The sequence below is a fragment of the Bufo bufo genome, chromosome 2 (assembly GCF_905171765.1).
Source record: "Bufo bufo chromosome 2, aBufBuf1.1, whole genome shotgun sequence".
Taxonomy (NCBI): Eukaryota; Metazoa; Chordata; class Amphibia; order Anura; family Bufonidae; genus Bufo; species Bufo bufo.
Window position 1 is genome coordinate 750,872,099 of NC_053390.1, and position 72,089 is coordinate 750,944,187.

Genomic DNA, 72,089 nt, shown 5'->3' on the forward strand with positions numbered 1-72,089 from the left:
TTTTCCCTCCTTGTAAATCTCACATTTGATGATGGACCACAGGTTCTCAATGGGGTTCAGATCAGGTGAACAAGGAGGCCATGTCATTAGATTTTCTTCTTTTATACCCTTTCTTGCCAGCCACGCTGTGGAGTACTTGGACGCGTGTGATGGAGCATTGTCCTGCATGAAAATCATGTTTTTCTTGAAGGATGCAGACTTCTTCCTGTACCACTGCTTGAAGAAGGTGTCTTCCAGAACTGGCAGTAGGACTGGGAGTTGAGCTTGACTCCATCCTCAACCCAAAAAGGCCCCACAAGCTCATCTTTGATGATACCAGACCAAACCAGTACTCCACCTCCACCTTGCTGGCGTCTGAGTCGGACTGAAGCTCTCTGCCCTTTACCAATCCAGCCACGGGCCCATCCATCTGGCCCATCAAGACTCACTCTCATTTCATCAGTCCATAAAACCTTAGAAAAATCAGTCTTGAGATATTTCTTGGTCCAGTCTTGACGTTTCAGCTTGTGTGTCTTGTTCAGTGGTGGTCGTCTTTCAGCCTTTCTTACCTTGGCCATGTCTCTGAGTATTGCACACCTTGTGCTTTTGGGCACTCCAGTGATGTTGCAGCTCTGAAATATGGCCAAACTGGTGGCAAGTGGCATCTTGGCAGCTGCACGCTTGACTTTTCTCAGTTCATGGGCAGTTATTTTGCGCCTTGGTCTTTCCACACGCTTCTTGCGAACCTGTTGACTATTTTGAATGAAGCGCTTGATTGTTCGATGATCACGCTTCAGAAGCTTTGCAATTTTAAGAGTGCTGCATCCCTCTGCAAGATATCTCACTATTTTTGACTTTTCTGAGCCTGTCAAGTCCTTCTTTTGACCCATTTTGCCAAAGGAAAGGAAGTTGCCTAATAATTATGCACACCTAATATAGGGTGTTGATGTCATTAGACCACACCCCTTCTCATTACAGAGATGCACATCACCTAATATGCTTAATTGGTAGTAGGCTTTCGAGCCTATACAGCTTGGAGTAAGACAACATGCATAAAGAGGATGATGTGGTCAAAATACTCATTTGCCTAATAATTCTGCACTCCCTGTATGGCCAAAAAATAACCACACTATTGATGGTTAAATGCACTTCGTGACAGGCTCAACTTGCCCCTGATGTAGTATATGGTCAAAAAATAACCACACTATTGATGGTTAAATGCACTTGATGAAAGCTTGACCCTGATGTAGGATATAGCAAAAAATAACCACACTATTGATGGTTAAATGCACTTGGGTGACAGGCTCAGCTTGCCCCTGATGTAGTATATGGTCAAAAAATAACCACACTATTGATGGTTAAATGCACTTGATGAAAGCTTGACCCTGATGTAGGATATAGCAAAAAATAACCACACTATTGATGGTTAAATGTACTTGGTGGCAGCTTGTGCTGGCACACAAGCAAGCCACAAAATGGACGCCGATCACCCCAGAAAAAAGTGACTGAAAAACGCTCTGGGCAGCCTAAAAACACTGAGCAATTGAATAGCAGCAGTTCAATGATCCACAGCTGTACATCGATCACTGAATGAAGTCTTTTGGAGGAGTAAATCCCTGCCTAATCTCGCCCTAACGTCGCAGCTGCAACCTCTCCCTACACTTCTATCAGCAGAGTGAAGTGCAGCGCTACGTGACCCAAGCTTATATAGAGCCTGGGTCACATGCTGCACTGGCCAATCACAGCCATGCCAATAGTAGGCATGGCTGTGATGGCCTCTTGGGGCAAGTAGTATGATGCTTGTTGATTGGCTGCTTTGCAGCCTTTCAAAAAGCGTCAAGAAAGTGCTGAACACCGAACTCGAACCCAGACTTTTATGAAAATGTGTTACGTGTTACGGACACCCCAAAATTCGGTACGAACCCGAACTATACAGTTCGGGTTTGCTCATCCCTACTTGTCATGCGTTTTGCACGCGCGTGAGGAAAATCGCGCATGTTTGGTACCCAAACCCAAACTTCTTCACAGAAGTTCAGGCTTGGGTTAGGTGTTCTGTAGATTGTATTATTTTCCCTTATAACATGGTTATAAGGGAAAATAATAGCATTCTGAATACAGAATGCATAGTAAAATAGTGCTGGAGGGGTTAAAAAAAAATAAAAAATTATTTAACTCACCTTAGTCCACTTGCTTGCGCAGCCCGGCATCTCTTCTGTCTCCTTCTTTGCTGTGTGGAGGAACAGGACCTGTGGTGACGTCACTCTGGTCATCACATGGTCCATCACATGATCCATCACCATGGTAAAAGATCATGTGATGGATCATGTGATGACCGGAGTGACGTGACCACAGGTCCTTTTCCTCCACACAGCAAAGAAGGAGACAGAAGAGATGCCGGGCTGCGCAAGCAAGAGTACTAAGGTGAGTTAAATATTTTTTTTATTTTTTTTTAACCCCTCCAGGACTATTTTACTATGCATTCTGTATTCAGAATGCTATTATTTTCCCTTATAACCATGTTATAAGGGAAAATTATAATGATCGGGTCTCCATCCCGATCGTCTCCTAGCAACCGTGCGTGAAAATTGCACCGCATCCGCACTTGCTTGCGGATGCTTGCGATTTTCACGCAACCCCATTCATTTCTATGGGGCCTGCGTTACGTGAAAAACGTACAAAATAGAGCATGCTGCGATTTTCACGCACCGCACAAGTGATGCATGAAAATCACCGCTCATGTGAACAGCCCCATAGAAATGAATGGGTCGGGATTCAGTGCGTGTGCAATGCGTTAAACTCACGCATCGCATCAGCGCGGAATACTCGCCCGTCTAAAAGAGGCCTAAAAGTGTCCTGTCTGGAGGGGGCGGAGCCTGCACTGGAGCTAGATGGCTAGCTAGTGTGAAGTGCAGCTCTACTGTGTTAGATTCCCTCACAGCCTTTCATAACTAACACTTTGGACCCAGCATGGTCAAGATCGGTGGCCCCAGACACACTGACATACAGGGGCACGCTAAAGAATAAATCCCACCTGAAAACATGGAGAAATTCATCAAGAAAGCCGCTCAGGCACATGTGGCTAAAGAATCCAAGATGGCGCCCGGAACGCCGCGTGCTGCAGGGAGCACACAGAAAGCTGCTGCTACCTCTGAGAAGGTAAGGGAGGTCTCTCCCGAGGACGATACCCTCCCCATCTCAAGAACCTTCCTGAAGGATGCTTTAGCAGAAGCTCTGGAGCCCCTTAGGTCAGACCTTACCTCTATAAAAGAGGACATGCACCACATTGGGAGGAGAGTAGAAGCCTTAGAGGATGTCCAGACTGCAATACTAACTCACCAGAGCGCTGTCTCCTCTACCCTGACCCTGCGCCAGAAACATCTGAACTCTCTATATACGCTCCTTAAAGATCAGGAGAACAAGGGCAGATGCAACAATTTGCGCTTTAGGGGCATCCCTGAAACTGTAGGCCCTGAGGATATATCTGAGGCAGTCATGAACATTTGCATACAGTTGCTAGGCCCAGATTCCTCCCATGAAATCATCATAGAGAGGGCACATAGGGCACTACGCCCCAAGCCTCAATCTACAGAGCCTCCGAGAGACGTGATCTTTAAATTTCTACATTACCCATTTAAGGATGCGATACTCAGCAAAGCGCGGAATACTCCACAACTGGTTTGGAAAGATAGCCCCATCACAATCTTTCAAGACCTGGCTCAGGCCACTTTAAAGAAGAGGAGGGCATTGAAGCTGCTTACTGATTCGCTACGCAATAACAAAATTCTGTACAAGTGGCTATTCCCCTTCGGAATATCCTTTCTCCGTAATGGACAATGTCTATCCATTTCTTCATTCTGTGATCTACCTAAAGTGTATGACCTCCTGCAAACTAAACCATTACCTGTTGACAATTGGGACATCATTCAAGACAGCACGACACCACCAAACCTTCCAACAATTGTTCCCTGGGAGACGCCGCGTCCTGCCAAGCCTCAAAGATCCAGGAGAGGACGCCTACCACTCACCGAAGATTGAAAGACCTTTTGTCTAATCCCCGGGACCCTCTCTTTTCTACGCCCGAAAGAATCAACGTTTTTTTTTACATCTAAGTATAATAATAATAAGTAAAAGTACTTTTCCGGTTTAATGTTTAGATTATTGCTCCCCCTGCACTATGTCTCCTTTTAATGCCGGTCCATGATCCTAGCTGAGTTCCAAACTCTAGATTTAACTGAGGGTGCTATACTATGTCACACTATGTTGTGTACCGTTTTCCCCCCTCTACTATTGGAGCAGAACTACTGTAGTTTACAAGGTTTTTACAATCGTTCTTTGTTTTGTTCTCTATTTTATGTTACATTTTTTTGTTCTTATAAGGCCTCATGCACACGAACGTTTTTTTTCACGGTCCGCAAAAACAGGGTCCGTAGGTCCGTGATCCGTGACCGTTTTTTCGTCCGTGGGTCTTCCTTGATTTTTGGCGGATCCACGGACATGAAAAAAAAGTCATTTTGGTGTCCGCCTGGCCGTGCGGAGCCAAACGGATCCGTCCTGAATTACAATGCAAGTCAATGGGGACGGATCCGTTTGACGTTGACACAATATGGTGCCATTTCAAACGGATCCGTCCCCATTGACTTTCAATGTAAAGTCCGGAGTCCCTTTTATACCATCAGATCGGAGTTTTCTCCAATCCGATGGTATATTTTAACTTGAAGCGTCCCCATCACCATGGGAACGCCTCTATGTTAGAATATACTGTCGGATATGAGTTAGATCGTGAAACCTCATTTCCGACAGTATATTCTAACACAGAGGCGTTCCCATGGTGATGGGGACGCTTCTAGTTAGAATATACTACAAACTGTGTACATGACTGCCCCCTGCTGCCTAGCAGCATCCGATCTCTTACAGGGGGCCGTGATCAGCACAATTAACCCCTCAGGTGCCGCACCTGAAGGGGTTAATTGTACTATCATATCCCCCTGTAAGAGATCAGGGCTGCCAGGCAGCAGGGGCAGACCCCCCCCCCCCTCCCCAGTTTGAATATCATTGGTGGCCAGTGCGGCCCCCCCCCCCCTCCTCCATTGTAATAAATCGTTGGTGGCACAGTGTGCGCCCCCCCCTTCCTCCCTCTATTGTAATAATTCGTTGGTGGCACAGTGTGCCCCCCCCGCCCCCCCCCCCCTTCCTCCCTCTATTGTAATAATTCGTTGGTGGCACAGTGTGCGCCCCCCCCCCCCCTTCCTCCCTCTATTGTAATAAATCGTTGGTGGCAATCATTGGCCCCCCTCCCTCTATAGCATTAACAACATTGGTGGCCAGTGTGCGGCCTCCCATCTTGCGCCCCCCCCCCCCGATCATTGGTGGCAGCGGGTTACTAGCAATAGTACAAGATTCATACTTACCTGGGAGCTGTGATGTTCGTGTCCGGCCGGGAGCTCCTCCTACTGGTAAGTGACGGTTCATTTAGCAATGCGCCGCACAGACCTGTCACTGTCACTTACCAGTAGGTGGAGCTCCCGGCCGGACACGAACATCGCAGCAGCAGGTAAGTATTAATCTTCTACTATTGTACTATTGCTAAGTAACCATGGCAACGAGGACTGTAGTAGCGTCCTGGTTGCCATGGTTACCGATCGGAGCCCCAGCGATTAAACTGGGACTCCGATCGGAACTCCGCTGCCACCAATGATGATGGGGGGGAGGGGGGGGAGATGGGAGGCTGCACACTGGCCACCAACGTTGTTAATGCTATAGAGGGGGGGGGGGCAATGGGGGGCGCACACTGTGCCACCAATGATTTATTACAATAGAGGGAGGAAGGGGGGGGGGCGCACACTGTGCCACCAACGAATTATTACAATAGAGGGAGGGAGGGGGCGCACACTGTGCCACCAACGAATTATTACAATAGAGGGAGGGGGGGGGGCCGCACTGGCCACCAATGATATTCAAACTGGGGAGGGGGGGGAGGGTCTGCCCCCTGCTGCCTGGCAGCCCTGATCTCTTACAGGGGGATATGATAGTACAATTAACCCTTTCAGGTGCCGCACCTGAAGGGGTTAATTGTGCTGATCACGGCCCCCTGTAAGAGATCGGGTGCTGCCAGGCAGCAGGGGGCAGTCTTGTACACAGTTTGTAGTGTATTCTAACTAGAAGCGTCCCCATCACCATGGGAACGCTTCTGTGTTAGAATATACTGTCGGTTCTGAGTTTTCACGAAGTGAAAACTCAGCTTTGAAAAAGCCTTATGCAGACGGATCTTCGGATCCGTCTGTATAAAAACTAACCTACGGCCACGGATCACGGACACGGATGCCAATCTTGTGTGCATCCGTGTTCTTTCACGGACCCATTGACTTGAATGGGTCCGTGAACCGTTGGCCGTGAAAAAAATAGGACAGGTCATATTTTTTTCACGGCCAGGAAACACGGATCACGGATGCGGCTGCAAAACGGTGCATTTTCCGATTTTTCCACGGACCCATTGAAAGTCAATGGGTCCGCGAAAAAAAACGGAAAACGGCACAACGGCCACGGGTGCACACAACGGTCGTGTGCATGAGGCCTAACAGGTACTACCAGCTATTTTTGCTACACACCCGAAGGAAGGGGGGACGTCTCTGGAACCTCGCTGTTCCGCCTTGGGAGGCTAAGTACTCATATTGCCCATTCACACACGACATTCTAAAACTTAATAGCTGTACACAGTTAGACATCCCTTTGTCAGATGGCTGACCTGTGCATAGCCTCGTTTAACATCAAGGGTTTTCACTCCCCATCCAAACGCAGTCAAATCTTCACATATGCGAAAAAAGAAAAATGCTCAGTCCTGATGCTTCAGGAGACGCATTTTAAATTTAATAAGTATCCTAACCTTACCCGTTCAATGTTTTCACACTGGTACCACTGTGGTTCAAACTGTTCTGCATCTAGAGGCGTGAGCATCGGGTTCCGGAGAGGCCTTCCCTTCATATATGTCTCACACATCCAAGATGTAGAAGGTAGATACATCTTGGTTAAAGGAACTATTGCCAATCAGCTATACACCTTTGCAAATGTATATGCTCCCAATGTTAACCAAGTGTCATGGTTAGATGAGGTGCTTTCCCTTTTTGGAAACATATAAAGAAGGTGTGGTGGTGCTTGGGGGAGATTTAAATGTATCATTGGATCCTATCCTGGATTTAACATCCAGGAAGTCTGCAATATCTACCAAAGCACTTAGAAATCTTAAGATAAAATTACATCAAGGAGCTATCTCTGATGTTTGGCGTCTCCTCAACCCCTCCATGCAGGACTACACCTTCTTCTCCTCACCTCATGGTTCTTACCATAGACTGGATTATATATTCCTGTCTAAAGAACACCTAAGCTTATGCACTCAAGCTTACATAGGCAATATGCTCCTCTCTGATCATGCACCTGTATTCATCATTATACTAGCTCCCTCACTAGAACTCCGTGCATTTAGATGGAGACTAAATGAACAAATTATTTCCACAGAAGAAAACTTGAAGAGCGCTCAAATCTTACTAGAGGAATTTTTTTCTCCCAACTCCCTCCCAGAGACCTCACCACATATACTGTGGGACGCCCCTAAGGCCTACATGAGGGGCCAATTTATTAGCATGGGGGCCAGACTTAAAAAAAGAGAGAAAAGCACAAGTAGACAAACTTTTATCCCAGATCCAGTGTTTAGAAAGTATACATAAAAAATCCTTATTGGAACTTACTGAATTAAGAACAACTTTAAAAAACCTCCTTAAAACAACATCAGCAAAATATTATCTCCATGAGCAGTTTAAATATTACGCACATGGAGATAAAGCTTCCAAATTTATGATGCAACGTATTAAACAGAGGAAATCACACAACTATATACACAGGATTAAAGTCCCTAATAAGGGAGATGTATTTACCACCCCAGAGATGGCTAAACCAAAAAGGGGAAAGCAGTCGGCACTCCTCTGGCAGAGTCGTGGTGCACGCGTCCAGGGTATGAAAAGCCCACTTACAATATGGAACAGAAGACCGGCACTTCACAGGTGGAATCTTCAAACTTTTATTTCAGCATAGGAGGAAATAGCGCAGAAGCGACACGTGTTTCGGCTCAAGTGTGAGCCTTTGTCAAGCATTGCTTGACAAAGGCTCACACTTGAGCCGAAACACGTGTCGCTTCTGCGCTATTTCCTCCTATGCTGAAATAAAAGTTTGAAGATTCCACCTGTGAAGTGCCGGTCTTCTGTTCCATATTGTAAGAGATGGCTAAACAATTTAAAAGCTTTTATTATTCCCTATATAATATAAAATAGTCTGAAAAAGAAACTTATACCCCCCCCTCCTCCTTCCCCAAGAGAATCAGTAACATCCTTTCTTAACTCCCTTTCTTTACCAGCTTTATCTGACACTCAGGCTCAGGTCCTCCAAGCCCCTTTCACCATAGAAGAGCTCATGACAGCAATTACACAACTTCCCAGCGGGAAAAGCCCAGGTCCAGATGGCTACCCAGCTTTATACTACCACACTTTTTGCAGCACATTAGGGCCACACTTGCTTTCAATATGCAATAACTCTGTGTCTGGTGTCCCTCTATCCACAGATATGACTAGAGCACATATTACGTTGATCCCCAAAGAAGGGAAAGATGGATCTCAATGTGCTAATTACTGCCCAATCTCCCTATTAAATCTGGACTTAAAACTATAAGCTAAAATGCTAACAACCCGCCTCTCCAACTTTCTCCCATGCCTGATCAAAGGGTCCAGGTAGGCTTTGTCCGTAGTAGGGAGGGCAGAGATAATACTGCCAAAGTCTTGAATGCTATCTACTTTGCAAAAAAGACTAAATGCCCTCTGGTCCTCCTTAGCACAGACGCCGAAAAAGCCTTTGATAGGGTCAGCTGGGAATATATGAGAGAAGTACTTTTGGCTTTTAATTTTCCTGACCAATACATCAAAGCTATCTTCTCCCTGTAAACACATGCCTCAGCTTCTATTATCATAAATGACACTTTATCACCATCCTTCATTATCCGAAATGGCACGAGACAGGGATGCCCACTATCTCCACTATTATTCGTTCTAGTCAAGGAAACCCTGCTTCAAGTGCTCAGGAGAGAGAGAGAGATATTGAAGGCATTAAACTGGGTCAATATGAACATAAAGTGGCTGCATTCGCAGATGACCTGCTTATATTGAATACTAACCCAGTTAAAGCTCTCCCACTTATATACAAGATACAAGAACAGTTTAGCCTACATTTCAACTTCAAAATTAACATGAACAAGTCCCATATCCTTGAACTATACTCCTCTCCTTCAATCAATAACAGACCAACTCACTATGCTAAAAAAAACAAAGCTATCATGATTTGGAAAAAAAAATATTGTCACCTCCCTCGTCCTGCCTAGACTGAGGTACCTCCAACAGGTCTTACCTATTCCAGTACCAAAGACATACTACACTAAAATAAAACGTCAAGTCAGCTCATTTATTTGGGCTGGGAAGAGAGCTTGACTGGCTCGCTCTATTCTCTGTAGACCTAGACTTTGTGGGGGGATAGGTTTACCTGACCCTGAGTTGTATGGGAGAGCTGTCCAACTGTCAAGAGTAGTCGACTGGCTGGCAGGTACATTACGGAAGCCCTGGGTCTCCATGAAGCAGAGTGATCTTGGTTCCTATCCTTCAGGCCTCTTGGTGGGGACAGGAAACTTCCCAGCCCAAGACAGACCTTCGTAAAGTCGACATTTTCGACATGGAAGCGGCTCCAAACATCGCAACACGCCATACCACTTCCGTTGCCACTGATCCAAATAAGAGATATTTTAGCCCACGCACCTTCTACCTTAAAGGACTTTCTACCACACTCCATTTGGAACTCTACACTTCCGATACTTTACTTATATGGAGAAGAGGGTGTGGTCCTAAACAATGAAAATATTTTACAAATTTTCCCAGACTGCAGACTCTTCCCCCCCCAGATATCATTTTTACATTCTTTTATTTCCAAAAACATCTCTATGGAGGTCCTACTACGCCCACTGACCTGGTTCGAAGGTTTATTAGTTGACCACTCGAAACATAGCAAACTAATCTCCCAATTTTATAAGAAATTAAGTACACCAGTGACCACGATTAAACCGGCATATGTAGGCCTCTGGGAGAGAGATTTAGAAACTACTTTTTCTCAAACAGAAATCTACAACTCTTAATGTTACCACATAAATCATCCAGATATGTCCGAACTCAGGAGAATGGGTACAAAATCTTAACTCGATGATATAGGTCCCCTGATATCACGTGTTTTTATAGTTTAAATAGTTTGGATACTTTCTGGAGGTGTAAAAGGCAAAGAGGCTACATAGAAACATAGAAACATAGGTTCATTCTTTCATATTTGGTGGCTATGTCCCCTCATTCAGAACTGGTTGGCTGAGATCTTCAACATTGCCACTAAAATTTGCAATCTAGAAATCCCGATCTCACCCCAATTGTCTTTGTTGGGATCAGCCCCTTCCAACTTTGTAAGGACCCCCTCCCGGCTCTTCCATATTATGCTAAGTGCCGCTTGTCTCCTAATTCCAAGATTTTGGTTATCTACAGATCTCCCTCCCATATCTCAATGGATAGAGAAAATGGATCAGATATATAGATTTGAAGAGATTGCTGCCTGGGAGAGTCGTAGGATACATAATTTTAGATCTGGCTGGAACGCATGGATTTCATATAGAAACTTTAAATGAATCCCTTTGCATGAGCACCTCTGACCTACCAAGGCGGAAAATGAAAATTAAGAAAATTACTATGTTTAGTGATTAATATTACTCAAAAGTCCTACCCTTCTAGCGGGAATGTATATTTAGTACTTGTCAAACTATATGTTATTATAATGTATACATCATATATATGTTTTACATTTACTTTCAATAAAAATGTAAAAAAAATAATAATAAAAAATTCCTCTCTGACCCAGGAAGAAGTACAACAGCGACTTAAAAAGATTAAAATAGACAAATTGCCAGGACCAAATGGCATACACCCCCGTATCCTAAGGGAATTAAGTAATGTCATAGCCAGACCCTTATTTCTGATATTTGCGGACTTTATACTGACAGGGAATGTCCCACAGGATTGGCGCATGGCAAATGTGGTGCCAATATTCAAAAAGGGTCCAAAAACAGAGCCTGGAAACTATAGGCCAGTAAGTTTAACATCTGTTGTGGGTAAACTGTTTGAGGGTTTTCTAAGAGATGCTATCTTAGAGCATCTCAACGGAAATAAGCAAATAACGCCATATCAGCATTGCTTCATTGTTTTTTGTGAATGAAATGTTTGGACACCGGTAGGTCTTTACGTTGCTTTCTAATCGAATAACGATGCTGGTTAAATAACATTTTAAAATCACAGGTTGTCTCCCCGACATATAACAAATTTTTATTTTATAACATAACAATGACTTTAGGCAATAACTACAGGGTGGGCCATTTATATGGATACACCTTAATAAAATGGGAATGGTTGGTGATATTAACTTCCTGTTTGTGGCACATTAGTATATGTGAGGGGGGAAACTTTTCAAGATGGGGGGTGACCATGGCGGCCATTTTGAAGTCAGCCATTTTGAATCCAACTTTAGTTTTTTCAATAGGAAGAGGGTCATTTGACACATCAAACTTATTGGGAATTTCACAAGAAAAACAATGTGTGCTTGGTTTTAACGTAACTTTATTCTTTCATGAGTTATTTACAAGTTTCTGACCACTTACAAAATGTGTTCAATGTGCTGCCCATTGTGTTGGATTGTCAATGCAACCCTTTTCTCCGACTCTTCACACACTGATAGCAACACCGCAGGAGAAATGCTAGCACAGGCTTCCAGTATCCGTAGTTTCAGGTGCTGCACATCTCGTATCATCTGAAGGCAATTGTCTATGCTGTGAAGATACGAGATGTGCAGCACCTGAAACTATGGATACTGGAAGCCTGTGCTAGCATTTCTCCTGCGGTGTTGCTATCAATGTGTGAAGAGTGGGAGAAGAGGGTGGCATTGACAATCCAACACAACGGGCAGCACATTGAACACATTTTATAAGTGGTCAGAAACTTGTAAATAACTCATGAAAGAATAAAGTTACGTTAAAACCAAGCACACCATTGTTTTTCTTGTGAAATTCCGTTTGATGTGTCACATGACCCTCTTACTATTGAAAAAACAAAAGTTGGATTCAAAATGGCCAACTTCAAAATGGCCGCCATGGTCACCACCCATCTTGAAAAGTTTCCCCCCTCACATATACTAATGTGCCACAAACAGGAAGTTAATATCACCAACCATTCTCATTTTATTAAGGTGTATCCATATAAATGGCCCACCCTGTACATAAATTTTTATTGATCTGTATGGCTACAATCTAATTTATTATTATAGGCAACAGTGATTGTTTTGATGTAGGAAAAACTTCAATAATGAATTTGCCTCACAGAAAATGTACTGTATTTTTTTGCCCTGTTAGATGCACTTGCCCATAAGACACACTTAGTTTTTAGAGGAGGAAAAAAAACAACAACAAAAAAAAAAAAACATTATTCATCAGACCTCAGATCAGACTCCCAATCAGACCCCCAATATAAATCAGACCTCAGATCAGACCCCAAATCAGACCCCTAATGTTTCTCATACTTCATATCAGACCCCCAGGGTTGATGACACCTCCAATCAGACCCCCAGTGCGCCACAGACCTCAGATCAGACCCCTAGTATTGATGAGACCCCCAATCAGACTCTCAGTGATTTACAAGAAATCAACTCACCTCTCCTCCTCCAGATGAGCCTGTTTTCTGGAGATCCTATTTCTGCCACTCTGTACTGTGACCTGATGTCACACAGCGGGAGGTCACAGAGCACGCCAATGTACTTATGCTGTGCACAGGTCACAGCACAGTGTGCGGTACCATTAGATGAAAACTAGGGAGCTGTGAGTACAGAGCCAGCACAGGGAGTGCTTATTAGTATTCGCCCAAAAAGATGCACTGCCATTTTTCCCCAACATTTGGAGGGGGGGGGGGAGTGAGTCTGATAGGGCAAAAAATACAGTATTTAATTTGAGTCAAGTTTTATATTGTCAATGGCAGTTTAAAGACTTTACATGGCTTCACTAATATATTGGTCCTTTGTATATGTCTGTGACTTGAAATTGAAACAGCCATGGATTATGTGAGTATGTGAGGTTTATGTTTATATCAGAGTGATTTATAGGGTTTACCAAAAAATGTGTCAGATGTAAACATCCAAACAGCTTGCTTAATATATCATATCAAGTGCATCTCTCATGATCAATTGACCATTGCTTGATTTGCAGCCATATTTTAAAAGTATAATATTTCCCTGAAGTCCTTGACCTGCTCTCCTGGCCCTTGAAGATGGATAGGCATTCTCAAAGCAATCAGCAACAATATATCACTAGTCTCTCTATTCTTAAAGAAAATTACATTGTCTGCATTTTGTCTGGTTGTGAAATCTTTTTACTTTATATTTTAAAAGTGGGGTTTTAATAGAAGATTATCCGGTATTTCAAAAGTCTTAACTTTGAAAGTGACATATTGATCATCCAGTAACCATCCAACCCACACAAACTGATGTTACAATAAAGTTTCTTGGTGCTATTCCTCATAAAGTACAACTACAAAATAAATTTCAAAATATGGTAAAAGTAAAAAAAAATATATAATTTACTATTGATAAATCTTTTAAACTTGGCTCAACAGAGTTGCATTTACAAACATGCAATATCAGGAATTTAAGTTGTGTTCATCACAGTGATTGTCGTGGTCCTGATTGGTATATGTATTTAATTGTCTTATACAGTTAGGTTCTATTCACATCTTGCTTTTGCCTTCCATGTGAGGTATACTGTATATCTGAGCATTTGCTAATGTATGCCCCAGTGAACAACTCCAAGAGATGCCAGAGGGTTCTTATAGAAAACTGCAGCAGGTTACACTTTGCCATCACATACTGCCCCTGAAGTTACTAAAAGTACAGTGTATTCTTTTGGATTCAGTTGCATAAATGGGGTTCTATAGATACTAGAGTTAAGCGAATCAAAACTGATGAAGTGGAATTCGATACAAATTTCAGGAAAAATTTGATTTGCACCGAATCCGAATTTCCTCACGCTTTGTGATAACGAATCACATTTTTTCCTAAAATGGCTGCTGCATATGTGAGGACATGGAGCAAGGAACTCTGGGATCCCCCATAATGCCATGCATGCAGCCAATCAGCAGCCAGCCAGCCCTGTGATGTCACAGGCCAAAAAATAGCCTCAGCCATCTTGAATTCTGCCATTTTCCAGTGTACTTAGTGCAGGGAGAGACGTCAGCAGGCGCTAGGGGCAGTGCTAGGGAAAGATTATTCAAGGTGTAGGGAAAGGATAGGGAGGAATCATGCCACAGCATTTATGTTGAACAGGGTTCAGTAGGGGAGGTTACAAATAGTGTTGAGAGCAAATATTTGAATTATGAATATTTATCGCGAATATCACAACTTCGAGAATTCGCAAATATTTCAAATATAGTGCTATATATTCGTTTTTCGAATATTCGTCATTTTTTTTTTACTCGAAAAATCAGCAAGATAATGATCGCGTAAAATGCAAATATTACGTGATCAATACAGGCGTGGGTGAAAAACTAATATATAGCACTTTAGAATATAGTGCTATATATTTGTTTTTTAGAATATTCAGCATTTTTTTCCATCTGAAGTTAAGATTCCTCAATGCTTAAGTTGCTTGTCAAGCAACTTAACCCCTTTGGGACACAGCCTTATTTCACTTTAAGGACCAGGCCATTTTTTGCAAATCTGACCAGGGTCACTTTAAGTGGTAATAACTTTAAAACGCTTTGACTTATCCAGGCCATTCTGAGATTGTTTTTTTCGTCACATATTGTCCTTCATGACACTGGTAAAATGAAGTAAAAAAAAAAGTATTTTTATTTATAAAAAAAATACCAAATTTACCAAAAATTTGTAAAAAATGGCAAATTTTCAAGTTTCAATTTCTCTACTTCTATAATACATAGTAATACCTCCAAAAATAGTTATTACTTTACATTCCCCATATGTCTACTAGAGATGTCGCAAACATAAAATTTTCCGTTCGCGAACGGCGAACGCGAATTTCTGCAAATGTTCGCTAACGGGCGAACCCGGGCGAACCGCCATAGACTTCAATAGGCAGGCGAATTTTAAAACCCACAGGGACTCTTTCTAGCCACAGTAGTGATGGAAAAGTTGTTTCAAGGGGACTAACACCTGGACTGTGGCATGCCGGAGGGGATCCATGGCAAAACTCCCATGGAAAATTACATAGTTGACGCAGAGTTGGGTTTTAATCCATAAAGGGCATAAATCACCTAACAATCCAATTTTTTTTTGAACAAGTGACCCCATTTTAGAAGCTACGGGATAGGGTGGCAGTATTGTTGGTACTAGTTTAGGGTACATATGATTTATGTTTTCTCTATATTACACATTTTGTGAGGCAAGGTAACAAGAAATATCAGTTTTGGCACCGTTTTAATTTTTTGTTATTTACAAAATTCATCTGACAGGTTAGATCATGTGGTATTTTTATAGACCAGGTTGTCACGGATGCGGCGATACATAATATGTATACTTTTTTTTTATTTATGTAAGTTTTACACAATGATTTCTTTTTTGAAACAAAAAAAATCATGTTTTAGTGTTTCCATAGTCTGAGAGCCATAATTTTTTCAGTTTTTGGGCAATTACCTTGGGTAGGGTATGATTTTTGCGGAATGAGATGACAGTTTTATTGCCACTATTTTGGGGTGCGTGTGACTTTTTGATCACTTGCTATTACACTTTTTGTGATGTAAGGTGACTAAAAATTGCTTTTTTTACACCGTTTTTTATTTTTATTTTTTACGGTGTTCATCTGAGGGGTTAGGTCATGTGATATTTTTATAGAGACGGTCGATACAGACGCGGCGATACCTAATATGTATACTTTTTTTCTTTTTATGTAAGTTTTACACAATAACAACTTTTTTAAACCAAAAAAAATGATGTTTTAGTGTCTCCATATTCTGAGCCATAGTTTTTTTTTTTTGGGGCGATTGTCTCAGGTAGGGGCTCACTTTTTGTGGGATGAGGTGACGGTTAGATTGTTACTATTTTAGTGGGCAAACACCCCCATCTCATTAAGTTATATATATCCACAGTATAGGGGATAACAAGCAGATAGGTGGGAGTCTGACTGCTGGAACCCCTGCCGATCCTGAGAATGTAGACATGCATAGGGAATGGATGGAGTGGTGGACACGCAGGTGCAGTCCGCACCATTCACTCCAGGCACAATTATGTCCCATTCTCAGGATTGGTGGGGGCCCCAGTGGTCAGACCCCCATCTACTGCTTTAGCTTATAGAGCAGTGGTCTCCAAACTGTGGAGCTCCAGATATTTCAAAACTACAACTCCCAGCATGCCTGGACAGCCAACGGGAGTTGTAGTTCACTGAGGGCAGTGATACAGCTGAATACAGGAAAGCGCCCACAGCTGCTGGCCAAGTGCATGTGCATAAGTACCCGAAGCTACTAGCAGTAGGTAATGCTGAGAGCATCAGATCATTATGATCTGATGCTCTGTGGATGACACACTGTTGTGGGGGGGATCTGTGGATGACACACTGTTGTGGGGGGGGGCTCTGTGGATGACACATATATAGCAGCATATACAGTGTCATCCACAGATCCCCCATAACAGTGTCCCTGTGAGTGAATGATCCCCAATACACTGCACATGCGCGAAAAAGACAACTTGGCGCAGGCGCAGTAGAGGTTAACAAAATGCAAACAAAAATAAAGGTTGACAAAATGCAAATATCTAGACCTCTTCAGCACCTCTGTGACGTTTAATTGACAGTATTATGTCTATATCGTGGAAAATAGTTTTAAAGAAATGAAATAAAGATTTAAAATTTTATATTAGTCAGCAGTTCAAGCTAGACGTAATGCAAAACTATCTCCCATGATATAGACATAATACTGTCAAGTAAACGGAACACCGGCATCTGGTGTTGTAATGGCAGCGGGGCCCGGTGCAGTCACTGTATTCTATTACACCTGGCCCCACTCACTGTAATACTAATATTCCGATGTGAACAACTTGAAATCCTCTGCGATCCTCTCCCTCTCCCTCTCTGTACTCACAACCTCAGTAGCAGGCCGGGCGGCAGCGCAACTCACTGACGTCACGCGCCTGCTCCTCCCACTTTATGAATGAAGCAGGCGGAGCAGGCGCGTGACGCCAGTGAATTGCGCTGCCGCCCGGCCTGCTACTGAGTTTTAGAGATGGGAAGTTCGGATCTTTTTCATGAATCGGATCTTCGGTTCACTTGCTGAGTCGGCTCTCAAGTGAACCGAAGGTCTGGAGGGACTCGCCCCTGGCAAACACAGCTCTGCTGCAGTGGAGCAGACTGATGTAATTACACTGTATAGTTATTGCAGGGATTTAGATAATGGTCTAAGAGTTTATTAGTTAAAAGAATCAAATGAGTCAGAGACTCATTTGATACTTTGAGTTAAAATAATCCTGTCACCGAGTCCCTGCCAGGCTTCCTGCTCTGCTACATTGCTGCAAGCATCCTGTACACACACAGCTCTGCTACATTGCTGCAAGCACCCTGTACACACACAGCTCTGCTACATTGCTGCAAGCACCCTGTACACACACAGCTCTGCTACATTGCTGCAAGCACCCTGTACACACACAGCTCTGCTACATTGCTGCAAGCACCCTGTACACACACAGCTCTGCTACATTGCTGCAAGCACCCTGTACACACACAGCTCTGCTACATTGCTGCAAGCACCCTGTACACACACAGCTCTGCTACATTGCTGCAAGCACCCTGTACACACACAGCTCTGCTACATTGCTGCAAGCACCCTGTACACACACAGCTCTGCTACATTGCTGCAAGCACCCTGTACACACACAGCTCTGCTACATTGCTGTAAGCACCCTGTACACACACAGCTCTGCTACATTGCTGCAAGCACCCTGTACACACACAGCTCTGCTACATGCAATACTATACCACCCCCCCCCCGGACGGACTTGTCAGGAGACAGGGAGCCGCAGAGCAGGAAGCCCGGGCAGGGACTCGGTGACACGGTCTCTGACTCATTCGATTCTTTTAACTAATAAACTCAGACGATTCTCTGAGTCCCTGTGACTCCCCCTGTGCTGTGAGTCAGTGCTGGACTGCTGGTTGCCTCTGATTGGTTGGAGGGCGGAGAGGGGCGGGGCTAGCTTCCACTGTCGGCTCCTATTACACTGCCTGCTACTGAGGTTGTGAGTACAGAGAGGGAGAGGATCGCAGGGGATTTCAAGTTGTTCACATCAGAATATTACTATTACAGTGAGCGGGGCCCGGTGTTATGTTATTCTGGGGCGGGCCCCCATCCCGGCCGGGCCCTCGGACCATGTCCGAAGTGCCCGACCGGTCAGTCCGCCCCTGTACGGAATCGAAGTTTAGAAGAATGTACAGTACACAGTACACACCTGTGACGAGCGGTTCAGTCCGGCCCTGCCTGCAGCACACCAAAATGAATGGGGGCACATTTTAGTTGGGGAGGCACATGGGGGGGCACAGTGTGATGTAGGGGGGGCCGTGGCCCCCTCTGGCCCCCCCCCCTGGCGACGCCACTGACGGTAAGGCGTAGAGGGAAAGGTGCGCCGTCTGGTTTTTGGAAAGCAGATTTTGCTGGACTGATTTATTTACACCATGTCCCATTTGAAGCACCCCTGATGCACCTCTAGAGTAGAAACTCCATAAAAGTGACCCCATCTAAGAAACTACACCACTCAAGGTATTCAAAACTGATTTTAAAAACTTTGTTAACCCTTTAGGTGTTCCACAAGAGTTATTGGCAAATGGAGATGAAATTTCAGAATTTAGATTTTTTGGGGCAAATTTTTCATTTTAAGCCATTATTTCCAGTAACAAAACAAGGGTTAACAGCCAAACAAAAATCAATATTTATTGCGCGGATTATGTAGTTTACAGAAACACCCCATATGTGGCCGTAAACTACTGTACGGACACACGGTAGGGTGTAGAGGGAAAGGTGCACCGTCTGGTTTTTGGAAGGCAGATTTTGCTGGACTGATTTATTTACACCATGCCCCATTTGAAGCCCCCCTGATGCACCCCTAGACTATAAACTCCATAAAAGTGACCCCATCTAAGAAACTACACCCCTCAAGGTATTTAAAACTGCTTTTACAAACGTTGTTAACCCTTTATGTGTTCCACCAGAGTTAATGGCAAATGGAGATGAAATTTCAGAATTTCTATTTTTTGGCAAATTTTCCATTTTAAACCATTTTTTCAAGTAACAAAGCAAGGGTTAACAGCCAAACAAAACTCTATATTTATTTCCCGGATTATGTAGTTTGCAGAAACACCCCATATGTGGCCGTAAACTACTGTACGGGCACAAGGTAGGGCGTAGAGGGAAAGGTGTGCCGTGTGGTTTTTGGAATGCAGATTTTGCTGGACTGGTTTATTTACACCATGTCCCATTTGAAGCCCCCCTGATGCACCCCTAGAGTAGAAACTCGAAAAGTGACCCCATTTTGTAAACTACGGGATAAGGTGGCAGTTTTGTTGTGACTATTTTTAGGGTACATATAATTTTTTTGAAATAGAATTCTGAAATTTCATCTCCATTTGCCATAAACTGTTGAGGAACACCTAAAGGGTTAATGAAGTTTGTAAAATCAGTTTTGAATACCTTGAGGGGTGTAGTTTCTTAGATGGGGTCACTTTTATTGAGTTTCTACTCTAGGGGTGCATCAGGGATTCTTCAAATGGGACATAGTGCCCAAAAAAAAGGCCATCAAAATCTGCCTTCCAGAAACCATACTGCGTTCCTTTTCTTCTGCGCCCTGCCATTTGGTCATACAGCAGTTTATGACCACATACAGTATGGAGTGTTTCTGTAAACTCGAGAATCAGGGCAATAAATATTAAGTTTTGTTTGTGTGTTAACCCTTGCTATGTTACTGGAAAAATGGCTTTAAACGGGTTTAAATGTAAAATTTGCCAAAATATACCTTTTTTTGCACCTTTTTTTTTTTTTTTTACCGTGTTCATCTGATGGGTTAGGTCATGGGGTATTTTTATAGAGCATATTCTTACAGACGTGGCAACACCTAATATGTCTACTTTTTTTTATTTATTTCGGTTTTACACTATATTATCCTTTAAAAAAAAAATAACATTTTAGTATCTCCATAATCTAAGAGTCAGTTTTTTTTTAAGTTTTAACCGATTATCTTAGGAAGGGGCTAATTTTTTGCGAGATGAGAGTACGGTTTTATTGGCACTATTTTGGGGGGCATATGACTTTTTGATCGCTTGCTATTACACTATTTGTGATGTAAGGTGACAAAAAATACCTTTTTTGCACCGTTTTTATTTATTTTTTGACCGTGTTCATCTGAGGGGTTAGGTCATGGGGCGATACCTAATATGTCTACTTTTTTATTTATTTAGGTTTTACACTATATTATCCTTTTATAAACAAAAAAAAAAACATTTTAGTATCTCCATAGTCTAAGAGTCAGTTTTTATTTGTTTTTAGCCTATTATCTTATGTAGGGGCTCATTTTTTGCAGGATGAGAGGACGGTTTTATTGGCACTATTTTGGGGGGAATTACACTTTTTGTGATGTAAGGTGACAAAAAAATATCTTTTTTTGCACATATTTTTTTTTTTTTTACTGTGTTCATCTGAGGGGTTAGGTCATGGGTTTTTTTTATAGAGCAGATTCTTATGGACATGGCAATACCTAATATGTCTACTTTTTTTTATTTATTTTAGTTTTACTAAATAATAATTTTGAAAAAAAAAATGTTTTAGTGTCTCAAGTCTGAGAACCATAGTTTTTTTTCCGATTGTCAGTATCTAAATGGAATTAAAATTGGGGAAGGTGACTATAAATTTAGTACTCCATGGAAGTGTGATACTCCCTGACGCAAACCCTCAATGCAGAGGCCCGGATGATCAGGGCACGTGTCACACTGAGTGGTGGTGTCCTTCCGTATCCCCCTCCTGTGATACACTCTGCACTTTTTTGGGACCGTCCCTTCTTTCCAGTATGGCGGACCACACCTGGAAAGTGTTGGCCAGGGACGATCCGGGCGCCTCCAGTTTCCGAAGTACTCAGGCTTGCTCTTTCCCGGTCAGAAAAGATCAGGGCCTTGAGGACTGCCTCATAGAATTGCAGGAATTTCCCTGTGTTGCCAGCGCTCCGGGACAGCACAAAAGAGTTGTACAAGGCAACCTGTACCAAGTAGACCGCAACTTTTTTGTACCATGCCCGGGTTTTGCGTATGGCATTATATGACTTGAGGACCTTATGAGAGAGATCAACTCCTCCAATATACCAATTGTGTGTGCGGGGGCGGGGGGGGCAAGCTGCAGCACCCTTGGGGGGTCTAGGGTCACACAGATGACTGCTGTGGACCCCAGACACCTGATCCAGGTGCCAAACTGCCTTTCTCTTTCACTATCCCTGCCTAATCTACATCTCCCTACCTCTCCCAAAAACACAACAGTCAGAGGCTCCTCTTTCTCCCGCTCCACGGACCTGTATGAGCGGGGAGAGGTGCTCCGGCAATTCAAAACTGCCGCTCCGCCCGCCCACCTTCCCAGCCGACCAATCAGAAACGATCCTGAGAGGTGGCGTGACTGCCACCTCTCAGGATCGCAGGACGGTGATTGGTGGTGTATTATCACACCACCAATCGCCGTCCTATTCCGGGTTATCGGGTCACCAGAGACCCGAATAACCTGGAAACGCAGCAAACCGCAGGTCTGAATTGATCTGCGGTTTGCTGTGATCGCCGACATGGGGGGGGGGGGTCACAGGACCCCCCTGGGCATTGTACCAAGGTTCCTACTTAAGTACCAGCACAGGGCGCCCTGTGTCCGTAACAGGTTAATAACAATTATGACAATACCAGTTAAAGGGAATTTGTCACCTGCTTTTAGCATTTTAAGCTTTTCCTGCAGTGGTCTTCTTACTTTATTTTGTTTTGTCATTTTGATAAAAAAGCTCTTTTTCTGATATGCTAATGAAGCTCCAAGGTACCCAGAGGGGCGTTTTTTCTCCTCTCTGGAGCCCAGTAGCGCCCCCCTGCAGTGCCCAGGCGCAGGCCGCAGGCAGTACTGCGCCTGCGCGAGATTTCTGGCGGCCGACAGGAAGAAGAATGGGGCATTTATTGGAGGTAGAAGATGACGTGGCGAGGGGGTGGAACCGTTTGCCGGGGCTGTGGGAGGTTACTTCAGGATCAGGAGGCGTTTTTGGGATTCAAATTAAGGCAGGCTGGGCACTGCAGGGGGGCGTTACTGGGCTCCAGAGAGGAGAAAAAACGCCCCTCTGGGCACCTTGGAGCTTCATTAGCATATCAGAAAAAGAGCTTTTTTATCAAAATGACAAAATGAAATAAAGTAAGAAGAAGACTGCAGGAAATAAGGTACTTTATTGAACATGTCAATGTTGAAAGCTTAAAATGCTAAAAGCAGGTGACAGATTCCCTTTAATGGATATTTTGCATCAATTCTAAAGAGTAATATCTGTTTATATACATTTAAAGCTTGCTCTTGCTGAAGCATTTATTATATGTTGGCATGAGCAGAAGGACCTGGCTTCGCACAGGTATATTTCATCCATTTCATTTCATGTTTGTGTGTGTCGTTAAAAGATATTGAAAATATCCACTATACTAGTGACCTCTACAGTACCCTGTCCCATTAACATTGACCTCCACAGCGGCCTTCCCCTCAACAGTAACATTCACAACACCCTCCCTTTTAACAGTGACCTCCACAGCGGCTACCCCTTTATTAGTGACCTCCACAGTTAACAGTGTTTTCCACAATAACCCGCCCCTTAACAGTGACCTCCACAGAGCTCTGTTCCCTTAAAATGTGACCTCCCCAACACCCTGACCCTTTAACAGTGACCTCTAAAGCACCCCACCCCTTAACACTGACCTCCATAGCGGATCGTTTCCTTAACTGTGACCTCCACAGCATCCCACCCCCTTAACAGTGACCTCCACAGCAGCCTGCCGCTTTAACAGTGACCTCCACAGCATCCCGCCCCCTTAACAGTGACCTCCACAGTGCCCCCCCTTTAACAGTGACTTCCACAGTGGCCGCCCCTTTATTAGTGACCTCCACAGTACCCCATCTCTTTAACAGTAATTTCCAAAACACCCCATTCCCTTAAGGATGGCCTCTTTAACACTGACCTCCATAGCGGACCGTCCCCTTAACTGTGACCTCCACAGCAGCCTACCCCTAGTGTGGCCAGAGGTACGGTTTTAGGCTGGACATTCGGGCTTTCAGACTCCCTGTCCTCCATCCGGCGCAGAGCCTATACGGACACAGGGATGTCCTTTTCAACATCTAACTCTCAGACAGTAGAACTTTGCTGTCTGAGTGTGAGCTGCAGAGAGAAAGTCACCCTCCCTCCCTCCCCTCCAGCTGTCAGAAGTTGATTTTTACCTTCATTTTCTCAATCCCCGTCGGGTGCGGAGTGAGAGGGGGATGTGGCCTATCCGGTTCATAGGCATGGCTAAGCATGACCTGGGGGGGGTTAGTCCATCTTTTGAGGGTGGCCTGAATGGCCACCTTACCTGCCCCCTGAACTGTAACCTCCACAGCACTCCGCTCCCTTAACACTGTCATACACACCACCTTACCCCTTTAAAGCTGACCTACAGCATTGAAGAAAAATGGCTGGGTTGTAAAACTGGTGTAAAACTGTGTGTATGTGGAGACTAAGGGCCTGCGAGCTGATAAGGGTCATGTGCCCAGGCTTCTATTGGCTAATTTCTTTTTTGGGAATATCTCAGTAACGGTATGTCCTAGACAGCTGAGACCCGGTCAAAAAACTTCCCGGACACCTGATGTACCTGTGTGCCAAATTCTGTGATTTTAAATGTGACGGTGCGGATTCCTTTAGCGGACATATACACATACACTCAGCTTTATATATTAGATTATATGTTAATAGTTTTTTATTAAACTTGATAATGAAAGTAATGTAAGCCACTTTTATTAAGAAATTATATTTTTACACAAGGAGATTTAGGTGTCCTCACTTGGTATTCTGGCATATTATAAAATTTTGCTTGGCTTGCTTTTCTGACTTCCATATTTATGCATATTGGAAGTTATTACAAGTATTGAAAATGGTCCGTTTTATGCTGAAGCCTCATTATGTATTTATGCAGAAAATTAATTATTAAATATGGTTACTGTCCTTTACATAAAGTTCAGTAATTATTCCAGAGCCTATTACAATACATAGTCTTCTTTTAAGTTTTTAGAGCTGACAACATGGCACATTTCAGTTGCATGCATTATTCTATATATGTATTATACTTTCAGTTTATTCATCTGTTGATCGATAGATGCATAGAAATATAATTTTCTTTGTCCCTCAAGTATTATATCAATTATCTTGTCTAACTTCTTTAAAACATGTTTTCATAATAAAAAGTCCAAAATTTGTAATGCCTTACCTTGAGAAATATATATATTTTTTTAATTAGATTTTATGGTTTATGGAGTACTCACTTTGTCCTCCTCTAATTTTTTTTAAACTCATTTTTAGGTTTCAGGACAACTATTCCAGAAATTGTAGTACATCATTTTTATTTTTACATCAATACAGCTTTTCTTCCCACGGGACAATCTACAATGTATGTGCTGTTTTGGTGTAGACATATGGTAGCATTTACACTTTATGAATTTAAGAGGGTAAGAAAAAAACATTGGGGGAGATTTATCAAACTGGTGTAAAGTAGAACTGACTTAGTTGCCCAGAGCAACCAATCAGATTCCTCCTTTAATTTTTGACTGTTCCATTGGAAAGACAATTGCACAGTTCTAAAAATGTCTTAAACCTTACTGTGTGTGTGTGTGTGTGTGTTATGCTTTTCTCTCATTTGTAAACTAAACTGATGGAAGATCCTCTGTGCTCTGAAAGCTTGAAAATATACATCATTACTATAAAACTTTTACCATTTTTAGCACAAAAGTACCACTCTAATATCTAATATATAAAGCTTAGTGTATGTGTGTGTATGTCCGCTAAAGGAATCCGCACTGTCGCATTTACAATCACGAAATTTGGCACACAGGTACATCAGGTGTCCGGGGAGGTTTTACATCTTACAGGTCTCACATCTCAAGGACGTACCGTTCCCAATATATTCCCAAAAAATGCATTAGCCAATAGAAGGCTGGTCACATGACCCTTATCAGCCAATAGAAGCTCTCAGGTCCTTCAGCCTCCACATAAAGTTTTGCATCAGGTTTCCATAACAACCCAGCCATTTATTTTCACTGCTGTAGATGAGTTTTAAAGGAAATCTGTCACCAGGATAATCGCTATTGAAGTAAAGCCGTGGCCTAATAGCGCTTAGTACCTTATTTCCAGATGTGCCTTTGTTGCAGCAATAGATGTTTTTATCCTCTGAAAATCCAGTTTATTTGATATGCAAATGAGCCAGAAAGGTGCACAGAGGGGCGTCACTCTTGCAGGAAGGAGCCCAGACACGCCCCCTGCCACAATGTGTCCACCCTCAAAAGACTTAAAACCCTGCCCCCAGGTCCCGCTAAGCCATGCCCCGGATCCGTTTAGGCCATGCCCCCTCCGACTCCTCAGCCGACTGAGATTGAAAAAATTAAGTTAAAAATCAACTTTTAGGTCCTGCTAAGCCACGCCTATATCTGGTTAGACCACGCCCCCTCCAATTCCTTAGCCTACACGGATTTGAAAAAATAAAGGTAAAAATCTACTTCTGTCAGCTGCAGAGGTGGGGGGGACTTTCTCCCTGTAGATCACACTCAGACAGCACAGTGCTGCTGTCTTAGAATGAGCTGTTCAAAAGGACACGTCCCCGATCCAGTAAAGTCCACTGTTAAGGTGGCCCCTGTGGAGGTCACTGTCAAGGGGGTGGTATGCTGTGAAAGTCACTGTTAAAGGGGAAGGCTGCTGCAAAGGTCAAAGTTAAGGGGGTGGGCTGCTTTGGAGGTCCAATTTTAAGGGACGGGGCACTGTGGGGGGTTCAGTGTTAAGGGGTGGGGGGCTGTGGAGGTCACTGTTTTGGGGGCAGGGTGCTGTAGAGGTCACTGTTATGGGGGATACTGTTGATATCTTTTAGCGATACACACAAACATTAAATGAAATAGATTAAATATACCTGAGCCTTCAGCTAGTATGTATATATATATATATATATATATATAAATATGGAAAATGAGGATGCAGCACACTAGCATTAGGGCTAACACGAACCAGCACCAAGGTCCAATTCAATAGAGAAAAGTTAAAAAAAAAGCCAGCAGCACTCCGATGTAATCAAAAAGTGAACGTGGTTTATTCACCCAGTGTCAAATAGCAGTGACGTTTCAACCGCTCACTGCGGTCTTTCTCAAGCTATACAGACATGTGTTACAACAGTGATATATAAAGGTGTGGCAATTCATTACACTAAATCATCCAATTAGAATAAAAATAATCACAATTCATATAAAAATACATCAATTGATTGTGTTCATACCATCCAACAACAATGTGCAATTATATGCGAAAAAAATAGTGTTAGTGCCTAGTGCAAAATACATTTTACATAATAAAAGTGCATTACCAGATATAATTGATAATTAAATATATACATGTGTTACCAATGTGTAATGTGTTAATTAAAAACTTACAAGACCAGTGTTACATTAACTCTCAGTGTCGATGGAGCACCAAGGTCCCGAGAGCGTCCACACTCTGCTTATGCGCATGTGCGAGATCAAATTGAACTCACGATATCTCAAGGGCAAAAAGACTCTATAGGAACCTCATCAAAGATGGCCGATACTGAAGGCTGATACATGTGCGCATGTCTCAGCATTGGATACCACCCAATCCTGATCCAGATCGCAAAATGTAAACATAAAAGTATAAATTAAGGATCACAACGATGAACAGCGAGCCGTGACTGTGTCAACAGTCAACAATTCACTGCTGGTAGGTGATGGAGACGTCGCCGCGGCTCACCGTGGTGAAACGTCCCCACCATCCTCATCGCGCTGTATAGACCCAAAAGTAAACATATAAACGAAAGTATATAACACATGTCCAAAAGGACTACAACAGGGAAAGAGAACAACACGAGACACCGAAGGAGTCACCACTAGTTCACCCTAAAGTCAACATTAAGGCCATTCGGTTTAAGTGTCTTCAAAGTAAATATCCAAAATAATTCTCGCTTTTTAAGGAGAGACTTCCTATCGCCACCACATCTACCCACCTGTACCTGCTCTAAAATACGGAACCTAAGATCTTTTTCGGAATGACCTGCCTCCTTAAAATGTTTAGAAACTGGCAGATCCATTTTCTCTTTCCTAATAGAGTATCTATGTTGATTAAGTCGTGTTTTAACATCCCACGTGGTCTCTCCGACATACCATAGCCCACATGGGCATGACAGTAGGTAGACCACGTAGGACGAATCACACGTCAAGTATTGAACAATCTTAATTGTCTTATTGGTCGCTGGATTATGAAAAGAGTTCCCCTTGAACATAAGACAGCAATTCACACAGTTGTAGAATGAATAGCAACCAGTACGTGTAGAGACACAGAATGACCTCACGCTGGTTCAATTGCTGCCCACATCGGATCTAATTAACCTCTCACCCAAGTTTCGCCCCCTGCAGTAAGAAAAAAGTGGGGGTGTCTGAAACTCCTCAATCTGAGGAAAACTACTGCCAATTATCTTCCAATGTCTTCTGATGACAGACGCTATCTGCGGACTGTCAGCAGAATACTGTGAGACAAAGGGAATACGTGGGGCTACTTTGGCCTTATTGTAGGGAGTCTGTATCAGGCTAGATTCTCTACAATAAGTTTCTTGGAATACCCTCGAGCTGCAAATTTCTTGCTCATTTCAGTAAAGCGTTGCTCTCTGGTAGATTTGTCCCTCACAATCCTCTTAACCCAGAGGAATTGACTGTAGGGCAAAGACTTAATCATGGAGCGAGGATGATGGCTCTCAAAACGTAACAGAGTATTCTTATCAGTTTTTTTCACATGTAAATCAGTGGTTAAACTCTGTTCGTGAACCTGCACTTCTGTGTCCAGAAATTTTTATTTCTGTGTCGAATGGACAACAATAAATTTCACGGTCGGGTCTATTTCATTAAGGAATGCGAGGAGGCCCAACGTGTCGCCCGTCCACACCAAGAAGATATCATCAATATAGCGCCACCACCCCAGAACATGTCTGAAGTGGTGGCTCCCATAAACAAATGACTCCTCAAGGTGGGACATATAGATGTTAGCATAAGTAGGCGCCACTTTGGACCCCATCGTGGTCCCACGCAACTGTACAAAAAAATCATCTTGAAATAAAAAATAATTCTTAGTCAACACAAATTTCAATAATGTTAAAATGAATTGTTGGCATTCCTCAGTATAATTGGATCGCATCAAACTGCACACGTCGAACAAGACAAGGGTGGCTCCCGCAGGTCATAATTTTTTTACAAAAAATCCCCAGTATCTTTAATGTAGGACTTAGCAGAGACAGCATAGTTGCGTAAAAGCCTATCTAAAAAAATGCCACATTGCAATATAAGGAGCCACTCCCTGACACGATAGGTCGCCCAGGAGGTGACTCCAAACTTTTATGAATCTTAGGCAAGGTATACAGTATAGGTTTACAAGGTTTGTCACAATATAAATATGTAAAAAGTTTAGCATCAATCAAGGCCTGGTTCAAGATATCACGTAATTCACGTAAAGACCAAGTTTAGGATCTTGTGTGACTTTCCTGTACACCTATGTATCATTTAATTGATTCTGGATCTCCTGTATGTAATCTCTGGTATCCATGACTACAACCCCACCACCCTTGTCAGCAGACTTGATGGTAAGGCTGTTGTCGGAGGCCAGAAAATCAAGCGCAGTGATCTCATTTGATGTGATGTTACCATATCTCAAACGATTATTATCAGAATCATGTTTCAATTAGAGTTAAGCAGACACCTGGATGTTCGGGTTCGACGGGTTCGGCTGAACTTCGGAAAAAAGTTTGAGTTCGGGACCCGAACTTGACCCGAACTTGACCCCAAACCCAAACCCAATTGAAGTCAATGGGCATTCGAACTTTTGAGCACTAAAATGGCTGTAAAAATGTCATGGAAAGGGCTAGAGGGCTGCAAATGGCGTCAAAATGTGGTTAAGAGCATGACAAGTGCTCTGCAAACAAATGTGGATAGGGAAATGACTTTAAATAACATAAAATATGTAAAAATAAAAAATAATAATCTTGATCTAGGAGGACCAGGTCCATATGGAGTAGGAGGTTGAGGAGGCGGTGGATATGGCGGTGTTGGTGGAAGCAGAGGTGGAGGAGGAGGTAGCCTACACTGGTTTTTGGTTTTAATTTTTATTTTTAAAATTAGGGTACACCCCAAAACATTGGGAAATATAACCTGTGATAACCCCCTCCAGTCATGCTAAACACACGTTCAGACAATACACTGGCTGCACGGCAGGCCAGCACCTCCAAGGGGTAAAGGGCAAGCTTAGGCCATGTGCCCAATTTGGAGACCCAGAAGTTGCAGGGGCTGACCCCTGTCAGTCAGTTCGTGTAGGCGTGTGCACACTTACTGCCCCACCATGTCGCACGTCCCCGTGAATGTTCACCATCCAATTTGATATCTGCTCTATTAACTTTCAATGTTCTTTTATACGCCTACCATAGTGATTACGGGTGGCGGGGAATCAGGGTTCCAGGCCGGAGAGGGAGCGTGAGAAAAAGAAACCAAATTTATGGGAGGATCCATTTTTTCAAATTTAAAATTAGAGTTGAAACATGGGAGAAATTATTAAAGCATAAAAGTGTGACAACTTTTCAAAGTTTAAGCATTGAATGTAAGGATGTGGTGCGCATTAATTACTGAAGAATTTATTAAATTTTATTCCCTGTCACCTATGCATAGCAGGTGTTTATTCACTTCTAAAATTGTATAATGTCAACCCAAGAATGTAACAGAAAAATTATTGAAATTTATTAAGCTGTCAACTAGATTGAGGAGGGGTATATTACACCCAGAAATTGGTGAATTTCACCAAAAGATGTATCTGACAAATTTTTTTTTCTTCGGTCTACTAGGTATAAGAGTGGTACATCACATCCAAAAATTGGTGAATTTCACCAGAATATATAACTGACAATTTATTTATTTTTTAACCTGTCTACTAGGTATAGCAGTGGTACTATACACCCAAAAATGTGTTAATTTTACCATAAAATGTAACTGACAATTTTTTTTTTTTTTTTTTTACCGGTCTACTAGGTATAGCAGTGGTACTATACACCCAAAAATTGGTGAATTTCACCCGAAAATGTAAATGATATAAACTAAAACACGTACAAAAATAAATAAATGGATTTATGAGGTGGAGTTCCATATGAAGTAGGAGTTTGAGGAGGCGGTGGACGTAGTAAAGTAGGTGGAAGCGGCGGTGGAGGAGGATGAGATAGCCAACACAGGTTTTTGGTTTTAATTTAATTTTGTGAAATTAAGGTACACTCCAAAAGAGTGTGAAATATCCAAAATACAAACATGAGCAATTGCGCTGCAGTATAACAATGGCTGCTTAGTGCCGGTATACATGTCTATTCAGCACAAGGTACGGACAAGTCCTGAGTAGAGTTGAGCGGACACCTGGATGTTCGGGTTCGACGAGTTTGGCCGAACTTGAAAAAAAGGTTTGGGTTCGGGACCCGAACTTGACCTGAAATTGACCCCGAACCTGAACCACATTGAAGTCAATGGGGTCCCAAACTTTTCGGCACTAAAATGGCTCTAAAATAGTCCTGGAAAGGGCTAGAGGGCTGCAAAAGGCATCAAAATATGCTTAAGAGCATGGCAACTGTTCTGCCAACAAATGTGGATAGAGAAATGACTTAAAATAACAGAAAATACAGAAAAATTAAAAATAACAATCTGGATCTAAGAGTAGGAGGTTGAGGAGGCGGTGGATGGGTGGATGTGGCGGTGTAGATTGACGTGGCGGTGTAGGTGGAAGCGGTGGTGAAGGAGGAATAGGTAGCCAACAATGATTTGTGTTATTTTTTTATTTTTAAATTGGGGTATCCCCCAAAATATTGGGACATATAACAAAATAAAACAAAGAATAAGTGCACTTGAGTACAAGAATGGATGGTTGAGGATGCAGAGCGGGGGTTCATTCACGGCAAAAGGGAGTTCATGTCACCCAGCAATAAAACTGAGGATTTTGAGAGAACGAGGCCCATGTCACCCAGGCACAGCAAGGGTTCATTCACGGCAAAAGGGGGTTCTTGTCACCCAGCAATAGAACAGACCATTTTGAGAGATTTAGGCCCCTGTCACCCAGGCACAGCAGGGGTTCATTCACGGCAAAAGGGGGTTCATGTCACCCAGCAATAGAACAGAGTATTTTGAGAGATTTAGGCCCATGTCACCAAGGCACAGCAGGGGTTCATTCACAGCAAAAGGGGGTTCATGTCACCCAGCAATAAAACAGACGATTTTGAGAGATTTAGGCCCCTGTCACCCAGGCACAGCAGGGGTTCATTCACGACAAAAGTGGGTTCTTGTCACCCAGCAATAGAACAGAGGATTTTGAGAGATTTAGGCCCCTGTCACCCAGGCACAGCAGGGGTTCATTCACGGCAAAAGGGGGTTCATGTCACCCAGCAATAGAACAGAGAATTTTGAGAGATTTAGGCCCCTGTCACTCAGGCACAGCAGGGGTTTATTCATGGCAAAAGGGGGTTCATGTCACCCAGCAATAGAACAGAGTATTTTGAGAGATTTAGGCCCATGTCACCCTGGCACAGCAAGGGTTTATTCACGGCAAAAGGGGGTTCATGTCACCCAGCAATAGAACAGAGGATTTTGAGAGATTTAGGCCCCTGTCACCCAGGCACAGCAGGGGTTCATTCACGGCAAAAAGGGGTTCATGTCACCCAGCAATATAACAGAGGATTTTGAGAGATTTTGGCCCCTGTCACCAAGGCACAGTAGGGGTTCATTCACGGCAAAAGGGGGTTTATGTCACCCAGCAATAGAACAGAGGATTTTGAGAGATTTAGGCCCCTGTCACCCAGGCACAGCAGGGTTTCATTCACGGCAAAAGGGGGTTCATGTCACCCAGCAATAGAACAGAGGATTTTGAGAGATTTAGGCCCATGTCACCAAGGCACAGCAGGGGTTTATTCACGGCAAAAGGGGGTTCATGTCACCCAGCAATAGAACAGATGATTTTGAGAGATTTAGGCCCCTGTCACCCAGGCACAGCAGGGGTTCATTCACAACAAAAGTGGGTTCTTGTCATCCAGCAATAGAACAGAGGATTTTGAGAGATTTAGACCCCTGTCACCCAGGCACAGCAGGGGTTCATTCACGGCAAAAGGGGGTTCATGTCACCCAGCAATAGAACAGAGGATTTTGAGAGATTTAGGTCCATGTCACCCAGGCACAGCAGGGGTTCATTCACGGCAAAAAGGGGTTCATGTCACCCAGCAATATAACAGAGGATTTTGAGAGATTTCGGCCCCTGTCACCAAGGCACAGTAGGGGTTCATTCACGGCAAAAGGGGGTTTATGTCACCCAGCAATAGAACAGAGGATTTTGAGAGATTTAGGCCCCTGTCACCCAGGCACAGCAGGGGTTCATTCACGGCAAAAGGGGGTTCATGTCACCCAGCAATAGAACAGAGGATTTTGAGAGATTTAGGCCCATGTCACCCAGGCACAGCAGGGGTTCATTCACGGCAAAAGGGGTTTCATGTCACCCAGCAATAGAACCGAGGATTTTGAGAGGACACGCAGTCAGCGATAATATCGCATCAGAGTGCGACATCCTCTACTCTGACCCTGCATCAGAAACATCTGAACTCTCTATTCACACTCTTGGAAGATCAGGAGAACAGGGGAAGACAAAACTGTGGGTACATACGACATACATGAGGCAGTTATGAACATCTGCTTGCAACTACTGGGCCCAGATTCCTCCCATGAAATTATCATTGAGAGAGCCCATAGGGCACTACGTCCCAAGCCTTAACCTACAGAGCCTCCGAGAGACGTGATCTGCAAATTTCTTCATTATCCTGTTAAGAAAGCGATACTCAGCAAAGCACGTAATGCCCCGCAATTGATTGTGGACGATAGCCCTATTACAATCTTTGAAGATCTGTCTCAATCCACTTTAAAGAAAAGGAGGGCTTTGAAGCCACTTACTGACTGGCTACGCAATAATTAAGTTCTGTACAAGTGTCTATTTCCTTTTGGAATATCCTTTCTCTATAACGGTCAGCGAGTTTCCATCTCTTTATTCCATGACCTACCCAAAGCATTTGACGTCTTGCAAATTAACCATCTCCCCATTGAAAACTGGGACATTATTCAAGGCAATACATCATCTTCCAACCTTCCTTCAATTGTCCCGTGGGAGACGCCAAGCCCTGCCAAGCCCCAAAGATCAAGAAGAGGTCGCCATTCCTCCACGCCAAGACGCCTCCCTCTTACTGAAGAATGAGAGACTCTTTGCTTAAATAGATGGGTTCATCTACCTCCTATATATCAGTGTCATCAGTGCTTTTATTCACTAAGTATTCCTATTAGGGATAATACCTCCCTGGTTTAATGTTTAACCCCTAGTTTTACTAGCAATATGCCTTATTTTCCACCTATTCTTGTACCTAGCAGAGATCCAATCTCTAGATTCCTATGAGGGTGCTACACTATGTCACAACATTGTCACGGATGGTGTACAGGAAACAAGACAATACCATATAAACAATGACACTCTGGATCCACAACTAAGGAACAAAGGGAGACCCCTGCAATAGACCTGCCACTCTCCCTCACTGCTCAGCCTATACGAACACCCCAAAGGTGGATGGGCGCATATCCACGTTCCTCGGCTATCTATTACCTGAAGACCCTACAATAGTGAGGGGACACGACCACCGGCTCCCTACACTGACACGGAGGGAGTCAGGGTCACCTGGATCCAGAAAAGAGAAAATCATAAATACATAAACAGCACTTATCTTGCAGACGACTGACGACTGAGGACTGGGAACTGGGAACAGCATGCACACACACTCCAGGAAGTTGTATCAGCCGTACACTACTGCATTATGGGGAGGAACTTAAAGGGCAGCAATCAGTCCAACTGCATGACAGCTGAGATAGACTAACGAGATGAGAAACTAAACCAAAACAAAGAAATTCAAGGAGGAGGATCTGAAAAGCTCCTGTCAGCGCTTCTCAGCTGTCTGGCTGTGACAAACATCTTGTGTACTACTTCCCCCCTCTCCTACTTTTGGAGCCTAATTGCTCTAATTTTCAAGGTTTATACAACCGTTCAATGCTATGTTCCTTATTTTATGTTCTATTTTTTTTGTTATTATGACAGGTGTTTTCAATTACCTAGGATACACTCCCGAAGAAGAGGGGGACGTCTCTGGAACCCTGATGCTCCGCCTAGGGAGGCTAAGTACCTTCATTTTTCATTCACACAGAACAATTTTGAAATCCACAACTATACAGAGTTAGACATTCCATTGATAGATGGCTGACCTGTGTATAGCTTCTTTTAATGTTAAGGGTTTCCACGCCCCAGCCAAACGTTGCCAAATATTCACACATATGAAAAAAGAAAAATGTTTAGTCCTGCTGCTTCAGGAGACACATTCTAAACTTAACAAATATCCTAACCTCTCCCGCTCTATTCCCACATTGGTATCATTGTGGATCTAATTCTACAGCATCTAGAGGCGTGAGCATCGGGTTCCGGAGAGGCCTTCCTTTCACATATGTCTCACACATTCAAGATGAGGAGGGTAGATATATCTTGCTAAAGGGAACTATTGCCAACCAACTATACACTTTTGCAAATATATATGCCCCCAATGTTAATCAGGTGTCATGGTTAGATGAGGTGCTCTTTCTTTTGAAGACATATAAGGAGGGTGTGGTGGTGCTTGGAGGAGATCTAAATACTGCACTGGATCCTTTAATGGATTCAACATCCAAGAAGTCTGCAATATCTACCAAGGCCCTTAGACATCTTAAGAGAAAACTACATCACGGTGTCATATTTGATGTCTGGCGTCTCCTCAATCCCTCCACGCAGGATTATACCTCCATTTCGCCTCCCCACAAATCATACCATAGACTGGATTATATATTATTGTCCAAAGAAAATCTAAGCCTATGTACCCAGGCATACATAGGCAACATGACCCTCTCAGACCATGCACCTGTGTTCATCACTATCCTCGCTCCCTCACTAGAACCCCGTGCATTTAGATGGAGACTAAACGAACAACCTTTAGGCTGCGTTCACACGGGCGAGTATTCCGCGCGGGTGCAATGCGGTAGGTGAACGTATTGCACCCGCACTGAATCCTGACCCATTCATTTCTATGGGGCTGTTCAGATGAGCGGTGATTTTCACGCGTCACTTGTGCGTTGCGTGAAAATCGCAGCATGCTCTATATTCTGCGTTTTTCACGCAACGCAGGCCCCATAGAAGTGAATGGGGTTGCGTGAAAATCGCAAGCATCCGCAAGCAAGTGCGGATGCTGTGCGATTTTCACGCATGGTTGCTAGGTGACAGTCTATTCACTGTATTATTTTCCCTTATAACATGGTTATAAAGGAAAATAATAGCATTCTGAAAACAGAATGCTTAGTAGGTGATCAGTTGAGGGTTAAAAAAAAATAAATGTTCAAAATAGTCAACAGGGTCGCAAGAAGCGTGTGGAAAAACCAAGGTGCAAAATAACTGCCCATGAACTGAGAAAAGTCAAGCGTGCAGCTGCCAAGATGCCACTTGCCACCAGTTTGGCCATATTTCAGAGCTGCAACATCACTGGAGTGCCCAAAAGCACAAGGTGTGCAATACTCAGAGACATGGCCAAGGTAAGAAAGGCTGAAAGACGACCACCACTGAACAAGACACACAAGCTGAAACGTCAAGACTGGGCCAAGAAATATCTCAAGACTGATTTTTCTAAGGTTTTATGGACTGATGAAATGAGAGTGAGTCTTGATGGGCCAGATGGATGGGCCCGTGGCTGGATTGGTAAAGGGCAGAGAGCTCCAGTCCGACTCAGACGCCAGCAAGGTGGAGGTGGAGTACTGGTTTGGGCTGGTATCATCAAAGATGAGCTTGTGGGGCCTTTTTGGGTTGAGGATGGAGTCAAGCTCAACTCCCAGTCCTACTGCCAGTTTCTGGAAGACACCTTCTTCAAGCAGTGGTACAGGAAGAAGTCTGCATCCTTCAAGAAAAACATGATTTTCATGCAGGACAATGCTCCATCACACGCGTCCAAGTACTCCACAGCGTGGCTGGCAAGAAAGGGTATAAAAGAAGAAATCTAATGACATGGCCTCCTTGTTCACCTGATCTGAACCCCATTGAGAACCTGTGGTCCATCATCAAATGTGAGATTTACAAGGAGGGAAAACAGTACACCTCTCTGAACAGTGTCTGGGAGGCTGTGGTTGCTGCTGCACGCAATGTTGATGGTGAACAGATCAAAACACTGACAGAATCCATGGATGGCAGGCTTTTGAGTGTCCTTGCAAAGATTGGTCACTGATTTGTTTTTGTTTTGTTTTTGAATGTCAGAAATGTATATTTGTGAATGTTGAGATGTTATATTGGTTTCACTGGTAAAAAAAAAATAATTTAAATGGGTATATATTTGTTTTTTGTTAAGTTGCCTAATAATTATGCACAGTAATAGTCACCTGCACACACAGATATCCCCCTAAAATAGCTAAAACTAAAAACAAACTAAAAACTACTTCCAAAAATATTCAGCTTTGATATTAATGAGTTTTTTGGGTTCATTGAGAACATGGTTGTTGTTCAATAATAAAATTAATCCTCAAAAATACAACTTGCCTAATAATTCTGCACTCACTGTATTACATCAGAAGGAAACACATTAACACTTTAACATCATGAAGCAGGGGAACAGAGTTTTAGTGACATACTCTTGGATGTTACATATACTGTGCAAAAAGGTCTAAGCGCCCTTTGGTTCTCCTTAGCACGGACGCAGAAAAAGCCTTTGATAGGGTCAGCTGGGATTATATGAGAGAAGTTCTTTTGGCCTTTAACTTTCCTGACCCGTATATTAAAGCCATTCTATCACTATATAAACATACATCAGCTTCTATTATCATAAACAACACCTTATCCCCGTCCTTTATTATCCGTAATGGCACCAGACAGGGATGCCCTCTGTCCCCACTAATTTATGTTTTAGTTATGGAAACACTGCTGCAGGAACTCAGGAGAGAGAAAGGGATTGAGGGCATTAAAATGGGTCAACACTAGAGTTGAGCGAACACCTGGATGTTCGGGTTTGAGAAGTTCGGCCGAACTTCCCGGAAATGTTCGGGTTCGGGATCCGAACTCGACCCGAACTTCGCCCCGAACCCGAACCCGAACCCCATTGAAGTCAATGGGGACCCTAACTTTTCGGCACTAAAAAGGCTATAAATTGGCCCAGAAAAAGGGCTAGAGGGCTGCAAAAGGCAGCAAAATGTAGGTAAATCCCCTGCAAACAAATGTGGATAGGGAAATTAATTAAAATAAAAATAAAATAAATTAAAATTAACCAATATCAATTGGAGAGAGGTCTCATGGCAGAGAATCAGGCTTCATGTCATAGCAGAGAATCAGGCTTCACGTCACCCACCACTGGAACAGGCCATTGTCAGATATTTAGGCCCTGACACCCAGACAGTGGAGAGAGGTCCCATAGCAGAGAATCAGTCTTCATGTCACCCACCACTGGAACAGGCCATTGTCAGATATTTTTAGGCCCCGGCACCCAGACAGAGGAGAGAGGTCCTATAGCAGAGAATCAGGCTTCATGTCATAGCAGAGAATCAGGCTTCAAGTCATAGCAGAGAATCAGGCTTCATGTCATAGCAGAGAATCAGGCTTCATGTCACCCACCACTGGAACAGGCCATTGTCAGATATTTAGGCCCCGGCACCCAGACAGAGGAGAGAGGTCCCATAGCAGAGAATCAGGCTTCATGGCATAGCAGAGAATCAGGCTTCACGTCACCCACCACTGGAACAGGCCATTGTCAGATATTTAGGCCCCGGCACCCAGACAGAGGAGAGAGGTCCCATAGCAGAGAATCAGGCTTCATGTCATAGCAGAGAATCAGGATTAATGTCACTTACCACTGGAATAAGCTATTGTTAGATATTTTTAGGCCCCGGCAACCAGACAGAGGAGAGAGGTCCCATAGCAGAGAATCAAGCTTCATGTCATAGCAGAGAATCAGGCTTCATGTCACCCAACACTGGAACAGGCCATTGTCAGATATTTTTAAGCCCCGGCACCAAGACAGAGGAGAGAGGTCCCATATCAGAGAATCAGGCTTCAAGTCATAGCAGAGAATCATGCTTCATGTCACCCAACACTGGAACAGGCCACTGTCAGATATTTTTAGGCCCCGGCAACCAGACAGAGGAGAGAGGTCCCATAGCAGAGAATCAAGCTTCATGTCATAGCAGAGAATCAGGCTTCATGTCACCCAACACTGGAACAGGCCATTGTCAGATATTTTTAAGCCCCGGCACCAAGACAGAGAAGAGAGGTCCCATATCAGAGAATCAGGCTTCAAGTCATAGCAGAGAATCATGCTTCATGTCACCCAACACTGGAACAGGCCACTGTCAGATATTTTTAGGCCCCGGCATCCAGACAGAGGAGAGAGGTCCCATAGCAGAGAATCAGGTTTCATGTCATAGCAGAGAATCAGGCTTCATGTCACCCAACACTGGAACAAACCACTGTCAGATATTTTTAGGCCCCGGCACCCAGACAGAGGAGAGGTTCATTCAACTTTGGGTTGCCCCGCAATATAATGGTAAAATGAAAATAAAAAAAGGATTGAATGAGGAAGTGCCCTGGAGTACAATAATATATGGTTAAGGGGAGGTAGTTATAAATGTCTAATCTGCACAAGGGATGGACAGGTCCTGTGGGATCCATGCTTGGTTCATTTTTATGAACATCAGCTTGTCCACATTGGCTGTAGACAGGCGGTTGCGTTTGTCTGTAATGGTGCCCCCTGCCGTGCTGAATACACGTTCAGACAAAACGCTGGCCGCCGGGCAGGCCAGCACCTCCAAGGCATAAAAGGCTAGCTCTGGCCACGTGGACAATTTGGAGACCCAGAAGTTGAATGGGGCCGAACCATCAGTCAGTACGTGGAGGGGTGTGCACACGTACTGTTCCACCATGTTAGTGAAATGTTGCCTCCTGCTAATACATTCCGTATCAGGTGGTGGTGCAGTTAGCTGTGGCGTGGTGACAAAACTTTTCCACATCTCTGCCATGCTAACCCTGCCCTCAGAGGAGCTGGCCGTGACACAGCTGCGTTGGCGACCTCTTGCTCCTCCTCTGCCTTCGCCTTGGGCTTCCACTTGTTCCCCTGTGAAATTTGGGAATGCTCTCAGTAGCGCGTCTACCAACGTGCGCTTGTACTCGCGCATCTTCCTATCACGCTCCAGTGCAGGAAGTAAGGTGGGCACATTGTCTTTGTACCGTGGATCCAGCAGGGTGGCAACCCAGTAGTCCGCACACGTTAAAATGTGGGCAACTCTGCTGTCGTTGCGCAGGCACTGCAGCATGTAGTCGCTCATGTGTGCCAGGCTGCCCAGAGGTAAGGACAAGCTGTCCTCTGTGGGAGGCGTATCGTCATCGTCCTGCGTTTCCCCCCAGCCACGCACCAGTGATGGGCCCGAGCTGCGTTGGGTGCCACCCCGCTATGAACATGCTTCATCCTCATCCTCCTCCACCTCCTCCTCATCCTCGTCCTCCTCGTCCTCCAGTAGTGGGCCCTGTCTGGCCACATTTGTACCTGGCCTCTGCTGTTGCAAAAAACCTCCCTCTGAGTCACTTCGAAGAGACTGGCCTGAAAGTGCTAAAAATGACCCTTCTTCCTCCTCCTCCTCCTCCTGGGCCACCTCCTCTTCCATTATCGCCCTAAGTGTTTTCTCAAGGAGACATAGAAGTGGTATTGTAATGCTGATAACGGCGTCATCGCCACTGGCCATGTTGGTAGAGTACTCGAAACAGTGCAACAGGTATCGCATGGAGGCCCAGTCATTGGTGGTGCTGTTCCGCAGTGTGACTGACCCGTGCGTGCTGCAGCTGAAACTCCACTATTGCCTGCTGCTGCTCGCACAGTCTGTTCAGCATGTGCAAGGTGGAGTTCCACCTGGTGGGCACGTCGCATATGAGGCAGTGAGCGGGAAGGCCGAAGTTACGCTGTAGCGCAGACAGGCGAGCAGCGGCAGGATGTGAACGCCAGAAGCGCGCACAGACGGCCCGCACTTTATGCAGCAGCTCTGACATGTCGGGGTAGTTGTGAATGAACTTCTGCACCACCAAATTCAGCACATGCGCCAGGCAAGGGATGTGCGTCAAACCGGCTAGTTCCAGAGCTGCAACGAGATTTTGCCCATTATCGCACACCACCAGGCCGGGCTTGAGGCTCACCGGCAGCAACCACTCATCGGTCTGTTGTTCTATACCCCGCTACAACTCCTGTGCGGTGTGGGGCCTGTCCCCCAAACATATGAGTTTCAGAATGGCCTGCTGACGTTTACCCCGGGCTGTGCTGAAGTTGGTGGTGAAGGTGTGTGGCTGACTGGATGAGCAGGTGGAAGAAGAGGAGGAGGAAGCCGAGCAGGAGGAGGAGGTAACAGGAGGCAAAGAATGTTGCCCTGCGATCCTTGGCGGCGGAAGGACGTGCACCAAACAGCTCTTCGCCTGGGGCCCAGCCACCACTACATTTACCCAGTGTGCAGTTAGGGAGCTATAGCGTCCCTGGCCGTGCTTACTGGTCCACGTATCTGTGGTTAGGTGGACCTTGCCACAGATGGCGTTGCGCAGTGCACACTTGATTTTATCGGATACTTGGTTGTGCAGGGAAGGCACGGCTCTCTTGGAGAAGTAGTGGCGGCTGGAAACAACATACTGTGGGACAGCAAGCGACATGAGCTGTTTGAAGCTGTCTGTGTCCACCAGCCTGAATGACAGCATTTCATAGGCCAGTAGTTTAGAAATGCTGGCATTCAGGGCCAGGGATCGAGGGTGGCTAGGTGGGAATTTACGCTTTCTCTCAAATGTTTGTGAGATGGAGAGCTGAACGCTGCCGTGTGACATGGTTCAGATGCTTGGTGACGGAGGTGGTGGTGTTGGTGGTACATCCTCTGTTTGCTGGGCGGCAGGTGCCAAGGTTCCTCCAGAGGCGGAGGAAGAGGCCGAGGCGGCGGCAGCAGCAGACGAGGTAGCAGGGGGAGCCTGAGTGAGTTCCTTGTTTTTAAGGTGTTTACTCCACTGCAGTTCATGCTTTGCATGCAGGTGCCTGGTCATGCAGGTTGTGCTAAGGTTCAGAACGTTAATGCCTCGCTTCAGGCTCTGATGGCACAGCGTGCAAACCACTCGGGTCTTGTCGTCAGCACATTGTTTGAAGAACTGCCACGCCAGGGAACTCCTTGAAGCTGCCTTTGGGGTGCTCGGTCCCAGATGGCGGTGGCCAGTAGCAGACGGACTCTCTTGGCGGCGGGTGTTCTGCTTTTGCCCACTGCTCCCTCTTTTGCTACGCTGTTGGCTCGGTCTCAACACTGCCTCTTCCTCCGAATTCTGAAATTCAGTGGCACGACCTTCATTCCATGTGGGGTCTAGGACCTCATCGTCCCCTGCATCGTCTTCCACCCAGTATTCCTCCCTGACCTCCTGTTCAGTCTGCACACTGCAGAAAGACGCAGCAGTTGGCACCTGTGTTTCGTCATCATCAGAGACGTGCTGAGGTGATATTCCCATGTCCTCATCAGGAAACATAAGTGGTTGTGTGTCAGTGCATTCTATGTCTTCCACCGCTGGGGAAGGGCTAGGTGGATACCCTTGGGAAACCCTGTTAGCAGAGTCTTCAAACAGCATAACAGACTGCTGCATAACTTGAGGCTCAGACAGTTTCCCTGATATGCATGGGGGTTATGTGACAGACTGATGGGCTTGGTTTTCAGGCGCCACCTGTGCGCTTTCTGCAGAAGACTGGGTGGGAGATAATGTGAACGTGCTGGATCCACTGTCGGCCACCCAATTGACTAATGCCTGTACCTGCTCAGGCCTTACCATCCTTAGAACGGCATTGGGCCCCACCAAATATCCCTGTAAATTCTGGCGGCTACTGGGACCTGAGGTAGTTGGTTCACTAGGACGTGTGGCTGTGGCAGAACGGCCACGTCCTCTCCCAGCACCAGAGGGTCCACTAACACCACCACGACCATGTCCGCATCCGCATCCCTTACTAGATGTTTTCCTCATTGTTACAGTTCACCACAATAAGAAAAAAATTATTTGGCCCAATGTATTGAATTCAAATTCAGGCCTTTTTTTACAGGCACCTAACACTATCTGGCTATCTATTTAGGTACCGTATTACACTAATACAGGCACAGCAGTAACGACAGATTTAGCTGAATATAAATTGTAGGCCTAGTATTTAGGCCCTGGATGACAGGCATCCCTTTTACGGACAGAATTAGACTTGGAAATGCACGGTAGCATGTGAAGTTATTGAGGATGACCCTATCAGCACCTTCAATCTAATATACCCTTTTATGGATAGATTTAAACTTGGCCTGATACAGCAGAAAACAATTATTTAGGGAATTTCTAAGTTGGGAATTGTATTCAACCCAGAACAAAAACTGTGCTTCGGCAGACAGCAGACAGTATTACAATTGGCTAGCCACAGCTGAAACACCAGATTTAGGGTACTGCTATTTTGGCAATTGTATTTTACCCCTCAATAAAATAGCAAGCACAGCCAAGCCCCTGATGTAGGATATAGCAAAAAAAATCACACACTATTGATGGTTAAAAATGGACTTGGTGGCAGCTTGTGCTGGCGCACCACAAGACACAAAATGTCCGCCGATCACCCCAGAAAAAAGTGACTGAAAAACGCTCTGGGCAGCCTTAAAACAGTGAGCAATTGAATAGCAGAGGTTGTATGATACACAGCTGTATATCGATCACTTTAGTAAATAAATCACTGCCTAATCTCGCCCTAACAGCAGCAGCTGCATCCTATCCCTACACTGATCAGAGCAGAGTGATGTGCGGCGCTACGTGACTCCAGCTTAAATAGAGGCTGGGTCACATGCTGCACTGGCCAATCACAGCCATGCCAATAGTAGGCATGGCTGTGATGGCCTCTTGGGGCAAGTAGCATGACGCTTGTTGATTGGCTGCTTTGCAGCCTTTCAAAAAGCGCCAAGAAAGCGCCGAACACCGAACCCGAACCCAGACTTTTACGAAAATGTTCGGGTTCGGGTCCGTGTCACGGACACCCCAAAATTCGGTACGAACCCAAACTATACAGTTCGGGTTCGCTCATCCCTAGTCAACACGAACATAAAGTAGCTGCATTCGCAGATGACCTCCTTATATTGAATACTAACCAGGTTAAAGCCCTTCCTTTGATATACAAAATACTAGCACAGTTTAGTCTTCATTCCAACTTCAAGATTAACATGAGCAAGTCCCATATCCTTAGCATAGATCTCCCATATCCACTCAGAAATCAAATGAAGGCCAGCTCTCCCTTTAACTGGGATACCCCCCATATCACCTATCTTGGTGTTAAGATTGGTCCAGACCCAACATCACTTTTCCACCTGAATTTTACTCCTCTCCTTAAATCAATAACGGATCAACTATCGGTGCTAAAAAAAAAAAAACATGCTTTCGTGGTTTGGCAGGAAAAATATGGTCACCTCCCTTGTCCTACCCAGACTGACATACCTTCAACAGGTTCTACCTATTCCAATCCCAAAGACATACTATGTTAAACTTAAACATCAAATCAGCGCATTTGTCTGGGCTGGGAAGAGGGCTCGACTGGCTCGCTCTGTTCTTTGTAGACCAAAGGTTAAGGGGAGAGAGCGGATTACTGGATCCTGAGCTATATGGGAGAGCTGTCTTTCTATCAAGGGTAGTTGACTGGCTAACAAGCCCTACACGGAAACCTTGGGTCTTCATGGAACAGAGTGATCTTGGCTCGAGCTCCTCAGTAGTGTTGATCACGAATATTCAAATTTCAAATTTTTATCGTGAATATAGGTACTTCGAAAATTCGCAAATATTTTGAATATAGTTAGTTATATATATTCGTAATTTCGAATATAATTTTTTTTTTCCCCCCTTTTTTTTATTTTTTTTTATTTGATTTGTTTATTTTTTAATCAGTACACATGATCCGTCCCTGCCCATTCTTGTGGGCCAATAAGAAGGCTGCAATATACTTGACTTTAGGAGTAGTAGTGTTTGCGAATTTTGCACTATATTCGTATTTTTTTCGAATATTCGCTATATTGCTATATATTCTTGTTTTAGAATATTACGAATATTCGAAAAAACTAAGTTATAGCAATATAGTGAATATTAAAAAAAAACCGAATATAGTGCAATTTAGCTAATATAGTGCTATAATCTTCTTTGTCTAATAGTTGTAAGTTTAAAAATTCGCAAAAAAAATTGAATCCGAAAATCCGAATTACGAAAATTTGCAAATTACACAATCATTACCTTGCCGATTTTTTTGAGTAAAAAAAAATCGTGAATTTTCGAATATTCGACGAATATTCTACAAAATATTCGCGAAATATCGCGACTTCGAATATGACCTCTGCCGCTCATTACTACTCCTCAGGTCTCTTGGTGGGAATGGGAAATTTCCCTGCCCAGGATAGACCTCTTAACCCGATTGTAAAGTCCACACTATCGGCATGGAAGTGGCTCCAGTCATCACAACACGCTATACCCCTTCCGTCACCTCTGATTCAGATAAGAGACATCATGGCCCACACTTCTTCTGACTTAAGGGATTGTTTACCTTATTCAATTAGGAACTCCACTGTTCCGATACTCTCCTTATATGGTGAAGAGGGTACAGTGTTAAACAATAGAGATATTTTGCATATTTTCCCGGACTGTAAACCCTTTCCTCCCCTACTATCCTTTTTACGTTCTTTTATTGCTAAAAATATCCCTATGGAAGCTCTCCTGCGCCCCCTAACGTGGTTCGAAAGCCTATTAGTTGACCATTCCAGGCACACCAAACTGATATCCCTACTCTATAAAAAATTAAATACACCTGTGAGACTGATCAAACCGGCTTTTATAGGCCTATGGGAGAGAGATCTAGGTACTGCTTTTTCTCAAGCCGAGGTCTCACAACTCTTATTGCTATCTCATAAGTCATCCAGATGTGTCCGAACCCAGGAAAACGGTTATAAGATCTTAACTCGTTGGTATAGGTATCCTGATATCACTTGAATGTACAGTATGAACGATTCGGACACATGCTGGAGATGTAAAGAACAAAGAGGTTCCTTTTATCATATCTGGTGGTCGTGTCCTTTTATACAGAAGTGGTGGACCGAGATCTTCAGGATGGCCAACAAAATCTGTAAGTTAGTAATTCCAGTATCACCCCAATTGGCCTTACTAGGATCAAACCCTCCCACCTCTAAAGGGACCCTTACTCGGCTTTTCTATTGTATGCTATGTGCAGCTCGTCTCCTAATTACAATATTCTGGATATCTACTGACCTCCCTTCCATATCTCAATGGATAGGGAAATTGGATCAGATATACAGATTTGAGGAGATCTCGGCTTGGGAGAATCGTAGGATTAACTCCTTAAAATCTAGCTGGAGTGCCTAGATTACATATAGAAACTTTATTTAAACACCCTATCATGAAGGCCTTGCCCTTGAAGACCTTTGCCCTTCAAGGCTAAAAATGCTAAAAAATTTAATAACATCATGGAAACTGTGTGAAATATGAAAATGTGAATGTTGCTATGTATAATGATTATTACCTCTAAGTATCCTATCATTATAACGGAATTTTGCTGTCTAATAACTGTCATACCAAATGTTACTATTATAACATAAACTTCATGTATGTTTTACATTTTTCCCAATCAAAAATTTAAATAATACAAAAAAAAATAAAAGAACAGAGGATTTTGAGAGATTTAGGCCCCTGTCACCCAGGCACAGCAGGGGTTCTTTCATGGCAAAAGGGGGTTCATGTTACCCAGCAATAGAACAAAGGATTTTGAAAGATTTAAGCCCCTGTCACCAAGGCACAGCAGGGGTTCATTCACGGCAAAAGGGGGTTCATGTCACTCAGCAATAGAACAGAGGATTTTGAGAGATTTAGGCACATGTCACCCAGGCACAGCAAGGGTTCTTTCACGGCAAAAGGGGGTTCATGTCACCCAGCAATATAACAGAGGATTTTGAGAGATTTTGGCCCATGTCACCCAGGCACAGCAGGGGTTCATTCACGACAAAAGTGGGTTCTTGTCACCCAGCAATAGAACAGAAGATTTTGAGAGATTTAGGCCCCTGTCACCCAGGCACAGCAGGGGTTTGTATACGCCAAAAATGGTAAAATGTCACCCGACAATTGAAAATAAGAATGTTTTCAATTTAGGGCACTAAAATTGGCACTTTTTTTTGCATTAAAATGGCTCTAAAATAGTCCTTGAAAAGGCTAGAGGGATGTAAAAGGCAGTAAAATGTGCTTAAGAGCATGGCAACTGCTCTGCAAACAAATGTGGATAGGGAAATAACTTAAAATAAAATTAAATAAACTAAAAAATTACTAATTATTAAGCTGCAACTCAGAGAAGGAGTTGGATATAGAGTCGGAGGTTGAGGAGGCGGTGAATGTAGTGTTGTAGGTGGAGGCAGCAATGGAGGAGGAGGAGGTATCCAACAATGTTTTTTTTATTATTTTTTATTGGGGTAGGTAGCCCCCAAAATATTAGGACAAATAAAAAATAAAATAAAACAAAGAATCATTGCACTTGACTTGAGTACAAGAATGTATGTTTGATAGTGGTATAAATGTCTTTTCTGCACAAGGTACAGACAAGTCTTGTGGGATCCAAGCCTGGTTCATTTTAATGAACGTGAGCTTGTCCACGTTGACGGTGGACAGGCGGCTGCGCTTGTCTGTGATGACGCCCCCTGCCGTGCTAAACACACGTTCAGATAATACACTGGCTGCAGGGCAGGCCAGCACCTCCAAGGCGTAAAGGGCAAGCTCAGGCCATGTGCCCAATTTGGAGACCCAGAAGTTGAAGGGGGCAGACCCGTCATTCAGTACGTGTAGGCGTGTGCACACATACTGCTCCACCATGTTGGTGAAATGCTGCCTCCTGTTAATACGTTCCATATCAGCTGGTGGTGCTGGTTGTTGTGGCGTGCTGACAAAGCTTTTCCACATTTCGGCCATGCTAACCCTGCCTTCTGAGGTGCTGGCGGTGCCCCAGCTGCATTGGCGACCTCTTCCTCGTCCTCTAGCTTTGCCTTGTGCTTCCACTGTGCCCCCACTGTCAGGTGGGAATGCCACCAGCAGCACGTCGACTAGCGTGCGCTTGTACTCGTGCATCTTACGATCACGCTCCAGTGATGGAATTAAGGACGGTACATTGCCCTTGTAACGGGGATCCAGCAGCGTGGCCACCCAGTAATCAGCAACAGTAATCAGCAACAGTTAGAATGTGGGCAACTCGGCGGTCGTGGCGGAGACACTGCAGCATGTAATCGCTCATGTGTGCCAGGCTGCCCAGATGCAACTAAAAGCTGTCCTCTGTGGGAGGTGTATCGTCTGTGTCCTCTGTATCCCCCCATCAACGCACCAGTGATGGCCATGAGCTGTTCTGGGTGCCAACCTGCTGTGAACATGGTTCCTCCTCCTCCATCTTCTCCTCCTCATCCTCCACCTCCTCATCCTCCAGAACTGTGCCCTGGCTGGACAATTGTGTACCTTGAGTTTGTGGGTGCAGGAACGCACCCTCGGAGCCACTTGGGAATGACTGGCCGGAAACCCTACGAAATGATCCCTCTTCCTCCTCCTCCTCCTGTGCCACATCCTCTTCCATCATCGCCAGGAGCGTTTTTTCAAGGAGGCATAGAAGTGAGATAGTAACGCTGAGAATGGCGTTATCGGCACTGGCCATGTTGGTGGAGTACTCGAAACAGCGCAACAAGGAACACAGGTCTTGCATGGAGGCCCAGTCATTGGTGGTGAAGTAATGCTGTTCCGCCGAGCGACTCACCCGTGCGTGCTGCAGCTGAAACTCCACTATCACCTGCTGCTGCTCGCACAGTCTGGCCAGCATGTGCAAGGTGGAGTTCCACCTTGTGGGCATGTCGCATATGAGGCGGTGAGCGGGAAGGCTGAAGTTACGCTGCAGCTCTGACAGGCAAGCAGCAGGGTGAGAACGCCGAAAGCGCGCACAGACGGCCCGCACTTTATGCAGCAGCTCTGACATGTCGGGGTAATTTTTAAGGAATCTCTGCACCACCAAATTCTGCACATGCGCCAGGCAAAGGATGTGCGTCAAACCGGCTAGTCCCAGAGCTGCAACGAGATTTCGCCATTATCGCACACTACCAGGCCGGGCTTGAGGTTGACTGACACAAACCACTCATCGGTCTGTTGTTCAAGGCCCGTCCACAGCTCCTGCGCGGTGTGGGGTTTGTCCCCCAAACAGATAAGTTTTAAAACTGCCTGCTGTCGTTTACCCCTGGCTGTGCTGAAGTTGGTGGTGAAGGTGTTACGCTGACCGGATGAGGAGCTGGTAGAGGATGAGAAAGCAGAGTATGAGGAGGAAGCAACAGGAGGACATGCGCCAAACTGCTATCCGCCGCAGGCCCAGCCGCCATTGCATTTACCCAGTGTGCTGTTATGGAGATATAACGGCCCTGACCGTGCTTACTGGTCCACATATCCGTAGTCAGGTGCACCTTGCCACAGATGGCGTTGCGCAGTGCACAACTGATTTTGTCCCCTACTTGGTTGTGAAGGGAAGGGATGGCTCGCCTTGAAAAGTAGTGGCGGCTAGGCACGACGTACTGTTGGACAGCCACCGCCATAAGGCCTTTAAAACTATCCGTCTCCACCAGACAGAATGACAGCATTTTAAAGGCAAGTAATTTAGAAGTGCTGGCATTCAGGGCTAGGGATCGCGGGTGGGTAGGGGGGTACTTCCTCTTTCTCTCCAGCGTTTGGGATATGGAGAGCTGAATGCTTCCGTGGGACATTGTGGAGATGCTTGGTGACCCAGGTGTTGGTGTTTCTGGCAGATCCTCTGTTTGTGGGGTGCCAGGTGGCACTGTCACTCCAGAGGTGGATGAAGAGGCCGCGACTGCGGCAGAAGAGGAAGCAGGAGGAGCCAGAGAACTTTCCTGGTTTTTGAGGTGTCTACTCCACTGCAGCTCCTGCTTTGCACTTAAATGCCTGGTCATTCAGGTTGTGCTCAGGTTGAGAACGTTTATGCCTCGCTTCAGGCTCTGATTTCACAGCGTACAAACCACTCGTGTCTTGTCATCAACACATTGTCTGAAGAACTGCCACGCCAGGGAACTCCTTGGAGCTGGCTTTGGTGTGCTCGGTCCCTTGCTGCGGTGGGCAGTAGGAGGAGTACTGTCTAGAGGATGGCCACTCCGCTTTTGCACCCTGCTCCCTCTTCTGCTGTGCTGGTGGCTCTGTGCGACCACCGCCTCTTTCTCCGAACTACATAGGTCACTCGCATGACCCTGATTCCATGTGGGGTCGAGGACCTCTTCGTCCTCCACATCATCTTCCACCCAGTCTTCACCCCTGACTTCCTTGTCGGTTTTGCACACTTTTGAAAGCCGCAGCAGTTGGCACCTGTGTTTCGTCATCATCCGAGACGTGCTGTGATGTACTCATCTTGAAAAATAAGTGGTTGGGCATCGGTGCACTCAATCTCTTCCACTTCTGGGGCATTGCTAGGTGGATGGCCCTGGGAAACCCTGCTAACAGAGTCATTAAATAGCAGAATGGACTGCTGAATGACTTAGGGCTCAGACTGCTTGGCTGGTTTGCAAGGGGGCGAGGTTAAAGACTGATGGACATGGGCTGCAGGTGCCAACTCTGATCTTTCAGCAGGAGACTGGGTAGGAGACAATGTGAAGAAACTGAAGGGACTGTCAGCAACCCAATCTACTATCGCCTGTGTTCAGGCCTCACCATTCACAGAGCCACATTAGGCCCGACCAAATACCGCTGCATGTTCTGTCGCCTACTCGCACCTGAGGAAGGGGTTTCATTTGTGCGTGTAGCTGGCACAGATCGACCACATCCTCTCCCTGCAACAGGAGCTCCACCAGCAGCACCACGACCTGGGCCACGTCCCTTATTTGATGCTCTCCTCATATTTCTCCAATTTAGGATCTTGCCATAAATAGGTGTTTAATTAATAATAGAATAGAATGACAGTATGTACAGGGTGTATCTCACACGCCCTGAACCAGACTAGGCCTCAATTAAATTTGTTTGCCTAAAATGGCTGTATTTCAAATACCTGAATATAACCCCTGTGTCTAAAGGATGTATCTCACACACCCTGACCCACACTAGGCCACAGTTAAAGATTTGTGCCCAAAATGGCTGTATTTCAAATAACTGAATAGAACCCCTGTATATAAAGGGTGTATCTCACACGCCCTGACCCACACTAGGCCCCAGTTAAAGATTTGTGCCCAAAATGGCTGTATTTCAAATAACTGAATAGAACCCTTGTATGTAAAGGGTGTATTTCACACGCCCTGATCCAGACTAGGCCTCAATTAAATTTGTTTGCCCAAAATGGCTGTATTTCAAATACCGGAATAGAACCCCTGTATATAAAGGGTGTATCTCACACGCCCTGAACCACACTTGGCCGCAATTAAAGATTTGTGCCCAAAATGGCTGTATTTCAAATAACTGAATATAACCCCTGTATATAAAGGGTGTATCTCACAATCCCTGACACACACTAGGCCGCAATTAAAGATTTGTGCCCAAAATGGCTGTATTTTAAATAACTGAATATAACCCCTGCATTTAAAGGGTGTATCTCACACACCCTGACCCACACTTGGCCGCAATTAAAGATTTGTGCCCAAAATGGCAGTATTTTAAATAACTGAATATAACTCCTGTATATTAAGGGTGTATCTCACAATGACATCTGCAGCAAAGGCTGCCAAATAAACTTTTTTTGCCCAAACAGGTGTTTTTTTAATAACTGAATATGACAGCAGTATATAACCCTGGAATTTCAAATGTCTTGATGCTGCAAGGGTGTTTTATGAATAGAAGAATATAACCCCTGTATATAAAGGGTGTATATCACACGCCCTGACCCACACTAGGCCGCAATTGAAGATTTGTACCAAAAATGGCTGTATTTCAAATACCTGAATAGAACCCCTGTACATAAAGGGTGTATCTCACACGCCCTGATCCAGACTAGGCCTCAATTAAATTTGTTTTCCCAAAATGGCTGTATTTCAAATACCGGAATAGAACCCCTGTATATAAAGGGTGTATCTCACAATGACACCTGTAGCAAAGGCTGCCAAATAAACTTTTTTTGCCCAAACGTGTGTTTGTTTAATAACTGAATATGACAGCAGTATTTAACCCTGGAATTTCACATGTGCTGATGCTGCAAGGGCTGTAAAATGGTGTATTTTGGGAAAAAAGTGTGTTTTTAAAAACCCAGAAAATGATGGCTGTATTTCTAGCTTAACTTGCACACTGACTAATCCAGATGTTGTATATTGCCAAAAAAGTGTGTTTTTTTACAAGCAGAATATGAAAGCTGTATATATTAAACTTGAATTTCACACTTGCAGATCTGTAAAATAGTGGATTTTGGCAACAACAAAAAAATGTGTGTTTTTAAAAACCCAGAAAATTATGGCTGTATTTCTAGCTTAAATCCAGATGTACAGTCGTGGCCAAAAGTTTTGAGAATGACAAAAATATTAGTTTTCACAAAGTTTGCTGCTAAACTGCTTTTAGATCTTTGTTTTAGTTGTTTCTGTGATGTAGTCAAATATAATTACACGCACTTCATATGTTTCAAAGGCTTTTATCGACAATTACATGACATTTATGCAAAGAGTCAGTATTTGCAGTGTTGGCCCTTCTTTTTCAGGACCTCTGCAATTCGACTGAGCATGCTCTCAATCAACTTCTGGGCCAATTCCTGACTGATAGCAACCCATTCTTTCATAATCACTTCTTGGAGTTTGTCATAATTAGTGGGTTTTTGTTTTTCCACCCGCCTCTTGAGGATTGACCACAAGTTCTCAATGGCATTAAGATCTGGGGAGTTTCCAGGCCTTGGACCCAAAATGTCAACGTTTTGATCCCCGAGCCACTTAGTTATCACTTTTGCCTTATGGCACGGTGCTCCATCGTGCTGGAAAATGCATTGTTCTTCACCAAACTGTTGTTGGATTGTTGGAAGAAGTTGCTGTTGGAGGGTGTTTTGGTACCATTCTTTATTCATGGCTGTCTTTTTGGGAAAAATTGTGAGTGACCCCACTCCCTTGGATGAGAAGCAACCCCACACTTGAATGGTCTCAGGATGCTTTACTGTTGGCATGACACAGGACTGATGGTAGCGCTCACCTTTTCTTCTCCGGACAAGCCTTTTTCCAGATGCCCCAAACAATCGGAAAGAGGCTTCATCGGAGAATATGATTTTGTCCCAGTCCTCAGCAGTCCATTCACCATACTTTCTGCAGAAGATCAATCTGTCCCTGATGTTTTTTTTGGACAGAAGTGGCTTCTTTGCTGCCCTTCTTGACACCAGGCCATCTTCCAAAAGTCTTCGCCTCACTGTGCGTGCAGAGCTCACACCTGCCTGCTGCCATTCCTGAGCAAGCTCTGCACTGGTGGCACTCCGATCCTGCAGCTGAATCCTCTTTAGGAGACGATCCTGGCGCTTGCTGGACTTTCTTGGACGCCCTGAAGCCTTCTTAACAAGAATTGAACCTCTTTCCTTGAAGTTCTTGATGATCCTATAAATTGTTGATTGAGGTGCAATCTTAGTAGCCACAATATCCTTGCTTGTGACGCCATTTTTATGCAACGCAATGATGGCTGCACGCGTTTTTTTTGCAGGTCACCATGGTTAATAATGGAAGAACAATGATTTCAAGCATCACCTTCCTTTTAACATGTCAAGTCTGCCATTTTAACCCAATCAGCCTGACATAATGATCTCCAGCCTTGTGCTCGTCAACATTCTCACCAGTTAACAAGACGATTACTGAAATGATCTCAGCAGGTCCTTTAATGACAGCAATGAAATGCAGTGGAAAGTTTTTTTGCGGATTAAGTTAATTTTCATGGCAAAGAAGGACTATGCAATTCATCTGATCACTCTTCATAACATTCTGGAGTATATACAAATTGCTATTATAAAAACTTAAGCAGCAACTTTTCCAATTTCCAATATTTATGTAATTCTCTAAACTTTTGGCCACGACTGTATATTGCCAAAAAAGTGAGTTTTTTTTACAAACAGAATATGAAAGCTGTATACAGTATATTAAACTTGAATTTCACTGTTGCAGATCTGTAAAATAGTGGATTTTGGCAAAAAAAGTGTTTTTTTAAAAACCAAGAAAATTATGGCTGTATTTCTAGCTTAAATTGCACACTGACTAATCCAGATGTTGTATATTGCCAAAAAAGTTAGTTTTTTTACTAACAGAATATGAAAGCTGTATATAACGGTTGAATTTCACATGTCCAGATGCAGCTAGGGATGTAAAATAGTGTATTTTGGCAAAAAAGTGTGTTTTGAAAAACCCAGAAAAATATGGCAGTATTTCTAACTTAAATTGCACACTGACTAATCCTGCAAATGCACCAGATGTTGTATATTGCCCAAAAAATTTGATTTTTTACAACCAGATTATTAGTGCAGTTTTCCAAGATTGGATTTCAATGTCACAAAGGCTCAAATGCAGTGCTGGTGCACTGAGCTTGCATACAATGGCCGCCGCGGCAGCCGCCCACCTAACTAACAGACGGATAAAAAAAAAAAAATTTGGTCACTGGCTCAGGGCAGGGTAAAAAGATTGTGCCCTGCACCCACACAACTAGATGTATGTCGATCGCTGAGTTAGATTCACGTTCTGAACCAAAGATTCTCTCCTATTCTCTCCCTGAAATCACAAGTCCCGCAGCATCCTCTCCCTACACTAGTAACAGCTAAGTGATGTGCAGCGCTACGTGACTCAAGCTTATATAGAGCCTGGGTCACATGCTGCTCTGGCCAATCACAGCCATGCCATTAGTAGGCATGGCTGTGATGGCTTTTAAGGGCACAGAGTTAAACGCTTGTTGATTGTATGCTCTGCAGCCTTTCAAAAAGCGCCAGGAAATCGTCGAACACCGAACCCGAACTTTTACTGAAATGTTCGGGTTCGGGGTCCAAAAATCCTAAAGTTTGGTACTAACCCGAACTTTACAGTTTGCTCAACCCTAGTCATGATCAATCCAGGCCTTGTTCATTTTTATAAGAGTAAACCTGCCAGCATTTTCAGTTAACAGGCAGATACGCTTATCTGTTATAATGTTACCAGCAGCACTAAATACCCGCTCAGACAAAACGCTGACGGCAGGGCAGGCCAGCACCTCCAAGGCATAGATCACCAGTTCGTGCCACATGTCCAGCTTGGACACACAGTAGCTGTAAGGCACTGAGGGATCATTGAGGATGCTGACACGGTCTGCTATGTTCTCCTTCACTATCTTCCAAAATTTTTCCCTCCTTGTGACACTAGGCCGCGCATCAGGGTGAGGGTGCTGGCGGGGTTATGAAACTTTCCCAAGCTTTGGAGAGTGTTTCTCTGCCAGAGGAATGAGAGATGAGAAGTGCTCTTTGTAGTGGGGCTTGAGAAGAGAGAACAACCAGTAATCCGTGTTGTCTAAAATGCGTATAACGCGCAGGTCGTGGGAAAGGCAGCCTGACATGAAGTCAGCCATGTGTGCCAGAGTACCAACAGGCAAGACTTTGCTGTTCTCATCAGGAGGATAACCCTCAATCTCCTCATCCTTTTCCTCCTCTTCTGCCCACCCATGCTAAACAGATGGAATTAAACTTCCATGGGTACTACCGTCTGTAGCGGAGGCAACCGTCTCTGCCCCTCTTCCTTTTCATCCTCTTCATCGTCCAATTTGCGCTGAGAAGACGAACTGAGGGTGGTCTGGCTATCACCCTGTGTAATGTCTTCCCCCATTTCCACCTCTTCCACATGCTAAGCATCATCCTTTTTTTTTTTTTTTTTTTTTTTTTTTTAGGATATTGCAAAAAAAAAAATATTTTTTCAACCCAGAATATTATATTTTTTTTTTTTACTTCTTTATTGTTATACAAAACACCTATAAAATATACAGTATCAGACCGTCCAACGGGTCATTACAATAATCATTCACATGTTAACATTTTAACCCTACCGCCCCCCACCCAGTTGAAGAGAGAGAAGAGAGAGAAAGAGGAGAGGAAAAAAAAAAAAAAACTCAAACACCTTGGCCCTGGTTCAACCATTTCCTCCAAATTTTATCAACTTTTTCATCTCTATCCCTATATCTCTCAGCCGCCTGTTCCAATTTAATCAGGTTGAGCACTGTTTCCTGCCACTGTCCCACTGTAGGAGGGTCTTTATTTACCCTTCTTCGGAGTATAAGCAGTCTAGCCTGAAATAATACTTTACATAATACCGATTGTAACTCTCTTTTTAGTTTAAGATGTACCGTGGCCCCCAAGATACAAACAACGGGGTCTTCCGGAACTTGGATACCCAAAGATGCTGATGTTATGTCTACAATATCTTTCCAATACCTTAATAGTTTAGGACATCTCCAAAAACAATGCATAAGATCAGCCCTCTCACCCATACATCTTGGGCACTTATCTGAGACTCTAACCCCCATTTTCTTTAACGCCCAAGGAGATCGATGTAACCTGTGGACGATAAAAAACTGGGAGATTTTATGTGAGGCCCTTTCTGACACCTTAATATAACTTCCAAGGGCATCAATCCATTTTTCTTCCGTAAAAGATAAAATCTCTTTTTCCCACTTTCCTCTAGCTGGTATTATAATTCATTCTTTCTTCAGCTCCATCAGAATTCTATATCTTTTTGCCGTAATTCCATTTTTTTCCACTCCGTTGGTAAATTTATGTATTCTATTTGAATGTTCTTTTGTATATATATTTGGATTGACTGATGATCTTACGGCGTTTTTAAGTTGTAAATATTTGTAACTTTCCTTTTGGTGGATCCCAAACTCCTTTACTAAGGTAACTAAGTCCTTCAGTTTATGTCCTTCAAATATTTGAGCCAGATATTTTATCCCCTTTTTTTCCCAGTCTATATAAGGCCTAATCCTTTGAATTTCCTTTAAATTAATATTTTTCCAAATAGGTGTGTACTGCAAATACCCTTTAATTTCCATTATTGTTTTAAGTTCCACCCATATACATTCCATAAAATTCATTATCCTGTTTCCTGTATTATTTTTCCCCAGTGTTCCTGATTCCAGCACCTCTAAGTGATTTGTGTCCCCAGTCCACCCCATCTTTAATAGGCATCATCCTTAATTGTGAGCAGTGAGCATTTGAGTAGACGCAGAAGTGGGATGGTTAGGCTGATAATAGAGTTATTGCCGCTCACCATCTGTATTGATTCCTTAAAGTTTCTTAAAAACAGAGGTTAGACATCCATGTCCACTCCTCGCTTCTGATTAGCGGAAGCTGACTGGAAAGGAGACAACCATATTGCAGCTGGTATTCCTCTACTACCCTCTGCTGCTCACAAAGCCAGGCCAACATGTGGAACGCGGAGTTCCAGTGCGTGCTCACAACGCACAACAGCTGGTGAGCTGGCAAGTTAAAGTGCTGCTGCAGTGTTGACCGACCGGCGGAAGCTGTCGATAACTTGCGGAAATGTGCACACACGTGGCGCACCTTCACCAGTTTCTGAGGCAAATTGGGGTAGGTTTTGAGAAACCACTGAACCACTAAGTTTAAGAGGTGGGCTAGGCATGGAATGTGTGAGCTTGCCAAGCTCCAAAGCCCCCACCAAGTTTCGGCCATTATCACACATAACCATGCCTGGTTGTAGGTTGAGTTGCAAGAGCCACAGATCAGTCTGGTCTCTTATCCCCTGCCACAGCTCTGCAGCGGTGTGCTGTTTGTCCCCTAAGCATATCAGCTTCAGCACTGCCTGTTGCCACCCCGCTGCAGTGCTACACTGCTGCTTCCAGCAACCGACTGATGACTGACTGGTGCTGCACGTGGATAAATAGGAGGTGGAAGTGGAGGAGGTGGCGGAGGAGGAGAAGTGGGGTTTGGAGCCACTAATATAGGTGCTGGCGGAAACCCTGATCGATGTAGGGCCCGCAATCCTTGGCGTCGGTAGCACCTGTGCCATCCCAGGGTACGACTCGCTCCCGGCCTCCACAACATTCACCCAGTGTGCCATCAGGGAAATGTAGCGTCCCTGGCCAAATGCATTTGTCCATGTGTCCATGGTTAAGTGGACTTTCCCAGTAACTGCGTTGGTCAGGGCACATGTGATGTTACGGGACACATGTTGGTGTAAGGCGGGCATGGCACACCTTGAAAAATAGTTGCGGCTGGGTACAGCCGCCGACATCAGGCTGCGGAAGGACTCAGTGTCCACAAGCCTAAATAGCAACATTTCCAGGGCCAGTAATTTGGAAAGCTGCGCATTTAGTGCTATGGCATGTGGGTGGGTGGGTGGGTGGTTGGGTATTTTCGTTTGCGTTCAACGGCCTGGGTTAAGGACATTTGGATGCTGCGCTGGGACATGGAAGTGGATGTGGTCGCTGATGGTGCTTGCGATGGTCCAGGTGCACTGCGGGAGGCATCCGGGCCTGCACCTTTTACAGGGGATTGTCTAGCACATAACATAGGGGAAGAGGAGGCAGTGGTGTGACCCGCAGACACAGATTGTGGACCCAGGCATTTGTCCTACTTATTACGGTGCTTGGATGCTATGTGGCGGATCATGCTGGTGGTGGTGAGGTTGCTAGTGTTCACACCCCAGCTTTTTTTGGTACGGCACAGGTTGAAAACTACAATTCTTTTGTCGTCCGCACTTTCCTCAAAAAAGCTCCATACTGCGGAACATCTAGCCCTTGGCAAGGGAGATATCTGCAAGGGGGTGCTCCGTGTAACAGTTGCGGGCCTGTTTGGTGTGGCCTGCCTTCTCCCTTTTGCCACCCCACTGCTTCTTCCAGCCTGTTGCGGTGATGCATATCCCTCCTCCTCTGTACTGCTGTCCTCGCTCGGCTTTCCACCTTCCCAGGTTGGGACAGTGACTTCATTGTCCACCACCTCCTCTTCCACTTCCTCGCTCTGCTGATCCTCCTGACTTGTTGACCTAACCACTACCTCAGTGATTGACAACTGTATCTCATCCTCTTCATCAACCTCTTGAGACAGTAATTGCCGTTGAGTTATTGGCAACTGTGTCTCATCATCATCCACCTCATTAAACAGTAATTCCTGTTCCGCACCGTCTTATTCTTGTGATTGTGGATGCTCAAGAGTTTGGGAATCAGGGCGTAAGATCCGTCCCTCTTCTAGCGTGCTTGGCGAGAGGGCCAAATCAAGGAATGGCGTTGAATAGAGCTCCTCGGAATATCCGAGTGTGGGATCACTTGTTTGGCCAGACTGTACATGGTAAGAGGAAGGAGGATCAGGGTGAGGATTCTGTTGACCAGACTCTTGGCTACTGAGACAGGACTTGTTGGAAGACAGGGTGGTGCTTAACCGACTGGAAGCATTATCTGCTGCAATCCAACTGACCACCTGGTCGCACTGGTCTGACTTCAAGAGTGGTGTCCTGCATCGCCCTGCAAACTGGGACATGAAGCTAGGTATCGTGGATGATTGTTTTTCTTGTCCTCTGGCAGCAGGCACAGTTTCTCCACGCCCAGGTCCACGGCCTCTGCGTGCACCATCACCATCACGGCCGCTTCCCTGTCCCTTACTGCTCGCCTTCTTCATTTTAAATGTGATATATGCTTCAAATTATGTCACACATACAGTAGCGTAGGATTTGGAATTGTATGCCAAAAGAAATTACAAAGGTATTTGTGATTAGGAAACGTTATACAGGACAGGTACCACAGGTAATGTCACTGTTCGCAGTGTCTACGGAAAAAGGTACACTGGATGTAACTGATATATTAGGTATGCACACACTTTAAACAGGAGATGTGGTGCGGATAATTTAACTGTCCGCAGAGGACACCATCTACAAAAGAAGTGCACTGAATGTAACTGATATTTTAGGGATGCGCTCACTTTAAACATGAGATGTGCTGCAAATAATTTAACTGACTGCAGCGGACACCGTCTACAGAAAAGTGCACTGGATATCACTAATATTTTAGGGATGCGCACACTTTAAACAGGAGTTGTGGTGCAGATAATTTAACAGTCTATTACTATTACTCTTATCATAAGACTATGAAACCAATAAATTGCGCTTTTCATCTTGTTGGGGCGCTAGTAAGTGGGGCAACAGAGTCCACACACCGTGTACCACTCAGCCTACAATAGTTTGAGCTGAAAAACAAGGCAGATTCTGCTCCTTTGCATGTCTTTCCCATATGCCTATGTTCATGCAAATGAGTTTTTACATGACAAAACTGTATAGTAAGAATATTGAATAGTATGATAGGACAATCGGAAAACTTTTTTTCTCCCTAATGATATTGATCTATGTGCGCAGGTCCACCCAAGCCACCCAACAGATCTGAAATAACTTTGAGGCTTACTGGCTCTCAGTCAGATGAGAGCTAATTTGGAATGTCTCATAGTGCACAAGGCTGCCATTGTAAGGTATGCTGACTAAGCCTGTTATCTGCCTCATTGATAGATTGATGGCTTGCGCATACGTAGCTTGTGGCATAAAGCCTTTGTATGGTTGTCTATTGTATGTTGTGGATAATAGGAGTCTAAGATGCATCCAGCCATCCTCTTAATGCTGTTTCCAAACCATTTTGATGGGTTTTCCATAAATTTCTAACCTTTTTTTGTGAACCAGACACCCTCTTCTCTTCCGAGCAGGGGTTGCCTGGAGTTCTCCCATTGACTTCTATTGTGCTCGGTAAAGCACACGAGCATACCGATGTGTTCGGCCAGAGCACACGAGCACTTTGGTGCTCAATCAACACTATTTGTTACTACGAAATGCAAGGAAATCAGACTTAGTGACGAATCTAATTTTTCTTGAAATTCATATCGAATTCCACTTCATCAACTTCAATTCAGTCAAAACTAGTCATAGCAGTTGAAGAAGATGCACGTGGCGATGTATTAGACCACCCTTTAATACTGTGGCACAGTAATTTTATATGTACAATGAAAGATGAACAGGGATTTTATCAGCAGTTCAACAAGATGCAGGCAGTGATTTATTTAACTGCACTTTAAACTTGAGGTACAGTAATTCTATGTCTAAACAGATTAACAGGGATTGTGTCAGCAGTTCAAAAAGATACAGACGGTGATATATTATACTTCCCTTTAATACTGAGGTACAGTATATGTATATATATATACACTGCTCAAAAAAATAAAGGGAACACAAAAATAACACATCCTAGATCTTAGTTAATTAAATATTCTTATAAAATACTTTGTTCTTTACATAGTTGAATGTGCTGACAACAAAATCACACAAAAATTAAAAAATGGAAATCAAATTTTCAACCCATGAAGGTCTGTATTTGGAGTCACACTCAAAATTAAAGTGGAAAAACACACTACAGGCTGATCCAACTTTGATGTAATGTCCTTAAAACAAGTCAAAATGAGGCTCAGTAGTGCGTGTGGCCTCCACGTGCCTGTATGACCTCCCTACAACGCCTGTGCATGCTCCTGATGAGGTGGCGGACGGTCTCCTGAGGGATCTCCTCCCAGACCTGGACTAAAGCATCTGACAACTCCTGGACAGTCTGTGGTGCAACGTGACGTTGGTGGATAGAGCGAGACATGATGTCCCAGATGTGCTCAATTGGATTCAGGTCTGGGGAACGGGCGGGCCAGTCCATAGCATCAATGCCTTTGTCTTGCAGGAACTGCTGACACACTCCAGCCACATGAGGTCTAGCATTGTCTTGCATTAGGAGGAACCCAGGGCCAACCGCACCAGCATATGGTCTCACAAGGGGTCTGAGGATCTCATCTCGGTACCTAATGGCAGTCATGCTACCTCTGGCGAGCACATGTAGGGCTGTGCGGCCCTCCAAAGAAATGCCACCCTACACCATTACTGACCCAATGCCAAACCGGTCATGCTGGAGGATGTTGCAGGCAGCAGAACGTTCTCCACGGCGTCTCCAGACTCACGTCTGTCACATGTGCTCAGTGTGAACCTGCTTTCATCTGTGAAGAGCACAGGGCGCCAGTGGCGAATTTGCCAATCTTGGTGTTCTCTGGCAAATGCCAAACGTCCTGCACGGTGTTGGGCTGTAAGCCCATATACCACCTGTGGACGTCGGGCCCTCATATCACCCTCATGGAGTCTGTTTCTGACCGTTTGAGCAGACACATGCACATTTGTGGCCTGCTGGAGGTCATTTTGCAGGGCTCTATCAGTGCTCCTCCTGTTCCTCCTTGCACAAAGGCGGAGGTAGCGGTCCTGCTGCTGGGTTGTTGCCCTCCTACGGCCTCCTCCACGTCTCCTGATGTACTGGCCTGTCTCCTGGTAGTGCCTCCATGCTCTGGACACTACGCTGACAGACACAGCAAACCTTCTTGCCACAGCTCGCATTGATGTGCCATCCTGGATAAGCTGCACTACCTGAGCCACTTGTGTGGGTTGTAGACTCCGTCTCATGCTACCACTAGAGTGAAAGCACCACCAGCATTCAAAAGTGACCAAAACATCAGCCAGGAAGCATAGGAACTGAGAAGTGATCTGTGGTCACCACCTGCAGAACCACTCCTTTATTGGGGGTGTCTTGCTAATTGCCTATAATTTCCACCTGTTGTCTATCCCATTTGCACAACAGCATGTGAAATTGATTGTCACTCAGTGTTGCTTCCTAAGTGGACAGTTTGATTTCACAGAAGTGTGATTGACTTGGAGTTACATTGTGTTGTTTAAGTGTTCCCTTTATTTTTTTGAGCAGTGTATATATATATATAAAGAAGGACATATATATTTGTGAGTGTATGTATATATGTATGTTCCACGATCACTCAAAAACGCAACCATCGATTTCAACAAAACTTGGTATACACATCCCTTGCTACCTGGAAAAAAAAATCTTGTGGGGGTCACAGCTCTCTAGGATGTACTGTTCCTGAGATATTCCCAAAAAATGACCTGCATTATCCAATAGAAGCCTGCAAGTCTTTCTCTTCATATTCCAACTGCCATACACACGGTCCCATGTCCCATGTCAGCCAATAGAAGCTTATAGGCCCTTAGTTTCCACATACGCACAATTTTACTCCAGGTTTCCATAACAATCCAGCCATTCTTTTTCACTGCTGTAGGTCAGCTTTAGGCTAGGGCTGCATGACGACATGTGTAGCACAACAATAAGTCGCGCGACACATAGGGCATAACTACACTTGGATGGATTTTTTGCAACTGTCGTGTCACAGTCACAGAGTATCACATGTTGCAGTGTGACACCATAGCCTAATATTATAAAAAATGTTGACATAAAATGTTGTGCGACACATGTTGTCGTGTAGCCCTAGATTAAAGGGGCAGGGCGCTGTGGAGGTCACTGTTAAAGGGGTGGCACTGTGGAGGTCACTGTTAAGGGGGCAGGGGCCACTATTAAAGGGGCAAATGCTGTGGAGGTCACTGTTAAGGCAGCAGAGTACTTTGAGGTCACTGTTAGGGCAGTGTGGTATTGTAGAGTTCACTGTTAAGGGGGTGGGCCCCTGAGGAGTTCACTTTTAAGGGAGTGGGGTGCTGTGAAACTGACTGTTAAAAAGGTGGGCTGCTGTGGAGGTCTGTTAAAGGAATGGGCTGCTGTGGGAAAACTTTGAAAGTAAGGGCTATTTGACCATGAAGGAGAGTGATGGGGTGCTGCGCCAGATGACCTGACCTCCACAGTCACCGGACCTGAACCCAATCAAGATGGTTTGGGGTGAGCTAGACCGCAGGGTGAAGGCAAAAGGGCCAACAAGTGCTAAGCATCTCTGGGAACTCCTTCAAGACTGTTGGAAGACCATTTCAGGGGACTACCTCTTGAAGCTCATCAAGAGAATGCCAAGAGTGTGCAAAGCAGTAATCAAAGCAAAAGGTGGCTACTTTGAAGAACCTAGAATATGACATATTTTCAGTTGTTTCACACTTGTTTGTTATGTATATAATTCAACATGTGTTAATTCATAGTTTTGATGCCTTCATAGTCATGAAAATAAAGAAAACTCTTTGAATGAGAAGGTGTGTCCAAACTTTTGGTCTGTACTGTATATAAACCTTATATATAAGGGAGTCATTTATAAAACTGGTGTAAAGTGGAACCGGCTTAGTTGCAACTAACTAGATGAGTTATAGCAACCGATCAGATTGCTCCTTTCATTTTCCAAAGGACATATCCAAAATGAAAGGTCGAATCCTATTGGTTGCTATGTGCCAGCAGTACAACAAGATGTCCCTGCAGTCTTCCCATGCTCTCCCTACAGTATCTAAAATTTTTCCCTATGATCTCCCTACACTGTCTCTGCTCTATCCCTTTCCAATATTCTACAATTAAAAGCTTTTTGCTGTCCCTAGCATATTAGTTCTTGTCGTGTCTTTCCCTATGCTCACAGTGAAATGGTGGCGCAGGATAAGGCTTTTTATAGGGATGTGACATCACAGAGGATGGCTGATTGGCTAGCTCCATGGCATTATGGGTCATATCACATTCCTCGGCTTCTTACTGTCACTTTGTAACATATGCAGTAGAGATTAGCGAATTGCTGAAAAATTTGATTCACCGGTTTACCAAATTTTTGGGGAAAAAATTGGTTTGATCCGAATATATTCACAGCAAATTACGTTAAAGAAGGCTATTTCCTGGCTGCTGAGAGCCTTTATAGTGGTGTAAAACATTGTGCCTTGCAGTAACACGCATAGGGAGTCTGCTTTGGTAGTGAAATAATACTATGAGTTCATATGACATGCAGATGACAAGTGTTGCTCTTAGAATCACTGCACACTTCACTTATTTTGGCAGTCACGGGGCCAAAACTGACCAAATAACTCAAGTATGAACTCAGCCTTACAGGTCAATGTTAGCGCCAAGAAGAAGCGCACCTTTAACACCTTCGCCAGCTGATTCCACATAGATGTTATCAGAACCTGTTCTATTAAATGCTTATACAAGTAGAGAACCCCCCCTGACAGAGTGAAGAGGGTGTCAGGAGTAAGTTTTTGTTTATGTCACTGATTAATTTGCCCGTTCTCTGATCCCTTAGAACAATAACCCCCAAAAAACGGATCCTGTCTATGGAGCATGCACCATCAGCATTTGCTCAATAATCCATCAGTATTGCTAATGCCCCCCCAAAAACAACAGGAGTGGGTCTAAAACAGAGATGACATGTGAATGGAATATGTTCATGTATTCTGTGTTTTGTACCCACTCCTGCTTTTGGCTACCAAAGTATAAGCCAATTATGATGGGACCATACAGGCCTTACAGCTGATACACATACAGGATCTGTTATGCATTTAATTTTTCCTTCCTTCTGACAAATCAGAAGAAAGGTCAAATAAATGATGATGTCAGCCAGGCTGAAAGGCAAAATAGTGGCCCAATCATAAAGTGGGGAGGGTGGTAACAGCATGAGAAGTCTACAGAGTGGACCAATGACATATTGATGAGGTGGAAGCAGCATGAGGAAACCACAAAGTGGCCCAACGACAAAGTGTGGAGGTTGCGGCAGCAGCAGCATCAGAAGGGGGCCACAGAGTGGCACAATGACAGAGTCTGGAGTTGGCAGCAGCATGAGGAGACCAGAGAGTGGCCCAATAAAAAAGTGTGGAGGTGGTGGCAGCAGCATTAGGCACAATGACAGAGTCTGTATGTAGCGTCAGCAGCAGCATCAGCAGTATACCACAGAGTGGCAGGGTGACATAGTGTGGAGATGGCAGCAGCAGGATACCACACAGTGGCAAGGTGACATAGTGTGGAGATTTCAGTAGCAGCAGAATCAGGATACCACAGAGGTGACGTAGTGTGGAGTTGGCAGTAGTAGCAGCAGCATCAGGAGGATACCACAGAGTAGCAAGGTGACATAGTGTGGAGATGGTAGTAGCAGCAGCATCAGGAGGATACCACAGAGTTGCAAGTTGACATAGTGTGGAGATGGAAACATAGGCAGCAGCATCAGGACACCACACAGTGGCAAGGCGACATAGTGTGGAGATGGCAGTAGCAGCAGCATAAGGATACCACATAGTGGCAAGGTGACAGTGTGGAGGTGGCAGCAGCAGCAGGAGGATATCACAGAGTGGAAAGGTGACATAGTGTGGAGATGGCAGCAGCATCAGGATACTACAGAGTGGCAGGGTGACATAGTGTGGAGATGGCAGTGGCAGCAGCAGCATCAGGAGACCACAAAGTGGCAAGGTAACATAGTGTGGAGATTGCAGTAGCAGTAGCAGCAGCAGCATCAGGATGCCACAGAGTGGCAAGGTGACATAGTGTGGAAATGGCAGCAGCAGGAGGATATCACAGAGTGGCAAGGTGACATAGTGTGGAGATGGCAGCAGCAGCATCAGGATACCACAGAGTGGCAAGGTGACATGGTGTGGAGATGGCAGTAGCCGCAGCAGCATCAGGATACCACAGAGTGGTAAGGTGACAAAGTGTGGAGATAAAACAAACAATGGAAACAATGAATGTGCTAAAAAAAAAAATCCTCCCAATAAATAGGAGATAATTTTTCTATTCATTGTATAATTATAGTAACCATAATGTGAGTGATATTATATGATTTATCCTATATGCATATGTTTTAAGAAATTGAAGTCAAGTATAATCCTATAATACAAAATTATACATATAAACAACAGATATTGCAACAGCACTTTACAAACCAAATAAAGTACAAAGGTATATTATATTGCTCATGCTATGCTAATAAATTAGAGATGCTTAGCAAATACATTTTGTACAAAATTATTTGAGCCCGTCTGCCGCACGCCAAGGCGATCTCTATAAGACAGGTCCTAACACTAAACTCACCTGTTGGGTGCCATAACAGCGACCATAAAATTCAGGAAGTGTAGGTCCCACATGCATGCTGGGCCCCTTTTGGTTTATATCTCTATGGTGCCAAAATGGCCTCCAATGAATCCAGGGACTACAAATACCAGCATGCATGCTGAGCAAACTATGTACTCAAGCTGATTAAAATCAGCCCATGACGCAAAACAGGCCACATGAGTGCATGACCAAATAGGAGTCAGCCACTACTCCCATACAAACTACAAAACAAAGAGGGGGGTTCAGCATATCCCAATGCGCAGGTGCACGTTGCTATGGCTGAAAATACATATAAACAACACATAGTGCAACAGCACTCTACAAACCAAATAAAGTACAAAGGTATATTATATTGCTCATGCTATGCTAATAAATTAGAGATGCTTAGCAAATACATTTTGTACAAAATTATTTAAGCCCGTCTGCCGCACGCCAAGGCGATCTCTATAAGACGGGTCCTAACACTAAACTCACCTGTTGGGTGCCATAACAGCGACCATAAAATTCAGGAAGTGTAGGTCCCACATGCATGCTTGGCCCCTTTTGGTTTATATCTCTATGGTGCCAAAATGGCCTCCAATGAATCCAGGGACTACAAATACCAGCATGCATGCTGAGAAAACTATGTACTCAAGCTGATTAAAATCAGCCCATGACGCAAAACAGGCCACAGGAGTGCACGACCAAATAGGAGTCAGCCACTACTCCCATACAAACTACAAAACAAAGAGGGGGGGTCAGCACATCCCAATGTGCAGGTGCACGTTGCTATGGCTAAAAAATACATATGAACAACACATAGTGCAACAGCACTCTACAAACCAAATAAAATTCAAAGGTATATTATATTGCTCATGCTATGCTAATAAATTAGAGATGCTTAGCAAATACATTTTGTACAAAATTATTTGAGCCCGTCTGCCGCATGCCAAGGCGATCTCTATAAGACGGGTCCTAACACTAAACTCACCTGTTGGGTGCCATTTTAGCACCATAGAGATATAAACCAAAAGGGGCCCAGCATGCATGTGGGACCTACACTTCCTGAATTTCATAGTCGCTATTATGGCACCCAACAGGTGAGTTTAGTGTTAGGACTCGTCTTATAGAGAACGCATTGGCGTGCGGCAGACGGGTCCTAACACTAAACTCACCTGTTGGGTGCCATAACAGCGACCATAAAATTCAGAAGTGTAGGTCCCACATGCATGCTGGGCCCCTTTTGGTTTATATCTCTATGGTGCCAAAATGGCACCCAACAGGTGAGTTTAGTGTTAGGACCCGTCTTATAGAGATCGCCTTGGCGTGCGGCAGACGGGCTCAAATAATTTTGTACAAAATGTATTTGCTAAGCATCACTAATTTATTAGCATAGCATGAGCAATATAATATACCTTTGTATTTTATTTGGTTTGTAGAGTGCTGTTGCACTATGTGTTGTTCATATGTATTTTCAGCCATAGCAACGTACACCTGCGCATTGGCATGTGCTGACCCCCCCCTCTTTGTTTTGTACAAAATTATACATAGTAACATAGTATATAAGGCCGAAAAAAGACATTTGTCCATCCAGTTCGGCCTGTTATCCTGCAAGTTGATCCAGAGGAAGTAAAAAAAAAAACTCTGTGAGGTAGAAGCCAATTTTCCCCTCTTAAGGGGCAAAAAAAATCCTTCCCGACTCCAATCAGGCAATCAGAATAACTCCCTGGATCAACTATCAATCTCTAGTAGCTATAGCCTATATTATTACACTCCAGAAATACATCCAGGCCCCTCTTGAACTCTTTTAGTGAACTCAAAATCATCACCTCATCAGGCAGAGAGTTCCATAGTCTAATTTCTCTTACCATAAAGAATCCTTTTCCATGTTTGATATATAGAATTAGATGAGGATTCCAATATAATCTTGTTAAGTGTGAAAGAAAGACATTTGGAGCTAATTGCCATATGTCTAGAGAATGTGTAGATAAGGAAATTAAGTATTTAGGGAGAGTTTGTTTAAAACTTGTATATTTTTGAAGTATACTGAATGTCTGACAGTTAGTTGCCTTAATGTTGTTCTTATCTTTATTTATAACTTGGTCCTAGATTTAGGTCAAGATTATCTTTTACAAAAATGAAAAGAAAATAGAAGAATTAAGTGTAATTACACAAACTGTTACATAGAACACTAGTGTCCCCTTGTGGCAGTGGTGAGTAAGAGAGAAGTGGCAAATTGATGCGCTATGATCTCATTAGTCACGTGAAAGGAGGCTATTTCCTGGCTGCTGAGAGCCTTTATAGTGGTGTAAAACATTGTGCCTTGCAGTAACACGCATAGGGAGTCTGCTTTGGTAGTGAAATAATACTATGAGTTCATATGACATGCAGATGACAAGTGTTGCTCTTAGAATCACTGCACACTTCACTTATTTTGGCAGTCACGGGGCCAAAACTGACCAAATAACTCAAGTATGAACTCAGCCTTACAGGTCAATGTTAGCGCCAAGAAGAAGCGCACCTTTAACACCTTCGCCAGCTGATTCCACATAGATGTTATCAGAACCTGTTCTATTAAATGCTTATACAAGTAGAGAACCCCCCCTGACAGAGTGAAGAGGGTGTCAGGAGTAAGTTTTTGTTTATGTCACTGATTAATTTGCCCGTTCTCTGATCCCTTAGAACAATAACCCCCAAAAAACGGATCCTGTCTATGGAGCATGCACCGTCAGCATTTGCTCAATAATCCATCAGTATTGCTAATGCCCCCCCAAAAACAACAGGAGTGGGTAAAAAACAGAGATGACATGTGAATGGAATATGTTCATGTATTCTGTGTTTCGTACCCACTCCTGCTTTTGGCTACCAAAGTATAAGCCAATTATGATGGGACCATACAGGCCTTACAGCTGATACACATACAGGATCTGTTATGCATTAAATTTTTCCTTCCTTCTGACAAATCAGAAGAAAGGTCAAATAAATGATGATGTCAGCCAGGCTGAAAGGCAAAATAGTGGCCCAATCATAAAGTGGGGAGGGTGGTAACAGCATGAGAAGTCTACAGAGTGGACCTATGACATATTGATGAGGTGGAAGCAGCATGAGGAAACCACAAAGTGGCCCAACGACAAAGTGTGGAGGTTGCGGCAGCAGCAGCATCAGAAGGGGGCCACAGAGTGGCACAATGACAGAGTCTGGAGTTGGCAGCAGCATGAGGAGACCAGAGAGTGGCCCAATAAAAAAAGTGTGGAGGTGGTGGCAGCAGCATTAGGCACAATGACAGAGTCTGTATGTAGCGTCAGCAGCAGCATCAGCAGTATACCACAGAGTGGCAGGGTGACATAGTGTGGGGATGGCAGCAGCAGGATACCACACAGTGGCAAGGTGACATAGTGTGGAGATTTCAGTAGCAGCAGAATCAGGATACCACAGAGGTGACGTAGTGTGGAGTTGGCAGTAGTAGCAGCAGCATCAGGAGGATACCACAGAGTAGCAAGGTGACATAGTGTGGAGATGGTAGTAGCAGCAGCATCAGGAGGATACCACAGAGTTGCAAGTTGACATAGTGTGGAGATGGAAACATAGGCAGCAGCATCAGGACACCACACAGTGGCAAGGCGACATAGTGTGGAGATGGCAGTAGCAGCAGCATAAGGATACCACATAGTGGCCAGGTGACAGTGTGGAGGTGGCAGCAGCAGCAGGAGGATATCACAGAGTGGAAAGGTGACATAGTGTGGAGATGGCAGCAGCATCAGGATACTACAGAGTGGCAGGGTGACATAGTGTGGAGATGGCAGTGGCAGCAGCAGCATCAGGAGACCACAAAGTGGCAAGGTAACATAGTGTGGAGATTGCAGTAGCAGTAGCAGCAGCAGCATCAGGATGCCACAGAGTGGCAAGGTGACATAGTGTGGAAATGGCAGCAGCAGGAGGATATCACAGAGTGGCAAGGTGACATAGTGTGGAGATGGCAGCAGCAGCATCAGGATACCACAGAGTGGCAAGGTGACATGGTGTGGAGATGGCAGTAGCCGCAGCAGCATCAGGATACCACAGAGTGGTAAGGTGACAAAGTGTGGAGATAAAACAAACAATGGAAACAATGAATGTGCTAAAAAAAAAAATCCTCCCAATAAATAGGAGATAATTTTTCTATTCATTGTATAATTATAGTAACCATAATGTGAGTGACATTATATGATTTATCCTATATGCATATGTTTTAAGAAATTGAAGTCAAGTATAATCCTATAATACAAAATTATACATATAAACAACACATATTGCAACAGCACTTTACAAACCAAATAAAGTACAAAGGTATATTATATTGCTCATGCTATGCTAATAAATTAGAGATGCTTAGCAAATACATTTTGTACAAAATTATTTGAGCCCGTCTGCCGCACGCCAAGGCGATCTCTATAAGACAGGTCCTAACACTAAACTCACCTGTTGGGTGCCATAACAGCGACCATAAAATTCAGGAAGTGTAGGTCCCACATGCATGCTGGGCCCCTTTTGGTTTATATCTCTATGGTGCCAAAATGGCCTCCAATGAATCCAGAGACTACAAATACCAGCATGCATGCTGAGCAAACTATGTACTCAAGCTGATTAAAATCAGCCCATGACGCAAAACAGGCCACATGAGTGCATGACCAAATAGGAGTCAGCCACTACTCCCATACAAACTACAAAACAAAGAGGGGGGGTTCAGCATATCCCAATGCGCAGGTGCACGTTGCTATGGCTGAAAATACATATAAACAACACATAGTGCAACAGCACTCTACAAACCAAATAAAGTACAAAGGTATATTATATTGCTCATGCTATGCTAATAAATTAGAGATGCTTAGCAAATACATTTTGTACAAAATTATTTAAGCCCGTCTGCCGCACGCCAAGGCGATCTCTATAAGACGGGTCCTAACACTAAACTCACCTGTTGGGTGCCATAACAGCGACCATAAAATTCAGGAAGTGTAGGTCCCACATGCATGCTTGGCCCCTTTTGGTTTATATCTCTATGGTGCCAAAATGGCCTCCAATGAATCCAGGGACTACAAATACCAGCATGCATGCTGAGAAAACTATGTACTCAAGCTGATTAAAATCAGCCCATGACGCAAAACAGGCCACAGGAGTGCACGACCAAATAGGAGTCAGCCACTACTCCCATACAAACTACAAAACAAAGAGGGGGGGTCAGCACATGCCAATGTGCAGGTGTACGTTGCTATGGCTGAAAATACATATGAACAACACATAGTGCAACAGCACTCTACAAACCAAATAAAATACAAAGGTATATTATATTGCTCATGCTATGCTAATAAATTAGAGATGCTTAGCAAATACATTTTGTACAAAATTATTTGAGCCCGTCTGCCGCATGCCAAGGCGATCTCTATAAGACGGGTCCTAACACTAAACTCACCTGTTGGGTGCCATTTTAGCACCATAGAGATATAAACCAAAAGGGGCCCAGCATGCATGTGGGACCTACACTTCCTGAATTTCATGGTCGCTGTCATGGCACCCAACAGGTGAGTTTAGTGTTAGGACCCGTCTTATAGAGATCGCCTTGGCGTGCGGCAGACGGGTCCTAACACTAAACTCACCTGTTGGGTGCCATAACAGCGACCATGAAATTCAGGAAGTGTAGGTCCCACATGCATGCTGGGCCCCTTTTGGTTTAT